This window comes from Perca fluviatilis, chromosome 6 (assembly GCF_010015445.1).
Source record: "Perca fluviatilis chromosome 6, GENO_Pfluv_1.0, whole genome shotgun sequence".
Lineage (NCBI taxonomy): Eukaryota > Metazoa > Chordata > Actinopteri > Perciformes > Percidae > Perca > Perca fluviatilis.
Genome location: NC_053117.1, coordinates 11,171,070 through 11,243,158, shown reverse-complemented (window position 1 = coordinate 11,243,158; position 72,089 = coordinate 11,171,070). Strand labels below are relative to the sequence as shown.

Below are 72,089 nucleotides of genomic sequence, written 5' to 3'. Positions count from 1 at the left end.
TAGTGTACCCAAATGCTGGGTCAAATTAATTACAATTCTGGGTTGATTCAACTACATATTTGTTATATAGTGTACCGAATGCTTGGCAAAATTAACCCATATCCCAGATTAATTCTAACACATTACAGTACAATTTAAGAAAATAAATTGCAATAAAACTTTTAAACTACAAACCTAGAACAGAATACATGCTAGAGTTATGCATATATGCAATAAACACTTAAACAATACAAAAACAAAACATAATGGAATCTTTGAAAAAAAATTATTATATCAACAATATAGTGGAACTGGTGCAGTTCATATCACTCAGGTAGGAAAACATTCAAAGCAAAACAACAATTACGAATGAACTGGCTGAACATTCAACAGGCCAACAGTCAACAGGTCTATAGTGAACAAATTCCTATTAAAAAGCTGCTATTAAGAGCCATTAGCTCTACTTGCAAGCAAGTATTCTACTTTGAATAAACTTTACCATTTTAGACTCCCCTCCTGGCATTTCATATGACCAAGTTTCAAACAACTTTGATGCAGCATCCCCATGCAGGACAAGCCTGTGCAATCTATAAAATGGAAAACACATTTTTAAAACCAATTCAATGTGGCACACTAATAAAACATTATAAACAATGCATCCTCATATGTAAGATCATATTTCCCTATACCTACCATGCCTTTGGTCATTAGGTGAGGGAACTCTTCGAGGATCTGATCGATGGTCCAATTGTTGTCCCTAATCCACTTGGCCCTGTAGACTGCCGTGTTCCGCATGTAGGTCTCTATCTGGCTGAGGGGCTGAGAATTGTTTCTCAACCATTCTTTAAGTTGTGACTCACGTTCGTCTGATATGGTACATTCTGTAAAAAAGAACAAGAAAGTTGTCATTCACTGAAATATGAATGTTTTGCTTCATCAAATAATTTTTCAGTTTAATAATTACCTGGTATGAGAGCCCTTGCAAGAGCGCCATCATCTGGCGTTTGTGGTGGTGTCTGTGCAGTGCTCTGCGACCTGCTGGTTGATCTCAGCCGCTTCCTGGATCGTTTCCGCAGCCTTTCCTCCAGGAATCCAGTGGCTGGCTCTATTCATCTATTGGAGTCACTTTGACACATTACATGGAAGCTACTGAAAAAAAGAGGAAATTATATTTCATAAGAATTCATGTCTGAAAAGGGCTTTAGTAGCAATGCAGACTTGATATGCTGTGGATGGGAAAACAAATATTTCTTACCTTTAAATCTTTCGACAAGGTCTGGCACTCTGTCAAAGTGTTAATGACAAAGCTATCCATTGATCTGAAACAAACACGAAAAGAGCTTAAGCAAAGATACAATTGCTATTGTATTAACTATTCGGATATCACCATGTAAAGGCAATGCAGACTAACAGAAGAATGTAATCCAATGTGAAGATAACAGCCATTTTATTTAGCATCACAATCCTCCCTCTCTACCTATACAATTCATATGAGAAATTGCATGCATGTAAATTGTTTTTATATGAATGCAATTCATATTTGAATATTTGTGGCTGCTCACAGCATAGCCTTTAGGGCACGACTGTCAGTACAACAGTCTACAGCAGTGGGTCCCCAAACTTTTAATTATATATTTCTTAACCGTTAACTCAAGTGGCCCTTGGCCCCGCCATTTTAAATAAGCATTTGTTCGTATCTATTGTGGGTCACCACATTACTTAAATAAATGCACATACATGCATTTAGTCAGACATATCAGGTTATCTCACTGTTTTTACATACTTTAATCAGTCAAACACTGTGTTATGCTTTCACATTTCACATTAAAAGCTTCAGGAAAAACAAGCGCGTTCATTTATAGCCAGTTAAAATAATATAGCTAGCAAAGCAACTAACAGACAGCCTGTTGGCTAGTAAACTAACTAGCTAGCTAGCTAGATAGTTAACTGGCGAATCACCTGGCTGGCTTGAAACTAGCTGGCAAATTAGCCTGGTGAACTCAATAAACACATGACCATATGCCCATGGGCATTATGAACTTGTTTCATTAATTCATTAATATAATTCAGACCAAACGGATAAGCTGTAGGCTATCCATGCTTCCATGATAACGGCTTAATGGCTAGCTACGTTGTTAGCCAAACTAACCAACTAGCCTCACAATATAAAAGATAGTACTTTAATAGGTAACGCAACACAGACAATGTGAATTAGACATGTAGCTAGTGTACACAAACCTTTTATTTATTTGCCTCGTTGGATGACCCGACTGGTTCTCTGCTGTGACAAGCGCTCGGTGTGCTTACTCTGGTGATGATCTGATGACGTTCGAAGCACAAACAACCCAAGTGCTGGGTCAACTGATGTATGTTGGGTTGATGGATTTTGACTCAACGCATGAGTTGCACAAAATAACCCAACTTCCATATAAATAACCCATAATGGGTAAAACATTTCATAACCCAGCGGTTGGGTAGATGAAATAACCCAGCATTTTTTAGGGTGCATATTTGTTTTAATAAGGTCCATGTTAATCAATCAATGAATATGAAAGGAGCCCTTGATCACCAGTCACGAAACGGAAAAATGGGGAAAAAACATGATTCAGTGATTGTGAGATCGATGTGCTCCTAACCGAGGTAGAACATCGAAACAAAATCCTGTTTGGAAGCCTTAACCCTTGTGTGGTGTTCATATTTTTGTGCACAGCCTTAATACTTAACAGATTTAGCACAATTACCAATGATATATACATAATTTATGGTTCATATTTGCCATTTACCCCTGTGAGATCACATTTATCATATGATCATTTTCGTTTTTTGTGAGAAAACAAGGAAATTCAATTATTAAAAAGGTAAAAAATAGAAACAAGATTTTTGATCATTATTAGTGCTTATTTCTTAGAAACAACAAAACCGGTGAAAGTGCTTGAAATGTTAAAATTTTGTAACTTTGTGTGGGAATAGCAGGTGCAGAAAGACAGCATTCCCACGCACAGATACCTACAATCAGACACACACACACACACACACACACACACACACACACACACACATCAAACAAACACCGCGCATTTCACAGGGAGAGGCAGGGGAGAGCAGCGGAGGAAAAGCGCATTTCCTCCGCTGCATGGTGTGGGAGAATCCCCTCTCCCCGTTGCTGGCAGGCCCTCGCTGGGCGCCGCGACCGGCTCTGGGTTGGTTTAGAAAGAACGGCATTGTTGGGTTCAGGAAAACAAGAACTGGGTTAGGTTCGGAAAACGGGCATGCCATCGGAGTTTACTAAAACGCAGTCTACAAAACCTTGGGAGCATTACTGGGAATATTTTTACGCATGGAAATTCTTTATAAATCTCGACTATTGCGAGGAATATTGCAACGACAAATTTCACCCTGCTTCACGCAACTTTTTCTTGCATAAAAGGTTTTATAAATTAGGCCCCTGGTGGTTGTTTGTGGAAGCTTCACAGACAAAATTGATAGGGCCTAGTCATATTCATCATTTCACAGCCTTAATATGAATCAAAAGTGTAATATGACATTGAGAAAATATTAAATAGGTTATTCAGTGCTAATTCTTTAACACAAAGCAACACATGTTATATACATTTATATTTGAATAGTTATAGTATATAGTAACTAACACTCAGTGTAGTTTTGGTATAGGCCTACAATATATCTAATCCCCATGTTCAGGTACATACATATTGTTAATATCAAATCATTACACGCGCTTTGCACAAGCCTATCCCACAATATTGAAATCTGCCAAAACTGTTGCTGATAAGATATTTAATGATTATGCGCTGAAGTTTGAGTTCAGACCAGGGAGGGAAATTTAAAGGTCCCATGACATGGTGCTCTTTGGATGCTTTAATATAGACCTTAGTGGTCCCCTAATACTATATCTGAAGTCTCTTTCCCGAAATTCAGCCTTGGTGCAGAATTACAGCCACTAGAGCCAGTCCCACAATGAGTTTTCCTTAGTATGTGCCATTTTTGTGTCTCTAGCTATTGAAGAGGAGAGAGGGCGGGGCAAGTTGGAGGGTGGGGGTGTGGCCTTGACCAACTGCCACTTTTCTCGTTGAATGCCATGATGTCTCTCTCTCATGGGTTGGCCAAATTCTCTGGGCGGGCAAAGCAGAGAAAGGCGAGGTAACCTTGCTTGTTATGACCTCATAACGAGCAAGATTCCAGAACTGCTCATCTGAGCTTTCATTTTCTCAAAGGCAGAGCAGGATACCCAGGGCTCGGTTTACACCTATCGCCATTTCTAGCCAATTGGGGACCATAGGCAGACTGGGGGAATGCATATTAATGTTAAAAATCCTCATAAAGTGAAATTTTCATGCCATGGGACCTTTTAAGAAGCAATAATGAAAATGATTGATAATTATGAAAGGCATCAATTTCATAGTTTTTGGTATTTATTTCCATTCTGGTATCTTTGAAAAGTAACAGTTTTTTCAATTTTAATATTGTTGTTTATTAAAGCCTTTTTTTATGAATGCAGTTTTAATATGGTGTTAAGTATTGATGAATCCTAAATGTAGGTGTAAAATGTTAATTTGCATGGTTTAAGCATAGATCTGTGTGGAAACACTGTTTGGAATTGAGGCCGATTGTGTTTATAATTCTCTCCTGGACTGCATGTATTCACTTCTGCAGCTTATTGTGTGTGTGGCCTTGTGTTTCTCTCATCCAAGTTTGTGAAACTGTCACCGAGGACATATTTTAACTGCGTAAGTGTGTGTGTTTCAGTCTGATGTAAAGCATGTACGTAAATAAAGCAGGGGACAAGTGAAAGCATTGTAATTTACATTTCAATGTACACACTTACGTCTACGTGTACTTTAGTTCATGATTTGACCTATTCTGTATAGTGTGTCATCATGGAAGATAATAAAGATTTTTACCTTCTCTCACTGACTTTGACAACTTTTACATCATCTTCAGTGACATTGACCAATAGCCCGCACAGAGCTCCCTTCAACTAAGAAAGAGAATGTGTTTTATTTAATTGAAGTGGGCCTGTAACTATCTGACTCACCCTTAGGTCAGGAGCATAATATAAAATTATTCAGAATCTTGTACATGCTGTTGCTCGTGCACTCACTCACACTTTTTCTAAGGAGAAAAAAGAGACTTCATTCACCACCCAGTGACCATGAATGGTTCCAGCTTCACTCATTTACAAAACCCCAGTTACATACAGAAACATTTAGGTGCTGACATTCAAGTCCTAAAGGGAAGAAATTATTAGATGGGGTCCAACATATCATGTTATGTTTCTCCAAATATTGTGTTGTAGCTTAGTTTGTAGGCATTAGGCTACGAGACCGGCAATGACTTGCATGTCAATCAAACATTTTCAACAAGTTCTGCTAATTTACTTTCAAGTAATGTTCAAATATTATATTTAAAGCAACTGTTGACTGAAAGCAGACTGTGTTGACCATAAAAACTGTGAATTGAGTGCTCAATGGGTTTGTCATACAAGTGAGCCCTTTCACGTTACACTGTCATCTGGTTCAGTGTGAAATAAAAAATACTGATTAGTGCAGCTTTTAAGTAAGTACTAATCATGCAAAATGGCTTGTTTTATTCTATCATATATGAAGATATTACATTATTGGATTACTTGTATTAATTTAGTAGCATGTAAGTAACAATTTACTGTTGCAGCTGGTTGGGGTTGAGCTTGTTTAAACTGCTGTATTTTTTTTTTATATATATATATATATATATATATATACTGTTGGTGGTTTAATCTATAACATTGCATCATGTTTTGAAAGTTGATAAACATTTGTGTGTGTTAAATCTTATTCTGCAAGGTAACCAATAACTATAGTGGTGGAGTAAAAAGTACAATAGTTCCCTCTGAAATGTAGTGGAGTAGAGGTTTCAAGTACCATAATTGTACAATGTAAACAATCCCTCAGAACTGTATAGTACTTAAGCCAATGTACTAAATTACTTGCCACCACTGGAGATCGGAAAGTACTAATTAATTACCAGGCAGGTGCAGTTTACTGTAAATGTAATGCTAAACTATTATGGGAAATGTAGGAATCAGCCAGAATCAACCAATTTTGGAGCTTGACCTATACAAGCAACTACAAAATATCTCAGCCTCTGCTCAACAGATTTTGACCATTCTTCCTTTAATCTGTCTCTTGCGAGTCCCCTAACTTTATGGCTGTGCAGTGCTAAATAACTGCATTATTTTTTATAATCTGTACAACGCTGTCATGGTTTGTTTGGGAGGACTATAAATGTAAGGAGCAGGAGGTTTTGATATGTTCGCAGCTCTTTCAGGTGACATTCAACCCCCCATCTGTGCTTCTTTGAGGGGTCAGGCATGGCCTTCAACAAGCACCAACACAGACAGAATAGCTAATGATAGAGGCAGCAGAGAAAATGTCATTTTAACATGGTTTTTCATTTTATGTTCCCCTAGTAGAGACTGAGATAGTGTTATTATTATGACGTTCTGTGTAAAGAGTACATATGTCCTTGAATGTGTGCATACGAGCTACTAATGGATTTGGTCCGGTTCACATGTAGCACTGGAATATGCTGTCATTTCATCACAAAAGTATAGTTCAAAATATGAGTTAAAAGGAATTAAAATGTTTCTCTTAACAGTGCAGAAATTACCCTGTAAGGACAAATAAACCAAATCAAAATCTTCTGCTGCCTTTCTTCCAGTGCATAAACATATTCTAAATGATCATTACAGCTATTAGATAAAGCAGATGAATACATCATAAGTATCTTTGTCATTGATATAGGCTACAATGTCGTCTCATACAATTCACAAAACAAAAAATTTAACATCCACAGATAACTCCTGTTTCATACTAGCATACTATAAATGTAGTATAGGATGCAGAGATATACTGTAACAAATATTTTTATATATATATATATCATCCCCACTTTAGTGTGCTGCTTTCTTTAAATATTAATATTTCTACTTTGATTGTTAAATAGAAACTCTTACCTTAGGGAAAAATATGGCACATATAATGCAGCAACAAACTGTTACTAATTATTTCAAACCGATCAACTGAAGTGTAGAAATTCTACACTAGAAGTTATTGTTGGTTTTTGCACAAACTTACCTGAATGTGTCTCATTCTTTGTCGTGAAAACTGTCCAAACTGCTGGTCCCTTCCAGTTGATAGAACTGTACAAGCAGAGGAGAAACCAGTAGGGAGAACAGACATCCGTGCAGGGGAGTGACTGATGAAAGGAGGTAGTGAAGACTAATATATGTCAGATGAGAGTGAAAGGCCAGCCTATGGCAGCTTAGAAGCAGGAAGCACAAAGCGAATGACAGCATCCCCTTTTGTGAGCAGCAAGAGCGCAGACATTGGTCTTTGGTAAAGTATTTGCGCAGGTAAGACTCATTGCTTTTCACCTTCAGGTATTCAAACTGTTGATGTGTGGAATGACAATAGTGTTGATGACGTCACTGAAAAGTTCAAGGCTGCAGACAGATTTATTTTGGTGAAGATTACACAACAGAGAGCTTCACTCACTTCATAGAGAACGTATCATATTCAGAAGTCAATGATGGCGAGAGGCTCAGTAAATAAGTGACTTGGATGTACGGTTGATTAATAAGGATAATTTCCTTCCCGGTAGTAGCCTATCATTTTTAAAAGGCAAATTCATCCTGATGTGTGAAAGTGTAAAACCGATTATGTCTACCTGTGTTATAAAAGGCAGTATGAAGTGCTCAAATTTACTGTTCTGGTGTACTATTCTTTTCCTCTTACTGATTCATCAATTCCTGTTTCTAATTTTCCATTTACTGTGCTTTTATAGAGTAGAGGTTTTGAAGATGTATTTGTAGATCTTCATGTATTTGTCTAGAAATAATAATAATTTTAATTTGTATAGCGCTTTTCAAGGACTCAAAGTTGCTTTACAGGGCAAGGTAGTAAACAAAACAAAACAAAACAACACAACATTCAGGCACAGATAAAAAGGAAGGGGGCGTGGGGTTACGGATAGGCAGAGGTGAAGAGATGGGTCTTGAGGAGGGACTGTAAGATGGTGAGGGACTCAGAGGTGGGGATCTCTTGAGGGAGGGAGTTCCAGAGTCTGGGAGCTGCCCTGGAGAATGCTCTGTCCCCAAAACTGCGGAGGTTGGACATGTGGATAGAGAGGAGACCGGCTGAGGTGGATCTGAGGGACCGTGAGGGTTGGTAGAGGGAGAGGAGGTCAGTGAGGTATGAGGGGGCCAGATGGTGGCGGCCTTTGTAGGTGAGGACCAGGATTTTGTAGGTGATCTGGTGGGAGATGGGAAGCCAGTGGAGTTTTTTTAGGACCGGAGTGATGTGGTGCCAGGATTTGGTGCAGGTGATGAGTCGGGGGGCTGCGTTCTGTAGCAGTTGGAGTCTGTTGATGTAGGTAGAGCTGATGCCAAGGAGAAGTGAGTTGCAGTAGTCCATTCTGGAGGAGATGAAGGCGTGAATGAGTCTTTCAGCATCGGGGGGTGTGAGAGAGGGTCTGATTTTGCCGATGTTGCGGAGGTGAAAGGAGGAGGTTTTAATGACATGGCGGATGTGTGGCTAAGGGAGAGGGTGGAATCAAAGATCACGAGATCATCAAGGTTGCGGGCCTGGGGAGACAATGGTGTCGTTGATGGTGAGAATGGGGTTATTGATTTTGTTGAGTGTGGATTTGGAGCCTATGAGAAGGAATTCTGTTTTATCGCTGTTGAGTTTGAGGAAGTTGTGTTGCATCCAGGTTTTAATAGCTGACAGACAGGAGTTGATGTGGGAGAGGGGAGGATTGTGGGGGGATTTGGTGCTGAGGTAGACCTGGGTGTCATCGGCTTAACAGTGGAAGTCCAGGTTGATGAAGACTTCCACGGACAGCTCAGGTGGGACACAGATACTCCCTGTATTAAACCAGCCTCTTGCAGAGTTACTTTTTGGGACGAACATTCAGGAAATGATAGCCAGGCTTGAAGCCAGCCATAAAGCCTCAGAGCAGCAGTCAGGGTGCCGCCAGTGGGTTCGGCAGCGTTGCTAGCCCACGGAGCACTAAGGGGATTGGACCGCCAGTTGTGATCCCAGACCTCCTCACCCATTCCCACTTTGGGCCGGCTGGTCTCACTACCTTGGGGAGAAGCCAGCAGCACCACGAATAACCCCCTTATTTCATCAATAAAGGGCTTTCATTTTGTATGGCCTCAAAAGTTTTTCTTCCCTGCACTTTCTAATGCTCAGGTTGGTTTAGATGGGCACTTTCCTCCCTGAGTGAAGCGAATAAGGGGAAAGCGGTGCATGCTGGCCGCTCTTCCACAGCTGTTCACCTCATTAGCGAAGGTTATATCACGTGCTGCCCATTACTGTTGATTTAGTGCTGGTTATTCTCAAACAAATTTGCACAGTTAAATAACATGATGGAAGTTCATTGCTATTAATCAGACTAATTTTATCTGTTCAAAATGTACCTTAAAGGTTTATTTGTTAAGTATTTGATACTCTTGTCAACATTGAAGTAGATAATATGCTTGCTTTATGCAAATGTATCTATATTTATTATTGGACACCAATAACACAACAAAACAGTGTGGTCTAGACCTACTTTATCTAAAAAGTGTCCTGAGATCAGAGGTGTCAAGTAACGAAGTACAAATACTTCATTACCTTACGTAGAAATTTTGGGTATCTATACTTTACTGGAGTAATTATTTTACAGCATACTTTTTACTTCTACTTCTTACATTTTCACGCAATTATCTGTACTTTCTACTCCTTACATTTTAAAAATAGCTTACTTACCTGTACTCATATTTCAGTTCAGCTTGTTTTCATTCCGGCTCGTCATCATTCAAAAACACACACAAAAAATAAAAACTTTCAAAATCGCTCCATCCGGATATAGTGAATTTGATTGTGGTTGGATGAGAAGTATAAACATAGCTATTCCGACACCCTATTGGTTTGTACGCGATCCATTACACCTGCACAAACCCAGTGCTAATACGCCACCGGTGCTTTAACGACGTTAACCCTTGTGTTGTCCTTCGGGTCCCAGTGACCCGAAGGACAACACAAGGATTATGTACTTCCGTTTACTTTATTGAGAATTGCTCTCTAAAACCGGTTTCTTTTAAAGTAAGTAAGTAAAGTTTATTTCTAGAACACATTTAAACACAGTTTAAGCTGACCAAAATGCTGTACAAACAAGAACTAAGGTGCTGTATTAACCCTTGTTTAGAGAGCAATTCTCAACAAAGTAAACGGAAGTACATAATCCTTGTGTTGTCCTTCGGGTCACTGGGACCCGAAGGACAACACAAGGGTTAAACGTTATCTACCAGACCGAATAGCAACGCTGATTTCGGTGCTTTATTTAGGTGCCACTTAAATGACTGCGCTTCTTTCTGATGCTTCGAAAACGGACGTAGAAGGAACTGAAACATCGCCGCACAGGACGCTAGTAAACATTACACTCGACAGCAGGTAACGTTAGCCTACCGTTAGCTAGAAGCTGGAGTAAACACGGTTAAAATGCCGACAGCTAAACAGTGTAAAAGTGTGTCTGTATTTCAGTGGAGAGGATTGTAACACCAGACTGTAGCTGCCATTGTCTTTCCCCCTTACATCAGGGGTCTTCAACGTTTTTTAAGCCAAGGATCCCTTAACTTAAAGTGAGATGTAGCAGGGACCCCCTACTACATATTGTATGAAATTAAGTTGCATATTAAACTGGGCCTACAATAACTGTTAGGGCAACCTAAAGCCTTCTTACATAGCCTACCTTTTTTTCATAAGCTATTAAAATATTAAATGTATTAATTATTTTAATGTTATGTGGCACAGTAAATCTAGGATTAACTGTATCTGTGGGCTGATATTTTAGTGACTACCTTACCTATAGGCCAGTAAGCCTATCATCAGTGGGAATTTACATTTGCTAACATGTTGGAATTATGTTAAGGCATTTTAATTTTTTTCTTTTAAAGACTCTTATGACTCTGAGGACCCCCGTTGAAGATCTCTGACTTACATTACTTTTACTTTTATACTTGAAGTAGTTTTGAAACCAATACTTTTACTTAAGTAAAACGCTTGAGTTGATACTTCAACTTCTACAAAAGTCTTTTCAAACCCTAGTGTCTATACTTCTACTTGAGTAATGAATGTGAATACTTTTGACACCTCTGCCTGAGATAAATGATGTTATGATTTGACACTATAAATAAAATTAAAACAATGACAAATATTGTCCAGAAACCCTCAAAGCAGTGCTCAGAAATTCTGTTGAAGTAACTGTATATCCAACATTAACAATGTTAGGCTTAATGTGACAACATACAAGTACTGATTTATTTTACTGTGACCAGCCCTAGGGGCAGCTGCCTCTTACCCTAAATTTAGCATAGGAAATCCAAGAGTACGGATTTGAAAGTAGAAAATCTGGGTTATTGGAAAAAGGCCTGCTTTGAAACAAATGTCTCACTGGTTAAAAAATTGTAACTGTCCTGTCACAAACAGAACCATAGACTTTGTATAAAGTAACTAGAACTGTAGTACAAAAATGTGTATAAACAATGCACACAAACCATTTCTGGCTCATATAAAGCAGTGTGTGATTTAAAAGCAGTAGTGCAGTGGCTCAGATGCAGTTCTCAGAGCAGACAGAAACTTTAGCCCAACTCAGCACGGTCTTTAGCAAGAAGCTGCTTTCACCTGTAAATGATATGTATCAACTGAAACGGTCCAATATTTTGTGGCAATCTTCAACAACTTTGAAATGTGACAATCTGGATGGTCCATAGCCTGTGTGCATCATATCTATTCTATCAGAGGTGCACGACACTGATAGGACGGATATGATGAGTCAATAAGATCACATGACCACTGAGTTTATTTCAGTCTCTGTCTCGGTTAGCTTCTCAGCTTCAGGGGGCGCTCTGACTGTGAATACAGCAAGGGCAGCAGTGTAGCAAGTCATGGATGAAGAGATCACACTCCACACAGAACACACTGCGACATGATGGACAGGTGAATATCTAGAGACAGACAGAGAGGGAGAGAGAGAGCAGATAAATCAAGATGGATAATGGGACTAAAGTTGCAATGAATAAATGAATGCAAGTACACATTATTACATTTAATATTAAAATGTATATATTAGGGCTGTTAAAATTAACGCGTTCATAACAAGCTAACGCAAATTTCTTTAATCACCACTGTTTCAACGCACAACTAATGAACAAATGTTCTGTGATAAAAAAAAAAAGTGTGATTAATTAAAAATAATAAAACAGCCCTAATATATATTAATCAATCCAGCAATTTATTATTGCAGTTCCACATAGTTGGGGGACTCATAGACAGACTTAAAAAAGAATATTCAAAATTGAAGCAGCAGAGGCCAAGACAGCTCTAAGACACTGGATTTTTTTGTTCCTATAATGCAACACAATGGTGTCTCTATTAAACCTTCCCTTCCTAGTAAATATCTAATAGTTTATTAGACTGCCATAGTGGTAGTAGTACCATACATCTAGTTTGTAATGCAGGCATTTTGTTTACTGCAAGATTACTGGTAATTGTGACAGTAAATATGATAAAGATCAGGGTGGCCAAGGCATTAAAACAGACTATGGAACGGCAACGTCCATGGTTCACATCTGCCCAGGAACCTGCATGTCATTACCCATCGCTCTCTTCCCTTGTTTCCTGTCATCCCTCTACTGTCATTAGCTGGTACTAGCAGTACTGTTGGTTATTAGAATTAAGGCATAAAATGCCAAAAAAACATTATAATACTAATTTGTAAACCTAGATCAATTTAAATTATCTGAGCAACCCCCCAGTACCCCTTGGTAACTGAAGACGTACACCCTGGATTACATGTATCTCTGGTTGGAAATAACTGATACACCATCATCAGCATTATTTTCTCAGACTTGGAAAAGATCCTTCAGAGTTACAGAAGGTATTTTACAACAGTTTTTTACAAGCCGAATAGCACTTTCTGTGACGCGTAAACGGGACTTTTAAAAATATGGGGAGTGAACCTTTAAAAGGGAAAAAGTATGTTCAACCATCTAATGGCGTTTTTCCATTACATGGTACCTGCTCGACTCTACTCTGCTCGACCCAGCTGCAGTGCCCCGTTCTCCATTTTCCATTGCAAATTTAGTACCACATCATGCCTGAGGCGAGCGTGGCTGGTCATCATAGCGACGCCGCAGGAAACTGCTGTGACCTAACGCGACACACACACAGACCGTCAAAGGTGTGTTGTTTTTGACTCTCGGCATGCCAGAAGACTAATTTTGTTTCAAAAGAAGCTGGAGGCAGCAAAAAAAAAAAAAACACACCGCTGGCTAAACTATTTAAAAATGGCAGTTTTGTTCAGGACACCCCCGTCTGTCGCTAGCAATGATGATGCAGTGATTAGTGATGATTCTCTTTGACCAATCAGTAGTCTGCAGGTTTTCACGTCACCTTTTGGTATCTGCTTAGCTCGCGTGGAACCTGGACAGAGGTGGTACTAAAAAAAGTACCCCTAGCAGGTATCAAGGACTTTTTTTCGTAATGGAAAACCAAAAAAGGCGAGTCAAGCAGGTACCATGTAATGGAAAAACACCATAAAAGGCCTCTACAGTTTCAGACATACACTCAGCTACTGTACTTACACTTTTATCTTTCAGCTCCCCTTGACAAGCTTGACAGAACCTGAAACCAAATCACAAGAAGTTTAGATACACAGCAGCACAGTATCTGCGTGTGATTGCGTGAGTTTATAAGAGCTACCTGTCTTCTTGAAACTCCTCCACAGGACTCTCTATAAAGGCTTGGAGGGGGAAGAGGTGGTGGAAAGATCTGGCGAGATGGGGAGCCGACACCAGAGTCAAACCTTTGAGAAAACACACCACACACACCAGTCAAAGCTACTTCTATTGGTTTAAACACAGTATTTTAAAAACAGCAAAAAAAGAACTAGTGTACTTTTTTGACATCTCAAGAAAATTAATCATAGTTTCCTCTAATCTTACAATGACATGCTGTACACACACAAATAGACTGTATCCTTCCATCACACATACCACAGACTTTACACTCTACGGGAAGCTCTGTGTACTTGGCGTGGCACTGCGGACAGAAGTATCCTCCCAGAGACAGACCTGGTGCACTGCTGCTGTCCAGATGACTGGAAGACACACACACCAGAAGCAGCTCAATGCAAAGAAAATTCACTTTACCTTTACTTTAATACACAGTGGCTGCTCACTTCTGGCCAAAAGGGTTTAAAAATCACAGTATTCGACTCACGACATGCTGAATGAAGGCTTGGCATCCTGGTCAGTCAGAGAGGCGGTGGTGTGCTGAGGAAAACCTGAGAAAACAAGTGTGTGTGAGAAAAATATTCAACAGGTCCTCATTCATTTTCTTAATGGTTTGATGAGGAACAAGAATTAATATATTTTATGGAAGAAAAAAACATTTTATTGGTGCCTTTAATGTCTAATAAGTATTGTTGGGTACCGAAACGCGGTGCCAATAGGGCACCGGTTCCAACGTAAACGGTAGTAACAAGACCGAATAAGAACGAAAATTTTGGGGACTCATTTCGGTGCCTGACTTTTTTTTAACCGTCCCCTGGTGTTCCGGCGTCAATTTGCGTGACGTCAGTGCCACTACTCACACATTTGTTGATCAGAACTGATAGTGAGAGGATCAATGAAGATGCCAAAGGCAAAACACTCCCAAGGTTTGGCTGCATTTCACATCTAAGGATGCAGACTCTGCGACATGCTACAGATGCCTTAAACCAATGTCATGCAAGGGAGGTAACAAGTCGAATTTGATGAAGCATCTGGCGACACATGGAGTTTATTTAAAATCCGAACAAGGCACCGTGTTTGATAACCTACGTGACGCAAGGCCAAGCACTTCAACAGCAGCAGCCAGTGTCGGACTTGCCGGACAAATTGAAGAGAGTCTCAGCCCTGCCAGTGTGGTGGTGGACATCACAGATGATGATGATGACAGCAGCTGTTCCTCTTCGGGTAAGTCTAGTAATTTAATGTCAACCGTAAATCTTGCATGTCAAGTAGGCTAGCAAACACCGTTGCCATTCAACAGCGTGTGTGACAACATGTGCTATGTCCTATAATATGTCCCGAAATAAAAGGGTATTGTTTTTTGACAAAGTTTCGTTTTTTTTAAGCACCGGAACCATTTAAAAAATACCCGAGTAGGCACCGGTATCGGATAAAATAGGGAGGGACTGTTCTTAGCACATATTGTGCTTCAGTATTTAGGGCAGTAGGACGGTGCATTTGGGATTGAGCAAAAATAAACTATAGTGTGTGTTTTCGTGATAATGATGGAACACATGGGATTTGTTGATTATAAGAAAAATATATTATATTGCCAGCCTTATTGTTTAAGAACAAAAACCAGGGCTTTCACCATGTTACCAGTGGGATTTTACATTTGGATCCCTGCAATTAAAATAATTGCCAAATGTATCACTTTTCGCTAACCTTGATATCCTAACTTGGAGATCAAACAGAATACAAATTTCTCTTTGACATGTTTACCCACTTTGTAAGATGCAGTCCTAGGTCTGTGATGGAGCTGATTCTTTACCAAAGATGGAGAAAGATAGAACCACATCTGAATACTGACCCATGCGTATTAAAGAACATTCAGATGAGGAGCTGGCTGGAGGAGGTTTGACATGCAGCATCAGCAGCTCTTTGAAGTGGCTCTCATCCAGGATAACGTGGTACGACCCGCCCGTCTCCCTGGTCAATACTGTACACACCCTGACCTCTGCTGACAGGCCGATTACAGACACGCGCACTTTCAGAGACTTTAGGGTCTGACAGAAAAGGAACACGGTTATTCATAACAGTATTTTTTCTTTTCTTTTTTCTTTTGGAGCATAAGAGAACGACAATAAATGTGGGGAAAGACATGGTTACATTAACATTAAAGCATTTATTCCATCTATCTATAAATCTGGATATCTCAGTTAAAGGGGTGATAGAATGCAAAACCGATTTTACCCTGTCATAGTTGAATAACGACAGTTCGGTGGGTAAATAGGACATACATAGAAGCTCAAAGTCCCACTGACACCCCTTTACTATGAAAATCTCATATTTTGAAACTGCCGCTGAAAACGGGCGAATCCCAACAAAGCTAGTTGCTTACGCAAGCATCTCAAAATCCGGAACCTTAAGAGAACAGTCACGCCCCAATATTTACATAGGCTACACAACTGACCTGAGATCAGGTAGTCTTCTGAATCTAGCTAGGTCACGCAGATCTCTGCTATTCCATTACAAAATTCACTTCTAAAACTTTTTTATGCGAGAAATCAACCATATAAAGCTCAAATATGGGCCGCTTTACGAAAAAGGATGGCTAATTGCAAATTTTCTCCGACTGTGTGTCGGAGTTTAGTGCCAGTGTTGGTGCTGCCTGGGTTGCTACATTGCCACCCTGACCGCAGTGTCAGCGAGCTTGTTACGTCCGCAATCTTTTACCGCAGCCCGCAGGTTCCAGTAAATCTTATAATGGGTATGTGTGTTGAGTTATTTAAACAAACAATCGTGGAAATAAAGCCTCTTGTCCGCGAGTCTCATTGATAGAGCCGTGGTGAGATGGAGTCCATCAATGAGAGCTAGCTAGCCTCCTCCTAACTCTGACATTCACAAAAATACATTCAATTGAAATTGAAGTGTTAGCTAAGCTTTGTAAGACCTTGAGGAACCTGTAATATTCATGCCGTGACGAAATTCAAACTGTAAATATACTTTAGTCATGCGAAAGTGAGCAAGCTGCGATATTTCCCCATTGTAATGAATGGGACATATAGCAAGCAGCTGCTCGTCCTACAAAGACGCCTTGTGTTCATAAAAATGCCTTAAAATCAAATCGGACACAACGGTTAGCTTTATAAGACATTGGGGAATTATGTAATATAAGTGGCGTGACGAAATTCAAACTGTAAATATAATTTAGTTATGGCGACAGTGTAGCTAGCTAGCTGCGGTATTTCCCCATTGTAATGAATGGGACATATAGCAAGCAGCTGCTCGTCCTACAAAGACGCCTCGCGTTCATAAAAATGCCTTAAAATCAAATCGGACACAACGGTAGCTTTATAAGACATTGGAGAATGATGTTGTATAAGTGGCGTGACGAAATTCAAACTGTAAATATAATTTAGTTATGGCGACAGTGTAGCTAGCTAGCTGCGGTATTTCCCCATTGTAATGAATGGGACATATAGCAAGCAGCTGCTGGTCCTACAAAGACTCCTCGCGTTCATAAAAATGCCTTAAAATCAAATCGGACACAACGGTTAGCTTTATAAGACATTGGGGAATGATGTTATATAAGGTGGGCGTGCGAAATTCAAACTGTAAATATAATTTAGTTATGGCGACAGTGTAGCTAGCTAGCTCGCGGTATTTCCCCATTGTAATGAATGGGACATATTGCGCAAGCAGCTGCTCGTCCTTACAAAGACGCCTCGCGCGTTCATAAAATATACCTTAAAATCAAAGTGGTGTGACGAAATTCAAACCGTAAATATATTATAGTTATGCCGGCAGCTGGCCGCGGAGCCCGTAGTGCAGTATCCACAAAGGGTGACTTTGCCCTGGGTATGGAGCCCAGCAGCGCTGCCGCTTCGTCAGACTGTGTGGAGCTCCTAAAGTCCGACACGTCTTACCAAATTTGCAATTAGCCATCAAATTTTGTAAACGGCCCATATTTCAGCTTTATATAGTTGATTTCGGCGCGCCTTCAAAAGTCTCAGAAGTGAATTTGGTAATGAAACATTGCAGTGTCTGGAATATGAGATTCTGTCGCTTCTCTAATGTATGTGTATTGGGGATTCGCTTAAACCAATCAGCGCGCGTCTCTAATGTCTGCGTATGGCAAGTCGCTCAACCAATCAGCGCGCAGCTCATCTAAATATTCATGACCATACCATATTTGGAAGAAAAGCTCTTGTTACAAATAGAGCCAAAACACAGGGATGCATAAGGGCCAATAAAATATCAACCAGGCCATTTTCAGCCCAACCAATGTTACATACCCCATTAGGAGACCATAAGGAACAATGTGAAATACCCTATATAATCATTCTATCACCCCTTTAAGTATCTGCAGTAAAGCAGCAGCACATGCGCAGTAAAGCAGCAGGGGCGGGGAGTTGCTGAATCCCAACAAGGCTCATTGATTGCAGTTCACCAGGTACTGGTGTCTTGCCAAAAACTCATTGCTGTCTACCCTACATGCAAATGATGAATTACTGAAATTGTTGGGTCTTTGTAAATTATAGAGTGTGATCTAGACCTACTCTATCTGTAAAGTGTCTTGAGATAACTCTTGTTATGGTTTTATACTATAAATAAAACTGAATTGAAATAGAGAACACGCTGAATCTCTAGATGAGCCGCAGCTGAGCCGCAACATTTGTTACAGGTTGGGGCTCTCTAGCACATTGTTTTGTTGCGCACATTTCTCCGGCCATTCTGCACGCTGCTCAGCCGGGTTCACTGCTTCTACCACCAGGGCCACATCACCTAAAACTACCACGATGTGAGACTGCTACTCGAAAAAACCAGACACGTTGAACCGCAGCCTAACCATAACTGATTAAACCTGCATAAAACACAAATTACAAAATAACACACATTGACAAGGCGCTTTACTTATGCTATATATAAAACCGTCTGTGACCGAACAGTGCAAGATCTGCTTTTCAAATGTTTAGTAAGTAAAAAGAGATGGATTATCACTCAGCACAATGTACTTCAAGGTGGAGATTTTCATCTCATATAGCATTAATTCTGGATAGTTTAATGCATCATAATTTAATTGTAGTATTTTGTAAGTAGAATCTGAATCTGCAACGTTCTCGGTCAGGTAAATGTACAGTATCTCACAAAAGTGAGTACACCCGTCACATTTTAGTAAATATTTTATTATATCTTTTAATGGGACAACACTGAAGAAATGACACTTTGCTACAATGTAAAGTATTAAGTTTACAGCTTGTATAACAGTGTAAATGTGCAGTCCCCGCAAAATAACTCAACATACAGCCATTAATGTCTAAACCGCTGGCAACAAAAGTCAGTACACCCCTATGTTAAATTCCCATAGAGGCAGGCAGATTTTTATTTTTAAAGGCCAGTTATTTCATGGATCCAGGATACTATGCATCCTGATAAAGTTCCCTTGGCCTTTGGAATTAAAATAGCCCCACATCATCACATACCCTTCACCATAACTAGAGATTGGCATGGTTTTATGTCAGTTAGCCTAATAGCTAGTTTGATTTGCATTGAGAGATGATTTTATGGAAAGTACCCCATGCCAATCTCTAGGTATGGTGAAGGGCATGTAGACATTAATGGCTGTGTGTTGAGTTATTTTGAGGTGACTGCACATTTATACTGTTATACAAGCTGTAAACTTAATACTTTACATTGTAGCAAAGTGTCATTTCTTCAGTGTTGTCCCATTAAAAGATATAATGAAATATTTACTAAAATGTGAGGGGTGTACTCACTTTTGTGAGATACTGTATGTTTTCCTCTGAAGTACAAGTACACAGTAAGTCAGTAGTATAGGCCTACAGTTGCATAATAAGTGCTTTGGGGTCCTTCTATAAGTTATTTCAGAGTACAATGGTTTTGAAGAAAGCTGCAAGCAGCAATACAGGTGGCCAAGCAATCGGCCCATTCCAAACAGGTATGTTTTGAACGGACACTGCACTAGTAATTTAAATGCCAGATACTCCGTAAGCTTAGCAACTGAACTGCATACCAACTAAGACAATGACTGTGCACCCATAATCAAGGGTTCAAGGTGTGACTTCACCTTAATCAGCTCACAGATGTTGGCTGGGTCACATGTAGTAAGGCTGCTGAGGATTATCAGGATCTCCCGGCTTGTATGTCCAGGCATGTGCCTTCATACAAAGACAGATACCAGGTGAGGGACATTCAGTAATATTAAAAAGGAACCAATCTAGAACATAAACACCTGCAAAACCTACTTGAGGGTCTGTATGGCCAGGTTGAGAGAGTTGTATATGGATGGCTCTCCTAAACACACAGTGTCCACTGCTTTCTTCAGAGCAGCAGTGTGCTTCTTTGGATTTCCTGGTGGTGAAACAAGAAAACACATCAACCGCTGGGTGAAGGGGGTCAGCTCCGAAGTGAGCATCTGAAGCAGGAACGGTTAATGCCATAAGAATTTCAATAAAAGGGTGGAGCCTTGCATTCTCACCTGCCAGATCAGTAAGCTTCTCAGCCCTTTTATTCTTCGTGGTGATAATGCCTAGCTGAAAACACATAACATGTTGTTAGGCCACTGGCAATCTGGTGAAAGTCCAGTGCACATCTATATTTTAACTTCCCCATTGCAACAAAATCAACAGTACCAGTTGAGTTCTATGTCATTGTTATCGGACCAAATCACCTTAGACAAACCTAATTTTATGTTTAGATAATGTATCTCTGCTTGTTGGAAAGCTAACTAGTGGACGACCAGCTGCTACAATCTCTGTCTTGTTGTAAATTACAGTTTTGAGACCTTCTTTATACATCCATATTATATGCATTACTTTACATTATTTACATGATTTATTACTTGATTTTATGAGACACAAGTGATTATTGGTTTATCTACATAATCTAATTTAAAATACTGGCAAATGACACCTGATACCTTGAGATATGCAATTGGTTATACAGAAATGACATTACTGGTTCTGATTTAGTGCATTGCTGATATAATATAGTTACAGTCTTGGAAAATCAATCAGTTTAGAATCTCCATCTGCTGTTATCTACCTTCTTTAAGGTTTTGGCACTTGGTAGCCATCATCTACATCATCGATTCAGGGACATTAGAACCTGTTAAATGTAATTAATCATACTACGGTAACAACTAATGAATATTTTTATTACATATTCATCTCTGGATCATTTAACAATTGGTCTTAATTGACAAATGAATTGGCACCATGGTCAAAAGTAGTAGCAGTGCAGTGACAGGTCCGGGAACCCTTCACTTCCTCTGTACTTACAACATGATGGTACAGACCTACACTCAATACTTGTATCTTTATACAAGAAAAAAAACACTCTCCAGTAAATACACCTGAACCTGCTGTGTTTAAACAAGAGCTGAAGGGATTTAAATGCAAGCGTAAAACATGCACAGAACTCATGATTGTATAAACATACCTGACTGATGGGGTTTTGGTCAAAATACTCATCAACAAAAGTTTCCAACAGCTGAAGAGGAAAGAAGAAAGGAGATGGTGCTTTACAACTAATCATACCAAATGGTTGCTGGTAAACAGTGTGATGGGTCTGCTCAGACTGATCTCATGAAGTGGTGTATGTATGACACGCCAATTCGTATGCCATTTTGGCGTGTTATCAAGGCGCATAATCACTTTTTAGCACGTTTATCAACGCAATTCGTCCGCCACTGACCTACATTACGAGTGAATTTTCGCCGCAGCGAGTAGTATAAAAGGGACGTAGGTCCGTGTAAGGAGGTTGGTTGGGGTGGTGGATGGGTAAAACACAGGACTTTCACCCAGGAGAGCCAGGATTGCGTTCCGCGTGTGGCGATTTTCAGCCTTTTTTTTTTTAAAGCCTTCCCCAATGTTTCTTTCCTAAACCCAACCGTTTATCGCCAATGTTTCTTTCCTAAACCCAACCGTTTGTTTTCCTAAGCGTGTTTTTGTCTTTTTTTCTGTGTTTTTGTCGCTTTTTTTGTTACTAAAGCCTTTCCCTGTGTTCTTTTCCTAAACCCAACCTTTTTTTTCTTTTCTTTTCTTTTTTACACGCGTGACGTTGTTCTCGCGATAGTACGTCACGTTCTCAACATTCAACGTGGCGACGCCACGTGGTGGGTATGTTTACATCTGCTATAGCCTATACAGCGTAGACATACACGTGGATAGCTGAAACTGCGTACAGATAACACGCCATTTGGCTTTAGGAAAGTGGCGTGTATGTTTACGCAAAGTCATGATGCCATGTTGGTCTGCTACAGAATTTACCTTTAGAGTAGAGGTGAGGCGGTTTGGTTTCAAGTCCTGGTCTTCCATACTTCTTGAACAGTCAATCACCACATGGAGGTGCCGCATCTAGAGCACATGATATCTTGAAGTATTTTATATGGATACATTTGCAAACATGACATTTTATTTAACTAAAAGCAATTTTCCACACACTGGGCTTTTTACTTGCAATAACCTTGAATACGTTTCGCTCCTTAGACCTTCATCAGGACAATGAGTGAGATTTCTTTTCTTTTTTTTCCTCACAAAAAAAAAAATCCCTTCAACTTGCCAATCAATAATTTTTGCTTACAAAAACTTCTGGATAGAAAACTCCTGTGTCCCATACATTCAATTTAATGGTGCTGAGCAAACAGGGAGGAGGAACAACAGGATATAACTCTAGAGTAATTGTATCCTAAAAGAAGTTTAGAATGACAACTAGCTTCTTCTGAACAACATGCCCAGACAGTGAAAATAACCTCTCACATGGTACGGAAGTAATTGCGTGCAAGGCAGGCCATCTCACTGTGTTCTTTATGACGAATAGATTTATGTGACAAATTAATTGATTGAATAAAAAGGTTCTGCATGAAGGAGAACTTACTCACCATTCCAAGCCTTACTTGTCCATGGCTCTCTATCACCCTATGAAACATATATATATAAAAAAGCATAAAGGAAAACACTCCACAGACAATGTAAGTAGTACATACATTGATTATAGAGGGAAGAGCACAAAAAGAAAAATGCATTTAAAAAGTGCAATAGAGATTACGTTATGTTATTAAGTTGTACCTCCAACAGAGAAAAAAAGGGCTCAATTACAATATAACAAAGAAGTGTCTAGGAAAATAGAAAAGTCTTAAGAATAATAACTAATCATTCTCACATATTTTTGTATTGTCAGACAACCTGCAACCACACATACACACCTTTTCCTTTTGGACTGGAACAGGATCTCTTCCACTGTGGCTTTTAGTGAGCCAGATTCGTCCTCCTTCAGCACCTCCCTGTTGTAGAATACCTACTTTTTACCATATTGCATCAAATGACATTATCTCAAGTTGAAAATCTCTATAGTTTACCGGTCTTACCATGTCCTCTCATAGCCCCCTTCCCAGCGCTTGGCTCTCTCTGGTTCTTCATCCATTATGTCTGCAAGCCAGAATACACCCAACTCTTATTTTAATAAAACATTACATTTAAAACTGGTTTGTGAATTATTTTTATGCCAAAACTCATTTATCAAAAGATACGAATGATTCCTAAAAGACCGCGTTCAATAGTGTAGGCAGTAACGACTAAAGGGTCGTATAAATACTTAGCTAACGGAATCAAAACAACTTCATGGCAAACATTTTAGGAGATTCTAGCGTTACCATAAACAATAACGTTAGCCAACAGACTTAACGTTAGCCGAATTATTTGATGACCTTACAGTTAACCAATAACATAATGTACATATGTTGTCATGTGTGCCAAATATTGTATACATCAGAACACGCTAATAATTCCTTAAAGACTGTTTTGCCAAGAGTATGGACTAATAGACACAGTTTTGAGTTCCAAGTATACTGAATGGAGTTTGGCATGACCCTGTGCCAAAACAGAAAACATTATCGGATAAAATAGCTAACGCTATCCTTGCAGTAACATAGTCATTTCTTGGCCAGTGATTTACGTTAACGTTACTCAAAGTTGTTAAAAAAAAGCTACCTAAACTTTAACTAACGTTAAAATAAAAGCTAACGTTATAGCAAAGCCGGTCTACTTTCTTATTAGAAATTATTTGGTTATAGTTAGCTTTTATTTACAGCAAGCTAGCTAGCTAACAGTTCAGTTTAAGAGCATCATTAGCTAGAGGTTGTTTAACTAGCTAGTTAGCTAATGTTAATTACTGCTACTAACGTGAACGAAGTTATGATATGTATCATCTAGTTAATACCTTAATATTGTGCGTGATACAACTTACTTTCTCACTATGCAAGCGTTCCGTTAGTTAAAAATCAGTTGTAGCTACAATAAGGATCCCACGTAACTTCTACGCAAGTCCCGCCCTACGAAGCAGCTCGATTGGTTGGTGTTAGAATGCGATAGGTCAGGGGATAGGATCTGTACAAATCGGGTGACGTTACCCCTGCGTAAGCATGGACAGGTGGCCAATAGTAGTGTGTGATGCTATTGAAGGGCGGGTCTTGTTTTGAAGTTGCGCGGTAGACCCATAGCTATATTAATTAATTATTATTTATTATTACTGTCTTCCTCTATCACTCTGTCATCGATGTATTAAGAGAACGGTATTAATAGAAGGTAGACCCATTGGTAGACCGCCCCAACGCAGAATAATTTCCTGTTTCTTCTTCTTCTTCTTCTTCTTCTTCTTCTTCTTCTAGGATTACGACCATGTATACGCTGCTAAACGTATTACTGCCCTCCACAGGTCAAAGTTTAAACTACATTATTACATACAGTCCTGCATCATGCAGGAATTCAAGAACTGCCTTAGATATCAGTTGATGTTTCTCACAAAGATAAAACCCACAGTGCCCCAACCTCAATCTACACACTTTAACTGAGTCCTTACGGGAACAGAGATGTACAGAAGCAGGTTGTATAGAGAAGTAGTGCTGTCTACCCCTGCCTTCTTTTTCCCACCCTTTGTTTTTTTTTTTTTTTTTTTTTTTTTTTTTTTTTTTTTTTTTTCTTTTTCCCCTACTATTTTTTTTTTTTTTTTTTTTTTTTTTTTCCTTTTTCTTACCCCCCCCCCCCCCCCCCCCCCCCCAACCCAAAAAAACAAAAAAAAAAAAAAAAAAAAAAAAAAAAAAAAAAAAAAAAAAAAAAATAAAATTTTCCTACTCTTAAAGGTTCTAGAGCAGCTGCAGAATCAGAACAGATGATGACTTCTATAAATCTGGCTAGACCACATAGGTAGAGCCATTAAGAGAATTGCCATTAACTCAGTAGTGAGAACAGAGCTTGCATTAGAAATGTGTCGGCCAATCTTCAACCCAATCTGCTCCACGTACACCCCAAACCCAGCTCTCCCACTAACTGGATCTCTAGATCCATCTGTAAAATCAATTGAAGTGCTCTCAGTGATTGCATTAAGATTATCCATTATTATATATTTTTCCTGAAGAAAACCAAGCTCAATATTCAATTCAGGCAGACCCATAGGGCATTGGTAACCATCTTGTATGTTCTACACTACCTCACTGTTCCATTCCCAGCTACCTAGCCAACTGATTTATATTGACAAAAAATTATTATTACCTTCAGCCTTTTAACAGACACCTTGCTGGGAAGGCATGATTACCCACTAAGTTTTACCCAGTACTGTAACCCTAACTTAATGCACCTTAACCATAAGGGCATGTCTCCCATTTCAACAATTAGGCCAGGGACTGGGGAACTTCTGAAGGCACCACTGTAAAGCCTTAAAACCTTTGCCTGCACCCCATCTAACTTAGCCAGAACAGTTCTCGAAGCAGACCCATACACAAAGCACCCACAATCAAGAGTAGACCTGGTTCTTCAAACCAAACACCCAAACATTTTAAAACCTTTACCTTCTCAAATAGAGACCCATACATATACAGTCCTAACTTGGGTAACTTTCTTTTAAAACCAAATACCATATATTTAGTCTTAGAGGCAGAGATTTTGAAGCCCCATGTGTTCCCCCATTCCTCTAGACACACTAAGACTTTTTGAGTCTGTTTTAAAACAAACTCTACATTACGCCCTCTTTTCCAGATGGCCCGTCATCTGCAAACAAAGACAGACCAAATCCTCTCTCTAATTTACCAAAGATATAATTTAGGGTGAGGCTATTTGCACCCCTGGTACAATTAGCAGTGTATGCTATTTGTACCCTGGTGCAATTAGAAGTGCTATTCGTACCCTGGTGCAATTAGAAATTAATGCTATTCGTACCCCACCGGTGCACACAGCAATGTGTTCTATTAATACCCCGTCTGGTACAAATATCAATGTATGCTATTTGCACCCCTGTGCATTTACAGTACCTTGGCATATAGTTACACACAGTTATCCATACTACTCATGTATTACACCTTTTTGGAATATTATCGCCCTGACATTCTTACCCTAACCATAACCAATCCCACTCCTGTTGCCTAAACCTAACCAACCCGGTCAGGGCCCTAAAGTATAATCCGTTTTTCGTTTTAAACCAAAAACGAAAAAACAAAAAAACGGGTCGATATTTCGTTTTTCGTTTAAATCCAAAAACCGGAAATATGAGCTCCGTTTTCCCGTTTTTTCAATGTCCATGCAATTTGAAAATTAAGTGGAAAATTGCTCGTTTTTCAACTGTTGCTTTTTTGTTATTTATCTTTCCGTTTCAACCCAAGAGCGAGAATACGGGCTCATTTTTATAATGTGCATAATCATTGAAAATCTGATGGAACGCGGGTCTCGTTTATAATGTTATTTTGGTCTTACGTCTTAAGATCAAAGTTGACTAAAATAAATCCGCTCTGGACAGGAAGTAACATTAACGTGTCAAAATAAAAGTATAAGAGCTTTAATAACTGCCAGAAGAACAATGTACTTTAGCTTTTGCCTGTAGCTTGTCAGATTAAGCTACAGTTAATTATTTAGGGTTATATAAAGTATTTAATTGAGCAACATTCATTAATATAAGCCACAAAGGGAGTAAGAATGGATATTGTTTTAAAATAGAAATAGGATTATAATATTTTTTGCCAGAAGAATGAGGCACTTTATGAATACATTGTTTGCCTGTAGCTTGTCAGATTAGGCTAAAGTTAGCTATTTAGGGTGATATAAAGTATTTAATTATTAAATAATAATTTTTAAATCACATGAAATATGCATTCATATATTATTAGCCTATGTGTGGCAGTTATTGACTAGTTACTCTAATCTTACACCAGCCAGTAAAAAGGCATCTAACACTTGTGTTGTCTTCGGGTTAAATTTGTCGTGTTTTCAAAGTTTCTTATAAAAAATTTGGGTTTCTTTCAACCAAATTAACCAAAAATAACATGCATTGTTCCCTTCCAATGCTCTTTGCAAGTAAATTAATATTCACAACTTTCATAACATTTTGGGTGTTTTATTCAAATTTATAGTAGTTATGGTCTTCCCGGGTGAATTTTGACCTGGTAGTGCAATAAGGCACTATTGAGCTTTACAGAAGATATATTTACAAGATACAAGACACAGACAGACACACACACACACACACACACACACACATACACACAATTGTTGGGTCTTTGTAAATTATAGAGTGTGGTCTAGACCTACTCTATCTGTAAAGTGTCCTGAGATAACTCTTGTTATGATTTGATACTATAAATAAAAGTGAATTGAATATACCAGTCTGTTATAATCCAAAACAACTAATAGTATATCCTCATCTTACTTAGAAATTAGGTATAATTCATGTAAATGAGGTCTGTTGACCATGAATGCAAAAAATAAGTAAAAAAAATAAAATAAAAAAAACTAATGCGTGGAATGAAGTTGGATAAAAGGGGTAACCCAGAATTGAGTGATAAATTACTTCATGCTTTATGAAATGGTCAATTTAGTTATGCCAATAACATTTATAATGACCCAATTTATAAGACAACACAAGGGCTAAACCACTTGACCACTTAAATGAAAAGGCTTCTTTTTGCAACTCTGCAGAATATTCATGTGACATGGTTGACCAACTTAACTGCCAATACAGTTTTTTACAATCACTTTGGCACTAATTTCAGAACCTTGACGTCACTCTAGACACAAAACTCAAAACCAATGATAATTTTTCAAAACTCTAACACTTGTTTCAATTGCTTGCATACAATACACATAAACCAAAGATCATTTGTTCATTTAACAAAGATCATCTGTTCAATATGACACAACTTAACATCAAAGTACTACTATTTCAAAAAGCAATTCAAAGTACTCAAAATGATAAGTAACTGTTTAATTATCATTACAGTTTTTTACAATCACTTTGCTACTAATTTCAGAACCTGGATGTCATTTTTCAAAACTCTAGACACAAAACTTAAAACGGTCATCACTTGTAACACAGGCTGTCCAATGTTCAAAACATTGCATTGTGCATTCATATCTTTAAAAAAATATTGCACTTGCACAATCACTGGTTCAAAAAAATTATATATTGTGAAATACCATTGAAACATTACTTTAGATCACCCACACACAAGCTACCCATAGTTTCACTGGGTCATCGTTCGTACAATCATTAAATATGTGGTGTACAAAATAGGTGATACATGTTTCATTATGGTAAACTACAAAAAAGTACTGCAGTAGTAGAGAGAATACTACAGACCAATGTGGTATAAGTATGTATATATATATATATATATATATATATATATATATATATATATATATATATATACACACACACACACACACATACAGTACTTTATATATAAAGTATATATAAATTATATATCTCAATCATCAGTAACAAGTTGGCGGAATTGGACCAGCAATTCCAAGGGCCTGCATCCATACAGTGCAATACTGTCAATACAGTCAATAGTCTTAAAGGTGGTACATGGGAGCATAGCAACAGTGTCTGATAAACAGTAGTATATTACAGTAAAGAAGGATGATGAAAATTTACATCCATAAATAATGTAGTCTAATTGGTTCATGCTCCACGCTAAGTGGTGACAATAAATCTTGTTATCTAGAAACTTTCATGATCTAAACATGGAATATTGTTTGTCTGTTTCCATACAACTATGCATTAAGAGTAATGCAACAGTTACTTATCATTTTGTGTAGTTGTATGTATTGATAGTTAGATAATTGTAAGGAAATTAATAGATAATCATCTGAACTGTAATGTGTGAATTGCTTTTTGAAATACTTTGATGTTAAGTTGTGTCATAATGAACAGGTGATCTTTGTTAAATGAACAAATGATCTCAGCTTTATGTGTGTTGTATCCAAGCAATTGAAAAAGTGTTAAGAGTTTTGAAAAATGTGCATTTTGATCATTGGTTGTGAGTTTTGTGTCTAGAGTTTTGAAAAATTACGTCAAGGTTCTGAAATTAGTGCCAAAGTGATTGTAAAAGCTGTGATGATTGTACAAACGATGACCCAGTGAAACTATGAGTAGCTTGTGTGTGGGTGATCTAAAATTACGTGCTTTCAACAGTATTTCACAATCAATTAGTTTTTTGAACAGATGATTGTGCAAGTGCAATATTTCTTTAAATATATGAATGCACAATGCAATGTTTTGAACATTGGACAGTCTGTGTTACAAGTGATGACCATTTTGAGTTTTGTGTCTAGAGTTTTGAAAAATGACATCATGGTTCTGAAATTAGTGATTGTAAAAAACTGTAATTTGAGTGTGATGAAGAACTCTGTGATGCAGATACAACTGGGCCACATTGCAAACTTCTCAACATATTAGTGAGGAAGCTGCCATGTTGCTTCTCTCATCCTGGTCTCCTCAGGCCCTGCAGACTGGACCACACTTGTGGTTTACTTCTAGAATATTACAGTAGGCCACTTTGCTGATTCAGATTTGCCACTTGAGTCCACAGCACCATACAATATATGATAAACATGCACCAGCCTTTGTGAAAGTGTATGTTCTGAGAGAGAGAGAGAGAGAGAGAGAGAGAGAGAGAGAGATCTCGGTTGTAACATTAAACATTTGCATGATTCTGTGCCATCTGCTTCTCCTCCAACAATACAATGGCAGTAAATATTTATATTGCTTACGAGGAGATGTCAGTTTCTTGATCAGAAAAATAATGCATTGCAAAGTCAGGACTGGTACCAATTATTTAATTTACAACACACAAAAGCACATAAGCAAACAGCAGCACATCATTTTTGTTATTTAGTTCTTTGAGTTTTATGTTATTACGGTGTTATGTTCTAAGTCTTATTATATGTGCTTTAGTTCACTTGTTTATTTCTATTACATTACATTAAATGACATGTCATTTAGCTGGTGCTTTTATCCAAAGTGACTTACAATTAAGTAAAAGGGAGAGGGAAATCGGAGCACCTGGAGAAAACCTCATGCAGACATGGGAAGAACATGCAAAGATCACCAAAGATCATTTGTTCATTTAACAAAGATCATCTGTTCAATATGACACAACTTAACATCAAAGTACTACTATTTCAAAAAGCAATTCACACATTACAGTTCAGATGATTGTCTATTCATTCCATTACAATCATCTAACTATCAATTGATCCAACTACTCAAAATGATAAGTAACTGTTTAATTATCATTACAGTTTTTTACAATCACTTTGCTACTAATTTCAGAACCTGGATGTCATTTTTCACAAAACTCAAAACGGTCATCACTTGTAACACAGGCTGTCCAATGTTCAAAACATTGCATTGTGCATTCATATCTTTAAAGAAATATTGCACTTGCACAATCACTGGTTCAAAAAAATTATATATTGTGAAATACCATTGAAACATTACTTTAGATCACCCACACACAAGCTACCCATAGTTTCACTGGGTCATCGTTCGTACAATCATTAAATATTGTAGTACAAAATAGGTGATACATGTTTCATTATGGTACTACAAGTAAAAGTACTGCAGTAGTAGAGAGAATACTACAGACCAATGTGGTACAAGTATGTATATATATATATATATATATATATATATATATATATATATATATACACACACACACACATATACAGTACTTTAAATATAAAGTATATATAAATTATATATCTCAATCATCAGTAACAAGTTGGCGGAATTGGACCAGCAATTCCAAGGGCCTGCATCCATACAGTGCAATACTGTCAATACAGTCAATAGTCTTAAAGGTGGTACATGGGAGCATAGCAACAGTGTCTGATAAACAGTAGTATATTACAGTAAAGAAGGATGATGAAAATTTACATCCATAAATAATGTAGTCTAATTGGTTCATGCTCCACGCTAAGTGGTGACAATAAATCTTGTTATCTAGAAACTTTCATGATCTAAACATGGAATATTGTTTGTCTGTTTCCATACAACTATGCATTAAGAGTAATGCAACAGTTACTTATCATTTTGTGTAGTTGTATGAATTGATAGTTAGATGATTGTAATGAAATGAATAGATAATCATCTGAACTGTAATGTGTGAATTGCTTTTTGAAATACTTTGATGTTAAGTTGTGTCATAATGAACAGGTGATCTTTGTTAAATGAACAAATGATCTCAGCTTTATGTGTGTTGTATCCAAGCAATTGAAAAAGTGTTAAGAGTTTTGAAAAATGTGCATTTTGATCATTGGTTGTGAGTTTTGTGTCTAGAGTTTTGAAAAATTACGTCAAGGTTCTGAAATTAGTGCCAAAGTGATTGTAAAAAGCTGTGATGATTGTACAAACGATGACCCAGTGAAACTATGAGTAGCTTGTGTGTGGGTGATCTAAAGTAACGTTTCAACAGTATTTCACAATCAATTAGTTTTTTGAACAGATGATTGTGCAAGTGCAATATTTCTTTAAATATATGAATGCACAATGCAATGTTTTGAACATTGGACAGTCTGTGTTACAAGTGATGACCATTTTGAGTTTTGTGTCTAGAGTTTTGAAAAATGACATCATGGTTCTGAAATTAGTGATTGTGAAAAACTGTAATTTGAGTGTGATGAAGAACTCTGTGATGCAGATACAACTGGGCCACATTGCAAACTTCTCAACATATTAGTGAGGAAGCTGCCATGTTGCTTCTCTCATCCTGGTCTCCTCAGGCCCTGCAGACTGGACCACACTTGTGGTTTACTTCTAGAATATTACAGTAGGCCACTTTGCTGATTCAGATTTGCCACTTGAGTCCACAGCACCATACAATATATGATAAACATGCACCAGCCTTTGTGAAAGTGTATGTTCTGAGAGAGAAAAAAAAAAAAAAAGAGAGAGAGAGAGAGAGAGAGATCTCGGTTGTAACATTAAACATTTGCATGATTCTGTGCCATCTGCTTCTCCTCCAACAATACAATGGCAGTAAATATTTATATTGCTTACGAGGAGATGTCAGTTATCTTGATCAGAAAAATAATGCATTGCAAAGTCAGGACTGGTACCAATTATTTAATTTACAACACACAAAAGCACATAAGCAAACAGCAGCACATCGTTTTTGTTATTTAGTTCTTTGAGTTTTATGTTATTACGGTGTTATGTTCTAAGTCTTATTATATGTGCTTTAGTTCACTTGTTTATTTCTATTACATTACATTAAATGACATGTCATTTAGCTGGTGCTTTTATCCAAAAGCGACTTACAATTAAGTAAAAGAGGAAAAGGGGAAATCGCAGCACCTGGAGAAAACCCCATGCAGACATGGGAAGAACATGCAAACTCAAGCAGAAAGGCCCCGGCCACCAGGGTTCCAACCCAGTAGCTTCTTGCTGTGAGGCCACAGTGCTTACCATTGACCATTCCTTATTGTAATTCAACCACACAATACCTATCATGAATTATATTTTATTATCCAATATTGGCCAACTACTGTTTCAAGGGCTTAGTATGAGCAGTGAACATCTAACGAGCAGGATGATCCAGGCACAGGTCCAGCAGTGAGGAGGTCTACCATGCTCACCGTGAACTCTGGTCCAGTCTGCAGGGCTTGAGGGGACCAGACGAGGATGAGAGAGTCTCCAGTACACTTTAAATTGTTTATTTAAAAAATGTTCTTCATCACATTGACATGTTCACTTGTAACTAATGTGGTCAACCATGTCACATACAATATTCTGCAGAGCAATTTATAAAAGCCCTTATATTTTTTGCCTTTTTTTTTACTGGCTGATGTAAGATTAGAGTAAAACTAGTCAATAACGCCACACATAATGCTAGGGGAATGCAGATTTTATTTAAAATGTGATTTAAAAATTATTATTATCCTATTTCTATTTTAAAACAATATGCATTCTTACTTAATTTGGTTGAAAGAAACCCAAATTTCTTATAAGAACCTTTGAAAACACGACAAATTTAACCCGAAGACAACACAAGTGTTAAGATTGGTGTAAGATTAGAGTAACTAGTCAATAACTGCCACACATAGGCTAATAATATATGAATGCATATTTCATGTGATTTAAAAATTATTATTTAATAATTAAATACTTTATATCACCCTAAATAGCTAACTTTAGCCTAATCTGACAAGCTACAGGCAAACAATGTATTCATAAAGTGCCTCATTCTTCTGGCAAAAAATATTATAATCCTATTTCTATTTTAAAACAATATCCATTCTTACTCCCTTTGTGGCTTATATTAATGAATGTTGCTCAATTAAATACTTTATATAACCCTAAATAATTAACTGTAGCTTAATCTGACAAGCTACAGGCAAAAGCCAAAGTACATTGTTCTTCTGGCAGTTATTAAAGCTCTTATACTTTTATTTTGACACGTTAATGTTACTTCCTGTCCAGAGCGGATTTCTTTTAGTCAACTTTGATCTTAAGACGTAAGACCAAAATAACATTATAAACGAGACCTGTGTTCCATCAGATTTTCAATGATTATGCACATTATAAAAATGAGCCCGTATTCTCGCTCTTGGGTTGAAACGGAAAGATAAATAACAAAAAAGCAACAGTTGAAAAACGAGCAATTTTCCACTTAATTTTCAAATTGCATGGACATTGAAAAAACGGGAAAACGGAGCTCATATTTCCGTTTTTTGGTTTTTGGATTTAAACGAAAAACGAAATATCGACCCGTTTTTTTGTTTTTTCGTTTTTGGTTTAAAACGAAAAACGGATTATACTTTAGGGCCCTGACCCAATTGCATGCAAATTATCCAATCCAAAATTAAAAAAATAAGATCACCTCACAGTGGAATCAAACTCCAAACTCCCATACCAAAGGTAAGCATACTAACCACTCACCTAGAAGCTCTTACAGAGCATTGTATAACTGTTTACCACTTGGTTTCTTCAAGCCTCGGTTGCTTGGTAACGGTACTGTATACAAAAAATAGGTACTAGCTAACAAACTAATGGTTGTATGCTTTCACTGAAGACAGAAAGCGCAACTGTAGTATCCATTTTCCGCTAGAAATTCAATTGTTATAAACTTTAGAGACAAAACTTTGCCAGTTTTTGCGGTCATGGAAGATGAACGTCCGCCATGATTTCGGTGCACGCGAGCAACGTGTTTTTGTTGTTGCGTCACAGGGTGTGAATAGCTCAGCTGTGTGGCCGAGGCTATTCGTACCGGGGGTGCAAATAGACACTCCGTTAAATAAAACTGGACTGATAACACTTCCCTGTGGGGTTCCATTCTTTATTTCTAGTTGTTGAGCTGACACTACCAACCATTACTTGTATTCTTTTCATAAAAAAATAATTTATACAATTAAACATTTGTCCCCTAACTCCAAAGTCAACATTTTTAATCATTAATCCCTCTTTCCACAACGAATCATATGCCTTCTGAATATCCAAGAATACACTCACTACTATTTCCTTATTTCTAAATGCCCTTTTAACATCCTGATATAAAACTGCCATGGACATTGTAGACCTTCCATTCCTAAAGCCATTCTGGACATCAACAAAGAGTCCTCTGGTTTCTAAAAAAATAAACTTGTCAGTTGGTTACCATCCTCTCTATAATTTACAGAGCACAGCTGTGAGCGCTATAGGGTGGAATGAACTAGGGTCAGATGCCTCTTTGCCCGGCTTTAAGATATGGACACTTGTCTCTAAAGTTTATAACAATTGAATTTCTAGCAGAAAATGGATACTACAGTTGCGCTTTCTGTCTTCAGTGAAAGCATACAACCGTTAGTTTGTTAGCTAGTACCTATTTTTTGTATACAGTACCGTTACCTAGCAACCGAGGCTTGAAGAAACCAAGTGGTAAACAGTTATAGACCCTTTGCAAACACGTGACCAAGACCACGTGACGATGCCATGACGGACGGCAGAATCACCGGAAGCACAAGCTAAATAGTGTATTAGACGAGCTGAACGTTTTATTAATTTCAAATAAATAACACTAAATAAAATGTAATAATAATAATAATACTATCTTCTTCTTCATGGCTTCTTCAGACATTGTTTAAATTCACCTACCCTGGTCCCTGTCTCGATCCTGCCGGTAGCTAGCTTGCCCCGCTAGCCGTTAGCCGTTAGCTGCCGTCCGGTGAGTGTAGTCAGCCAGGCTTCTGTGATAATCATCCCAATAACAATCCATGGAGCGGTGGTGGTGTGGCTATATCTTCCAGTTACTGAAGGCTAGCGTTAGCTTGCGCTTGGAGCAGCGAGTTCATCTGCCTGTTGCCCCTCTGTCTGTCTCGTTCTTTCCAACTCTTGTGAGGCTAGTTCTTCGACTGTATACTCGGATTCGAATACATAAGGACGACCATATAACTCAAAAGGCTCTCCCCTGTGTTGTATATCTGCTATATTCTCCATAGTTACGTTACTCCAAGCTTCTTCCCTTGTAAACATATCTGCTCTTCACACACTACGCTCCGATCGGCACACTACTGTTTACGTTTTCTTGCTACAACTAGCAGCTACTACCGCACTACTGTTTTTTTTTTTTTAGGGGGGAATACACTTCAATACGTGACATGACCTGTCCTCTGGAGGACATAGCCACACCACCGTTGATTGTTATTGGGACGATTATCACAGAAGCCTGTCTGAATACATGGATATTTCGACAGCTAGCTGGTCGGCTAATCGGGGTAGGAGCTCCGCAGACCCGCATTTAATTCAGTTGTTTGGCCTTTTTGAAGCTAGTTTCCGTGCCATGTCATCTTTAATTTAACCAATATTTTTTGTATGCGTGTTAAGTTAAATGATCAAGGGAACGGCTTACTTTTTGGGATATGTAGGTCAGTGAATAACCGACGATAGTTATGTGGGACCTGTTAGCAGGAACAGCTGGTTAGCACGGCAGCTAGCTGGGTGAGGAAGTTTTATTATTATTATTATTTATCAGTCATTTAAAACAGAAAGGCAATACATACACATGCTTGTGTTGGTGAGGATTACTCTGCAGATTGTGTATGTGACTCGTGAGAACGAGAACAGCGAACCATACACAGTATATAATTATATAATATAATAATTCGCGGGAGTAGAGTGTGACGTCACGTGCAAAGGGTCTACAGACCCTTTGCACTGTGTATGTGCACTGTCATGGCATCGTCACTGTGTATCTGCTTTAACTTCAAAACAAAGTTAAAGCAAACCACCCTAACCATATCTGACATGTATGTAAGGTGGAAAAAAAACTAAGAATTAGAAAAAGAAATGAAACAACTCAAAGAGAAGAACACAGAGCTGAAAACCATAATTTCCTTTTAATGTGCAAATGAGTAATGGAATTCCTTAAAGGACAAATGTTAATGGCACACCTTAAAGGGACAGAGCCATCATTAGTCATTTAATTACACTTGGCTTCTCCATTTAATATCCACCATGACAAAGGTCTATGATAAGAACTTACAATCACAAATATATTTCACCATTTACTGAACTAAAGCACTAAAAAGTACAGAAAAAAAGCTTCCTAAAGAACAATAAAAGTTGTATCTAAAGTCTAAAAGTGAACATTATTTACAAGGGATGGTCAGTGATTTAATGATGCCAAGCAAATTAATGTCTCATTTAACTGTTCCTTCATTGTAGACCTACATGAAACTGTCAACATGTTTTTAAAAAGGCTTTAAAAGAAGCACAATTACTGCTTCATAAAAGTAACAAATACTGAAACAAAAACATCTCAATTTACATCTCTCACTTTATAGCCTAAACATAAAATACACCTGGATTGTTCTTCATGAAACTCACAGAGGTTGAATAATTAATCAAAGACCCTTCGACCCTTATCCTCTGGAGAAAAAAATCACAGTTGATTGGCTTGATACATATGTATATAAAGGCGTTGCTAATTTGTCTCTGCATTTGTTCCCTGCATAAGGCGGTCAGAGGCGAAGGTTTAAGGCCGGCGGTCATATTCACTGATCTTTCTCTTGATGTGTGACAGTTTGGACCTCAGATATTTACACCTCTTCTTCTTAATCTGGTAGTCTGGGGACTGCAAAGGATAGAACAAAATTCAAACAATTAGATTTTATTCACCAAACCTCTACTCTTTTCAGAGGACTGTATTTCACTGTAAAGAGCAACACTGCTAGAAATCACTGCATATGCCTTACCTTCTTAAGATTCTTCAGTCTGGTGTATTCATGCATGGCATCCTGAGATTAGAAAGATAGTGGTCAATGATCTGAAGTGACTACATAGAGCAAACCACCATCCCAGATTCACACACAAATTTGATTCATGATAAACCAAGGTTTCTTGGCCCTTGACCCTTTTGGTTCAAACATTCTAGTTGCCCCCCAAATCAGCGGTGTGTGAATTTGGCATACTTTTACTTTATTGTTTTTCTATTATTAGTAACAGTAGGGAAAATAACTTGCCTAGACTACATTTAATTGCTCATTTTAGCTTAATCCCAATGACAAAAATCTGAGCAATGTTTTAGGTAGATGGCCAAAAACAGTTAGCCAAGAAGGCTATTTTTTGTTTGTAGTCTTGGCCAAAGGTTAATAAAATACTCAAAACTCACTACCAGGGATATGTGGATCATTTTCTTATCAATGTTGTCATTACCTGACCACTTTCTTGTTTTTATCTTATTATCTAATTCTATTTGTAATCATAACCACACATCCTTAAAACACAGTTCTTTAATGAAGGGTGGACTGTTAATTCTCATTTCAAGAGCCAAAACTCAAACTGGCACTGCCAAACTCACCAGGAACTGTGGACTGCCCTCAGGGTGTTGGTGCAGCTCTCTGTCCAGGCCAGCCAGGTCCTGGTTTATGCTGTCCAGCTCAGCCTGCAGGCTCTTGTATTCCTGGTGATCCCGGTCAAATTCCTGTTTGTAGATCAGACGCTCTTGCTCATCCACAATGGAAGGAAACAAACTGCAAATGAGAACAGAATGAAATTTGGGTAATTTATTATGTGAAAACTAGCCATGTTTATTAATACCCTCTATTAGATACATTTGGATAGTGCACACACAAGATGGAGTTATGGTGAAGAAATGCACATCAATCCCTGTCAAAAACAGTGTCATTCATTATAACTAAAAAGCAGCTTAATGCAGCTTTTCCTTATCATAATTGGCTATTAGATCGCTTCAAATAAACTCACACAGAGAAGTCCTCCTCCTCCAGGTCGTTTCCAGACTCCACACCAGTGTCATAGTCCTTCAGCCTGGGCTTTAGGACTCCCACCGAACTGCTGATGTCTGAGTCTCTGCAAATAGTATGATTGATTTATACATTGTTGTACTGTAGCAGGCAGCTTTGTCAAGTAGCTTTTATTTTAAAGCCATTTGCTTTGTAAAGTCTTTTTATTTGCATATCTGTGAAGCCTCTACATCAAAATTGACACTTAACATGCATGCAAATTTCTCCATAGTTTTTATACAATGTTTATGGCTGTTCTAAGTCAATATCATATACACTCCATTTCTTCCCAGCTTACTTTGCATTAATTCTGTTTCGGATTTTTGATTCTGGTATTTATCAAATACATTTGCTGACAGCAATGTATTTTTTCTTCTATTAAAGCTCTGTTCACACTCACAACACACAAACAGTTACTCTACATAAACTCCAACTCACTTACAATCACTGGATACACATGCACACATTTACTTTAATTATGTTATATAATAAAGTTATGGTCCTGAGTGTTCATGATGGAACAACATACCATTGTTGATCTTTGTGTTTTTTTGGCAAAAAGTCAATTTTTTTAAAATCTGAATTGGAATTTTCTGCATAATTTTAGATTGCCTCTTAAAAAAAAAAAAAAAAGAGATCGGCATGGTTTTATTTCAGTTAGCCTAATAGCTGCTTTGATTTGCATTGAGAGATGATTTTATGGAAAGTACCCCATGCCGATCTCTAGGTATGGTGAACAGTATGTGATGATGTGGGGCTATTTTAATTCCAAAGGCCAAGGGAACTTTATCAGGATGCATAGTAACCTGGCTCCATGAAATAACTGGCCTTTAAAAATAAAAATCCGCCTGCCTCTATGGGAATTTAACATAGGGGTGTACTTACTTATGCCCCCTGTATTTTAAGGAAGAACATTTATTTATTTACGATACATTATTCATTCACAAAGAAAATTGGTGTCCTTAAAGATTGGATTTTTTTTAATTAAGGCATTAAGATCAATTTGCAAAAGATGATTTTTTTATTCCTCTTTTTAAATCAACTTTAGCATGGGTGTACTAATTCTTTGCCCATATCTGGAATCCTGCATCCAGCTTGCCTGGTTTAAATGAAACATTGCCCCACACTGGGCTGAATTGTGATAGAGTCCAATTCACCTTTCTATAGATTTATGTACCGAGTAAATAATTACTTCATAGTTTGTTGGTGCAATAGTTTCTAAATGAGGTTATTTGTTATTTTGATGCCCAAATATGTAAAATTAGATGATTCAATTCAATTAAAATGAGATGAGAGCTTGAAAGTAAATAAGTATTGGTTTTGCTTTATATATTGTCTTTCATTTCTGTTAAGCAGCATTTGCGATGATTTTTAAGCATTTAATTTATATCCAAAAATCCTGCTAAACAGGCCGATTAGATCTAACAGTGCTGGTATGGATGTGTTTAATTGTTTTAAGAATAAAATGATGTCGTCAGCAAAAAGAGCTTTTCTATGATCTCTGTTGCCAATTGTAATCCCCTGTATTCACCTACTAGATCTAATTTGTTTTGCTAGTGGTTCCTGGACTTCACTGTATAATGCATATTTACCCTGGGAGGTAAAGAGGCTTGTTGTGATCCAGCTCGTCCAGATACTCTCTTGACCCCCTGACTTTGGGATTGTGGTCATTCACCAGCACCTCTGGATCACCAGACACGTTTTTTACCTACAGCAAGACACAAGGTCAGACATAATTCTTGTGTTCAAGTTCATTCAAGTTTGACAGAAAACATGTTACACTGTAAATATGAGTTTGAAGTTCAGTTTTGGGCAAATTCTTTCTGGGATGAAATACAACTGTAATTCTAAAAAGGGACACTACCAATTTCACAAATTAAGTTTAATAATTAATGGGGGTAGTCATTAGCCCATGAAAAAAGGTATATGTCTGTGGTTCTGGAAGAGTTTTTTCAAGTCTAAGAAAATAACCCTGATAATGTCAAAAGGGCTTGGGGAAAAAAATATAAATGACAGAAAGCCTGTGTTATAAACTGTGGGCATTTACCAGGCATTATGGTAAGAGTAACCATTGTTTTTGGAGCCAGTGTTTTTTGGAGCTTGAGCCATACTAAAGATAAACGTCAAAATGTCTTGACTTCACCTGCTTCAATTTTGACCACTCTTATTTTAAACTGCCTCTCACAAGTCCCTCAACTGTATTAAAGTGCAAAACTAAATCACTAGACCCCTTACAAGGCAGATACAATACCAGGGACTGCCTCATGTATGTCCCTTGGAATAATTTTACTATTTTTTACACTTCTGAAGTCTTAGAACAAAAAGTGAAAGAACAATGTATTAGAAATATAAATTATTAGACATGTAATGAAAATATTTGCACCCCCTCAACACAGAGTACATATAAAACAATGCAGTTGACAACAATTCAATTAGCTGCAATTAACACTGAACCTAAACAAAATATTAAAAGCAAATCAAGAGAAAAGGGCTTAATGGTGAAGTGCACACTTATCAGAAAATACACAGCAAATTGAGAAGTTAAGTGTTTCACTCTTTGTGCATACATATGCTGTTCATCACACCCCCAACCGGCACCGTCAAACACCGCCGAACAAGAGCCTGGGTCTGTCCGAGGTTTCTTCCTAAAACTAAAGGCTTGCTCTTGGGGGAATTACTGGAATTCTTGGGTCTTTGTATATTAGAGTGTGGTCTAGACCTACGCTATCTGTAAAGTGTCTTGAGATAACTCTTGTTATGATTTGATACTCTAAATAAAATTGAATTGAAATTGAATATACGCGTTTTCACGTTTTCTGATTATTTTGTCAGTCAACGAAGGCCCAACTGCTTATTCCTCTGCCAAATGAATTGCATTTTTGGAGGGGCTTAAGATGCTCGTAAACTCACCAGAATGTGCACACACATCAGGACAAGTGAACATTTTTATATTTTAAGCGTTTTGTGACTAGGCGCACAAAAATGGCTCGCTAGCACCCCCTACAAAACTTCAAAGAATTATCCCCTGCAGTACGTTTCACTCAGATGTAATGTAATTTGGTAGGCATATGTATGATTTCCAGCCTTACAGAACAGTCACTTGGAGCCAAACCCTAAATGTAACAGGAAGTCAGCCATTTTGAATGTACTGTGCCATTTTAGTGCATTTTTCACCATTTCCAGGCGAATTTTGAGCATTGGACTAATTCATTTCCTGTATTCTGGTGAATTTTTATGCACCTATTTAAAACTTTTTCTGCATCAATTTATGCTGGAAATGTGTTTATGTAAAGGAAAACACAGGTGATAATTGAAAATAAAAAAGGGCTCTCAGGCATTCTGTGTTGCTTTCAAATATTTATTCTCCAGTAGATTAACTTGTCTAATTTAATGTTATCGCTGCTGAGTCAACACACATGTAGGCATACTCTTCACTCATCTTTTGAGTCTTTGGTTGGGAAAATAACTTCTTTACATGTGCATGTGGCACTTATTCATGTGAATGATACATGAATTCATTTTAATTCATTTAAAAAACCCTGGACTTTAATAGCTCAGATGTGTTTCAGCAAGATTTCTGCTAATGTCTGCTCACTTTATGCACATTAATAATATAACTCATTCCATCTGTGTTCGAGATTTGGAGAGTTGTAATATTATAAGAATAAAGTCACAATATTTTGAGAAAAAGTCCACCTGCCCTATAGTGTTGCGCATTATGTTATTGCTCTGCTAAGACGCAGATTCAGAACGTCTGACAGACAATGAGAGCCCCGTTTGGGTCTCTGGTTTCTGAATGAGAAAATGTTTAGGTAAGCGGCTGAACGCTGCTCTTCATCGGAGGTGGGAAACCGAAACTATGAGGCAGAAATACATAGAGCCCAGAAGCAACACGACACTTCTGCCGCAGCATGCCCACAGCAGAACGTGTAAATTAACTGAAGCTGCTACGCTGAGCAGCCGCGCTGCTCATCTTTATTTATTTTTTTTACAGAGAAAGTGGACAGAAAGTGACGGAAGGGTTTGCTCAGAACTCCGTGTGTTTGAGTCTGAATCATTGACTGTATACAGTATGTCACAGAAACTTTTTTTTTTAAATTAGCAATATTATTGTGCACCTTACATTTAAAATTGAGAATCACTGCAGAGTAAGTCCCTATCTGTCATGTAATGAACTATGTTAGGCTGGCCACACACTGCCTGCGTGGTGTGAGCGTGGCGTTTCGGTTGTGTGTCAGTTGCTGCTGCTGCTAGCCTTGTCTGTACACATGTATGTTTCCCATTGATAAAATGCACTCAAGCAGTAGTATACTGCATGTTAAACATAAATATATACAGATTTGATTACAGAAAAGACAACGTCGGCAGTATTGATGGCAAAAGAGGCTACAGTATTGACAGGTGCAATATTTGAAAATTGATAATTATTTATTATTTTTTAAATTACATTTATATCTGCATTTATGTCAAAATCTAGATACTTTCAAACATCTAAATGTCATTTATTAAATGTATTCGTGTCAAAATGACATAAACATCTTTTCGTATTCTATTTTGCCTGGAAACTCTTCCAACACACTTGTGTGTCGTGTGAAAAATAGGCGTCGGTCCTATTTCTAGCATGCACACGGCTCGAGCTGCGCCTGAGACGTGCGTGTCACGCATGGCAGTGTGCAAGCTCTAACTTGTTAACATGGGAGCCGAAATAAAAACGGACACGCCACGCAGCTACACGCTCACGCCACGCAACCAGTGTGTGGCCGGCCTTAGACTTTTTCACTGTTACCACCCGTCCCTTTAAACTACTTTAATGATTTCACACTGTGTCTTGGAAAGATAATTATGTCAAGTAAACATTTTTACTGTACATCTGACCTCACTAAAGTAAAAAAGAAAACAATCTGCAGTTGCACATGACCTTTACTACATTATAACCATTAATAACAATACACATTATTATAATATATCAAATAAGATCAATATTTTCAACTATGGCATCTATTTTCATTCATTTTTTGTAATGTGTTATATTTTAAAGTATATAGTTATAACAATACATCAGTCTTAGATTAAGAAACTCTTTAATTTGATTTTTTCTGCTTGACTACAAAGATACCCATTGTTAAAATTCTATTTTCTCACCTGAGGTTTCAGTCAGGTTTTCCTGAGGCTCCTCTCATACTTGTCCTTGTTAAGGCAATAGCAACGTGTTCTCTCTATATGATAAACAATCTGGTTGTATGCAGAATTCACCAGTTACAACAACCAGTTCCTCTACTTCTTCTTGCATGCCTGATTACCACTGATACCATCACTACCATCAACAGGAAGCCTGAGACAATGTTGCTCAGCCAGTACAACTGCTGAAATGTCAGGCCTAAATGCATTCCTAATGTTCACACTCCTGGAATAAAATCTTTGCTGGTATAGAAGTATTTTTTAGGTTAACACTTTTATTTGTGCCACTGTCCTCAAAACGCAAACCATGATGATGTCATAATACTGGAAAAGTAGGAATATTTGAATTAATGTTGTTTTGTACAACATTAATAAGTGTGGTTATGATTACAAATAGGGTGTTGTACTTAACAGACCACACCCAGAAACTGCAAATGAAACCATCGTTCCCTGCCCCACGTCTTGCCTGACACACACACACACACACACACACACACACACACACACACACACACACACACAGACTTTTCAGCAGTTACGTAGACTGTGACTAATGACTTTGCTAGCCTGGCCAGTCAAGGTTTTTCAAATGTAAACATCAGAGTGAACACAAAGACCTATGGCCACAATCCCGACAACGTGGACAAGCAAGACCATCTCTGCGTGTGAAGGGATAACACTTTACTGGAATTTTTCCTCATTCCATTTAATTTGACAAAAAAACATTTGATTAATTAAACTGAGATGCCATGTTTTTTATGTTGCATCATGCTATCAAATAAAAATATTCTACCTAAATGTCTTGTGCATCGATTTACTCACATTTCCCGAAAATTCGTATATATTTGGTATCTTTGGAAATGTTTTCAACTCTAGACGTTTGTAATTTCTGACTAGAGGTGGGTGAGTGGGGTTTCATATGTTAATATAAATGTAATATCAGTGAATTAAATGTTGATTGCCCAATTGAATATTTAAAATATCCACTTAAAAAAAGTACATAAAAATGTTTTATTTAGTTCAGTTTAGTCTTAGTATGTTTAATAAAGGTACATTTAATTGATCCAGGCTTTTGCTCTTACGCAAACATGTCAATCAGATGCCATACACACACATCAGAGATGGGGTTGCGAGTCTGAGACTCGAACTCGAGTCGCACAAACAGCTGACTTCAGACTTGACTTGCGACTCGACCCAAAATATTTCAGACTTGACTCGGACTCGAGCTTCGAGACTCGTCAACAACCTGTTTTCATGCAATTATTTCTTTTTAAATCTAAATTCATTCATGTATTTCTATTTTCTTTTATTGGTGCATATACGTTGGGGAAACGTATGACGAGCTGCATGTCCCCTGCCCTTTGCCATAATGTGCAACGTAACGCATGCGCTATGCCTATGTGCGCGCACTCACATATCAAAAAATGTATTGACGATGGTGACACAAAGTCCTCCTGGAGCTGTATCTTTATAGTTGTATCCATATGATGTGACAGACTTAGGTTAATATTTCACCAGGTTGTTGTTAAATACCAGTACGGAAAGTATCAGTTCTCACATGTTTGCACCATGGTTGGTGTATTAACTTTCAATACAGATGTTTCCCTCAAACTTTGAACACTGAAACATGTAATGCATGAGGAGGTTGGGCTTAATAACACAAACAAACATGTATTCTTTGGTGAAGATACCAAAATGTTGAAAAATACGGTTATAAAATTGAAACAGAGTTCTTAATTTGTGTTTCTTCAGATTGCATTGCAGTAGACCCCATAAAGTTATCCTACAACTGATTTTGATACTGTACTGTATGAATGGTAGCTACAGGACATGCTTTGAATTCATAAGATTTAACAATACAGTGGTAGGGACAGATCAGATGGCCAGAGACTTGAGACTTGACTTGAACTTGCCCCTCAACTTGAGACTTTACTTGGACTCGAGCTCAAAGACTTGAGACTCGACTTGAACTTCCAAAAAATGACTTGTGAACATCTCTGACACACATACTTACAAAAACACACATACATACACTCACCCACTCCCCGACACTGTTGTGTAGACCATTATTGACTGCCGGCACTTGCTCCCAGAGAATGCGATCCCGGCCCCAGCGCCTGATCGCAGAGCGAGTCTTGACTGCAAACACCAGCAGGATAATGAGGGCAATAAACACCAGGAAGCTGAGGACGATAGCTATGGCCTGCAGGAACAACAGGAGTCAACATTAGTGGGCTGGAATTACATCCACAAACTGTCTGAAGGTGGGAGCCCTAGACTTGGCTTATAAATACTGGATCTGAGTCAACAAGCTGCTGCCTCCACACTGGACTATATTTAAGGGTCGGTTTGCCAAATTTAGACAGAAACTTTTGCCACTACCCTCTAAACAAAATAAATAAATAATTTGGTTTAAGGAGCTCAAAGCATTCAAAATTACATTTGAAAAACTCAACAGCAACCTGTCTTTCTAGAAACAATGTCCTGGCTACTAAGAATAATACACAGAGTTTCCTTTTATGGCCTGCTATGTATCTCCATGCTAAAGGATGTGACTAGTGAGCCTCCAAATATTGTTAGGTGTCTATCACAGTGAAAATTATTATTGTTGTTGAGTGTGATAGATTACCTAAAGTTTTTGCATGAAGTTACAGACTCTGCCAGACCTACATTATATCTGACAAGAGTTTAGTTGGTAACTCTGGTATTCACAATGGAAAGGTGCTCAACTTATTTGTCGAAACTGTAAAATACTTGTTTCGGATAAACACTTGTACTACAAAAAACCCCCATCAATTTTAACAGAATGTAATCCCATATTCAGTTTTCATAAATTATTCTGTGTCTGAGTCATCGGTGTCCAGTGCAATTTACCTTGCTTCAGAAATTTTCAAGAGGTTTGAAAACTGAAAAATCTTAAAAACTGACTAATCAAGGCTTGATTGCAGCACCAGAATCTACAGTACCTCTACATTCTTAAACAAGTTGAGCATTAGAAACTAGAGGCATATATAGAATTTCACCAAAAAAAATCATAAACTACAGTGAACAAGATGAACATTTTTGCAGTGTTTGCTTATCTTGGCACAACTCAGTTCCTTCCTTTTGGATCAATACTTTTATTTTCATAGTTGTTCTTAGCTGTCGGTGTAAAATTGCTGTTGACTATATGGCAAATACTAAATAATCTATCTGTGATATCTGTGTACACAAACCTCCGGATTCATTATAGGATTCCTGTTGGTAAAGCAGCTATACAGTATATACCCGCCAGAGAATCCACAAACTACCCCAGCCTCCCAAAAAAGCAAACGTATCACACCTCTTCAGGATCCACCACACAGTAATGGTAGAGGTACTGGTTGAGGAAGATGCCCTGGGCCTGGTTCTGGTTCTGGTACTGGGCACACAGTTGGATGATCTGGCTGTAGTAGACAGACCCCGTGGACTGGGCTGTTGGGTTCACTGCCACCAGGTAGACAATAGTGGCGATGATCATCAGAAATGCCAAAATGGCACAGATGATGATGGTTGCTAGGTAGAACTTTGATGAGCGGGCAGTAGTTTGCCTCGAAACAACCAACACAAATATGATGAGCACAGCTATGAAGGTAATGCCAGAGATGGCGATGATGAAGGCTTTGCCAGCTTTGGGATCCATTTGTGTTTCTCCATAGCCATAAGATCCGCCAATGCCAGAGCCGCCTCCATATGAGCTGCCACCATAAGAGCCGCCATAAGAGCCACCATAAGAGCCGCCATAACCTGGCATTAAGCCAGCTCCACCTCCCAGACCCATGAGGCTCATATCGTAGTCCCAGGACAATGTGGCAGCCACACAGGCAAACACAGCCACACACATGATGATGATGATAATACACATTATCTTCATCACACCAGGTGGTGAAGTCCAACTATAGAAGTGAAGCATCTTCTCTCGTGGGTAGTAGGAAAAGGCTGGGTTGGACATCAGCTCACTGTGCCTGTGTCTGCTGCTATGGCTGCAATAGAAGAGGACAGAGGAGCTGTGCTTAATGTATGTCGTAACAAAACAGACTGTGGAGTGATCTGTATCCTCTTGGAAGATGCTGCATTAACATATGGCATGGTTAACACACACTAAATACAAGTCATACTGGACAAAGCTGACATTAAGCTGAGATAACATAAAGTACATATTTTACTGATGATAAAAAAACTTTATTTTGGGGTAATCTATTTTTGGTTGATTAATCAATAAAAGGAACAGGTTAACATTTTTATGAAATAATGTTGTTGTCTTAAGCCCCATTCGGATGGGAACATTACAAGCGGAGGTTGGGAATTAAATATTCACTGTGCTCCTTGGTAACAACCCAATGTTCCTGACGGCATTTTAACCATGCCAAAATTAAAGGATGTGGTCTGTAATATGACTGTGTAATTTGACTTCCTCCATTTTCACACAAAAGTAAAATTTAACACTGAGTTGGTTAAAAAAAGGAGAATGACAGCAGCTCTTTTTATCCTACATGAGGATGAAGGTATAGTAGTGAGGGATAAATGTAGGTCAACTTACTGTTTGCTACCACCTGACTGGTGCGTAGAAGGCCTGTGTTTTTTGCTCGGCATACTGAAATCCAACTGGAACTCAACAAGGTAAAAAACACACACACACACACACACACACACACACACACACACACACACACACACACACACACACACACACACACACACACACAACTATTGATTTTTACAAAAACAATAAAATACTTTATTTATTAACTATTAATATCACTGCCTGATCAACTATCTTCCCTGTGGTGTGGTGCCACAAAGCAACACCCATCCATTTGGGTATCCATCACATTTCTCAAATGTATGTAGCTACCACTTAAGACCAATGAGGGGAAAATAGAAAGATGATACAGTTGGTTTAGTTTAGATAGCATGTTTTATCCCATTTAGCATATAAGTATAATTTACATTAGTGTAACTATTTTCCTTCCTTACATTACATTCAAGTTAAAAAAAAAAAAAACATTTACAGAGACAAATTGATTGAATTAGGGGATACATCAAAGTTTTGGGGTTGGGCAGACTTTTCAAGTTAATCAGCACTTACACCTATTGACATGTTGGACTGGGTTTCATTTGTTTTTACAATAAGCCTACTAGTGCTAATAAGATGAGTTTGGGTATTGATACCAAAACAACAGTTTTGCTACACCTTATATTCCTACAAAACCTTATTTTATTTTTATTTTTTAACAAAAGTATCTTATTAACAGACAAGTAAGAAAGACTATGAATCTAACAAGATTTTCAATGCCAGTTTGAAGTACTTTACTTGTTTCTTAATACTGCGCTTGTTTAAGTGTTATAGTCGTGTGAGAAGTAAACTATGTAGGTCTACATTTCATATACAGCGTGATGGATAGCTCACTTCATTAAAAACAAATCTTAAAGTATTAAGAAAATAAGTGGGTGGAGATATAGCCTACTGGCACACAAACTGAAATTTTCTATTTTATTCTATAAATGAGCAGCTGATAAGACAAACTGAGGTGGGTTAGCTAGTTTCACACAGAGTGAAACTATAAAGCCTACTATTCAGTCGTTGAAATGATAGTGGCTATTACATTCCAGATCATTTAAGGTTACAAAGGGGATTTCCCACAACAGAAAATAGACGAATGTCAACCAAATAGACTAGCACTGATCTACATTTGAAAATAAGCCAAATAATCATGTTAAGCTGTCATCACTGTAAAGATGAGAGTAAAGAAAAACAGCTAATTAGCTAACAAACTGTAGCTAACTGCTCAACACAACAAACGCAGATATAATAATAATTTCAGGCAAAATGTATCTCTAAAATGTTGGGAAAATGGTGTAACTAAACTGGATATTTTCTCAGATTTAACGTGTAAATACTCAGAATAGTAGAGTTAATATGTCTCTTATTAGATTCCGCACTTAACATTCAGTTATGTTTTAATTTGACTCACCTTGTGTGATGAACAGCCTGATCCCGATGAAGACAGCAGTAACGAACGCAAACACAGTGAGCGCGCGGCCGCATGAGTACGCGCGCCTACAGGTGTGTATTCATCACGTGGTGGGCTACTCCCCAGTCAACAGGTTTAACCTGTCCTCTTTTTCCACAGCTTTAACAATAACAAGGAAATGGCACAAGCAGTACCGTTTACTCTCCTGGAATCTACACCCTGAGTTCCTCTCACGAGTTTTGGTATTTGCAAACTCTTTTAGTTGTGGAGTAGGTTTTCACTAAATTGGAATTGAAAAAACGTGTAACTCACAGCATTTATATTAAATTAAGGCATTTGGCATTAACCAAAATTAATGAAATAGAGTTCATGCTAATATTTTAGTTTCATTAATGTTAATGTTTCCATACATTCAATATTTTGTAGTATAATCAAATTTGTTTTAACTTTTGTACAGAACTGTACAGTCAATTCTTTGTTAGAAATCCTTATAACTAGAAAGAAATTATTTTACAAAAGAATTTTACCTTAGTAAAGGCTGCTTTTTTTTGACAAATGCTACAGAGGTGTTACTTACTCATATATTTATATATTTACTCATATATATATATATATATATATATATATATATATATATATATATATATATATATATATATATATATATATATATATATATACACACACACACACTACCGGTCTTAGAAGTTTTAGAACACCCCAATTTTTTTTGTTTTTTATTGAAAATTTAGCAGTTCAAGTCCAATGAATAGCTTGAAATGGTACAAAGGTAAGTGGTGAACTGCCTGAGGTTAAAAAAAAAAAAAGTAAGGTTACCCAAAACTGAAAAATAATGTACATTTCAGAATTTTACAAAAAGGCCTTTTTCAGGGAACAAGAAATGGGTTAACAACGTAAAGCTGTTCTGTAGCAATGGAGGTTGATCAAGCTTTGAAAGTTGGTGCTACCAATTCCCACAGGTGTTCCAACTTGTCTGGATTACTTACAACCCCCTCTGTTTGTATAAAAGTATTGTCTGAACACACTGTGGTACCATACCCTCGTGAGCATTATTTGAACAGTATTGTACTGCAGAAAGTAGTGTGTTGCCATAAAAATGGCGGGAAAAAGGCAATTAACAATGGAAGAGAGACAGACCATCATAACCCTTAAGAATGTTGGTCTTTCCTACAGAGAAATTGCAAAGAAAGTCAAGGTGTCAGTGATTACAGTATTCTTCACCATCAAAAGGAAACTGGGGGAAACTCTGACAGGAAGAGGTCTGGCAGACCCAAAGCCACAACAGAATCAGAAGACAAGTTTCTGAGAGTCAACAGCTTGCGTGATAGGCGGCTCACAGGACAACAGCTTCACACAGCTTAATAGCAGTCGTAATAAGCAAGTCTCAGTTTCAACTGTAAAGAGAAGACTTTGAGCTGCAGGTTTCATAGGTCAAGTTGCAGCAAGAAAGCCATTGCTAAGACATCAGAATAAGAAAAAGAGGCTTGCCTGGGCCAAGAAACACTGCCAATGGACTACTGAAGACTGGAAGAAGGTTTTATGGACTGATGAATAAAAATTTAAAATCTTTGGTTCATCACGCAGGATTTTTGTACGCCGTCGAGTAGGTGAAAGGATGGTTCCTCAGTGTTTGACATCAACTGTCAAACATGGAGGAGGAAGCGTGATGGTCTGGGGCTGTTTTGCTGGATCCAGGGTCGGTGATTTGTACAGAGTGAAAGGCACCCTGAACCAAAACGGCTACCACAGCATTTTGCAGCGCCATGCAGTACCCTCTGGTATGCGCCTAGTTGGTCAGGGGTTCATCCTACAGCAAGATAATAACCCAAAACATAAGTCCAAGCTATGCCAGAACTACCTTAGGAAAAAAGAACAAGATGGTAAGCTTCAAAACATGGAGTGGCCAGCACAGTCACCTGACTTAAACCCCATTGAGCTGGTTTGGGATGAACTGGACAGAAAAGTGAAAGCAAAGCAACCTACGAGTGCCACACATTTGTGGGAACTTCTGCCACAGAGTTGGGAAGAACTTTCTGAAGAATATTTTATTTCCATTGTAGAAAGAATGCCACAAGTGTGTTCAGCTGTTATATCTGCCAAAGGGGGCTACTTTGATGAGTCAAAAATGTAGAATACATTTTGGTTTATAAATTGATTCCATGATTTATTTTTTAACTTAAATTGTTCATTTGTTCTATTCTTTCATTTCAGAGTACAATAAGACATTGAACTGCATGAATTTCAATAAAAACCTGGAAAAATTGGGGTGTTCTAAAACTTTTGACCAGTAGTGTATGTATATGTATGTATGTGTGTATACAGTACAGGCCAAAAGTTTGGACACACCTTCTCATTCAATGTGTTTATTTTCATGACTATTTACATTGTAGATTCTCACTGAAGGCATCAAAACTATGAATGAATGTACTTAACAAAAAAGTGTGAAATAACTGAAAACATGTCTATTTTAGATTCTTCAAAGTAGCCACCCTTTGCTTTTTTTGATAACTCTGCAAACCCTTGGTGTTATATATATATATATATATATATATATATATATATATATATATATATATATGTGTGTGTATATATATATAAATAAATCTGTCTGAGGCAGAAAAGCTGTCATGCTAATCCATTCTTGGAGAATCAACGAATGGAAGGAATAAGTCCTCTAGTGTTGCAAAACCTGACACTGGAAAAAATACACCTCAGCTTTAGAAAACCAGTCTTACTAGGTTAGCCAAGTATGTAACCATTTTAGGAAGGCAGAGGTTAATTGACATGGAGCTAGAAATGGAGTTGTGCATGCAGTCCAGTTCATCCCAGTCATTCTAGACAGAAAGGATATTCAGTGTCCCTGAATGTTACATTTTCTTTAGATCATTAGAGAGGTGAGCCACACCTCTCCAGTCGTATGAAAGCCTCTTGGACACTTACTGATGGATGCATTTGCACTACCACTTAACCACATAACAATTTAAATTATTTATTATTAGCAGTGATGCTAATAATAAATAATTTAAATTGTTATTGTGATTAACTTAATATTTCGCCTCACCATTTTAATAGAAATTTATTTTTTGGACCATTATTTTTTAATAAAGCAAGACTTCAAACATTGGTTTTTCAGATAAACAATTGTTGCCTTTATAATTTCCACAACTGTTGGACTGAAACAGTGAATGGCAGGTGTAACAGAAGTCACTCAAACAGGGCATTAGCTTCATGGTTAAATAAAAAAGGAAAAATACAAGTATATAGAAAGGTGCTTCATTGGCATAAAACAATTACAAAATGATACAAAACAATAATATAAACATATCAAACAATGAGTTTTTATTCACATGAAATTGTACAAGGTAAAATTCCAGTGAAATGTAATCCCATCAGCTCCTTCAACTTGTGGACTAGACCTTAGACTGGACTTGTCTGGGAGGGATCTTTAATGATTCTCATAGCCTTAGCACAATATATGTATGCATCACAATGTATCAATGTAAAAAGAAGAATTTACAATGTAAAAATTATAATTTACAAAAGGATTGACAAAACTCATTTAAAAAAAACACCTGTTATTGCTTTGCTATTGTGATATCAATAACAAAGTCAGACAGTTATACATTCAAGCTTTTAGTAAACTGTACCTCACAGTTTGAGAGAAGACTACTGGACAAAAGAAATGCAATGTAAAAGCAAATTGCTCACAGCATACAGTGAGTATTATGGCAAGCCGCTAAACTTCCACATTCTGACACATGCAGTACATAAAAATATATCCTAAAATAAACTCTGTGAAACTAACCACAATGGACACCTTGGTTTACAGCAGTGCTATTAGCTAGCTGACAAAACCAGTCAGCTAGCTAAATTTCAAGCGTGCATTAAGGATATAAAATCCTGGATGACCTATAATTTTCTGATGTTAAACCCTAACAAAACTGAAGTTATTGTGCTGGGCCCTAAACACCTCCGAACTTCATTATCTAGAGATATAGCTACTCTGGATGGTGTTGCCCTGGCCTCCAGCACCACTGTTAGAAATTTAGGAGTTATCTTTGATCAGGATATATCCTTTAATGCCAATCTAAAACAAACCTCAAGAACAGCCTTTTTTCATCTTCGTAACATTGCCAAAATTAGGAATATCCTGTCTCAAAACGACGCTGAAAAACTAGTCCATGCATTTGTTACTTCCAGGCTGGACTATTGTAATTCCCTACTGTCAGGTTGCTCAAATAAGTCTCTTAAGACTCTCCAGCTGATCCAGAATGCTGCAGCGCGTGTTCTCACAAGAACTAAGAAAAGAGATCATATTTCTCCTGTATTAGCTTCTCTGCATTGGCTTCCTGTTGAATCCAGGATTGAGTTTAAAGTCCTTCTCTTGACCTACAAAGCTCTAAATGGTCTAGCACCATCATATCTAGAAGAGCTCCTAATACCCTATTGTCCCACTAGAGCACTGCGGCTCCCAGAATGCAGAGTTACTGGTGGTACCGGAGAGTCTAAAAGTAGAATGGGGGGCTAGAGCCTTCAGTTATCAGGCTCCTCTCCTATGGAACCAGCTCCCTCTGGGTTCGGGGGCAGAAACTGTCACCTCATTCAAGAATGAACTTAAAACTCTCCTATTTGATAAAGCTTATAGTTAGGGAGTGAGGAGTTGCAGTGTTCACCTAACTGGCCCAACTGCTTCTCTTCATAATTGTTAGATTAATAATACATAACAAATGTAGGGAGGCAGGCCAGCCAAGCCAGATCCGGCGGGGGAGAGTTCTAAGCCCGAAAAAGCTACCTCTCTTGAACTGTCTCTCTTAGTTACCTGTTATAGTTACGCTGTTATAGTTCTAGACTGCCGGGGGACTTCCTTCCTTTGACACACTGAGCTGCTCTCTCCTCTCCCTTTCTGTTACTGATTACTATTATATTACTATTTGTGTGCAGCCCGTCCCAGAAATGCTTGTTACTAATCCTAGCTTCTGGGGAGTTTACTCCCGGAGTCCTTTTCTTTTTCCCCAGATTCCTTCTTGGAGAACGTTGGCACCAAGATCCTGGTTGCAGCTGTCGCCGTGGTCCTGCTGCACTCCCTGCTGAGCTCAGCGATGCCCTGCAATGTCATGCTGCGTCCTGCTGAACCCTGCAGCTTCCCGCTACATCCAGTACTGTTCACATTATTAATGTAACTTACTTACGCCACTGTTCATCACACCCCCAACCGGCTCGTCAGACACCGCCTACCAAGAGCCTGGGTCTGTCCGAGGTTTCTTCCCAAGAGGGAGTTTTTCCTCGCCACTGTCGCACTGCTTGCTCTTGAGGGAATTACTGGAATTGTTGGAATTGTTGGGGCTTTGTAAATTATAGAGTGTGGTCTAGACCTACTCTATCTGTAAAGTGTCTCGAGATAACTTATGTTATGATTTGATACTATAAATAAAATTGAATTGAATTGAATTATTACTCTAATCATATAGCCTTCATTAACATTGAGTCAGCCTTATTTACATCAGTTTCCTTAATCAGGCAGAATGTCTAGCTAGCCAGTTTTGAGACCCCATTTACACCTGGTGTTAAAGAAACAGTCACCCATTTTACAAAATGTGCTTGATTGTAATCTTACTCAAACTCAGATGAAAAGATAATTTAATTTCTTGTATGAGTCATTATGGTTTCTTTCCTAGCAGCTGACAGCAAACACAAGCATCAAATGAGGTGTATTAAAAATGTCTCTTCTGATGGACCTAGTGCAGCAGTTTCCCTCTGCTTCCAGTCTTCATTGCTAAGCTAGGCTAAACACATACCAGACTGGACGCACAGTGATGAAACTGATATTCATTTTGCTATATCCAGGTAAAACAGCAAAACAAAGCATATTTCCCAAAATGTTCCTTTAAATTGATTTGCATCAGGGTTTGTAGGGTTTGTTTGTATATATAATGAACACATTTAGATTACACCTGATCCATTCCAGCTCTCGACAATGTCTTACTCTTTATAAAAACATTTCTACTGATTTCCACTGATGATTTGTTGACCTGTGAAAATTATATTCTGTGTCATGATGACATTACTAACAGCAGTGATGGCAGGTCCACCTGTTTTAATCCTTCATCTTACTTACACCTCACTTTGCACCGGCTCTGTAATGCCTACTTAACCTGCACTTTATGTAGCCTTTTGTATTCTGTATTCCTGTATTGTATTGAATGTGAAACCGTATGTTGTCCTGTACGCTTATGCTTTTCTTAGCCAGGTCGGCATTGCGATACCTGGTTAAATAAAGGTTAAATAAAAAATAAATAAAAATAAATGTGATAATGGTATATATACAATCAGCAATTGTGGGTATACCATCTATGAGGGCAGTTTTCGCCTGGTAGGGAGAAACATACAGTTCAGTTCCCAGCTTAGTCCCACTACTATTTTTTTCTTAAACTGTTGCAGACTTCATATGAATTCCAGGTGAGTTATGAAAGTGTTTCACTGCAGTGGTTTAAATACTATCGTTCCAGTTCAAATTACACTTTGTTGTACTCCTGAATCTTCTGTTTGATATGAGAGAGCTTGTTCTTTAGGTACTCACACCTCTCCCTTTTTTCCAAATACGTTGGGTCCTGGCAAGAAAAACAGAAATAAATTAAAATGTTTTGCTTTCTTTCCTAATGATTACATTACGTTTTTATTTAACTGACACTTTTATCCAAAGCAACTTTCAATAAGTGCATTAAACCATGAAGGTACAAACTCTGAACAGCAAGAATCAAGAACAAGTACATTAGCTTCAAATAAGCCAAACTACAACATGTAAGTGCAAATCGTTATTGTTTTTTTGTAGCCATCATCTTCTTAGCTAAGGCGCAGTCAGAAGAGATGTGTTTTTAGCCTGTGGCGGAAGATGTGTAGACTTTCAGCTGTCCTGATGTCAATGGGGAGCTCGTTCCAGCATTTAGGAGCCAGGACAGCAAACAGTCAGGATGGAATTCTTATATATCAGAGACAGTCTCCATGATAGTCAAGAGAAAATCAATGAATTTTACTGGTGGGTTACTGCATGTGGAATAGACTAACACATACAACCCCTCATAATTCAATAAGTGTTTACTTTTTTAGTAAACCAGACAAGCAACAACAAACCAGAACATTTGTGGTAATGCTGGTGACATATTTAAGTCACATGTCAAACATAAAATGTACTGTTTGTACTAATTAAAAAAGGGACATTCCAATGATTTAGTATTAACCCATAAAATTGGGGGAATTGAGAGACGGATAAGAAAAAGTACATTTCAAAATGGAATCAGCTGCCTGATTTTTTGAGGCCCCAAAACCCTGGATCCTCCAAATTACATAATTCAACTTGATAGCATCTCTAACTCCCATGCTTTCTTTTAGGCTCTACAGCCCATAATATCACCAGGGTTATTATTTCAGACTTTACAAAGCCATTGACAACTGTAACTGCTTTCACAGCCTAAGTACTACTCTTCATTACAAGTAAACAGATCCTGATATGTAGAAAACCTGCAGATTATCACATTATCTCAAATATAATGTATATAATATATATATAAAAATGTATTTATTATTATCTCATGTCAGTATTAATACCAGTTCTACCTTTTCGAAAAAGCCAACTTTCCCATGAATCCCTTTGCTTCTTGTGCCTTGCCAGCTCCCTGCCGTCCAGCAAGATTTCCCGACAAATCCTGACTGTTGTGTGTGCCCACACTTTACATAGTATTTTGTTTTTATTGTTTTGGATATTTTTCTACTGCCATTTATACCATGTATGAGTTTAGCAGCTCACACAGTATACAAAATAAAAATACTTTACAATCAAATAATAAAGAATTATGTGTATTTAAACCCCGCCTCCAAAAAAAGAAAAACTAAAACTAAGCCTAAATAAAAGTTGGTTAAAGTGTCTCTGCTAAAGAAAAAAGAGAGAAAGCTTTTGACGAAAAAAGCCACAATAATTGATTTTGCCTAATTGTTTTTTTAAATTGAGGTTAGTTCATGCAAAGGGAGGTTTTCCAAATGAATATAAAGTTTGTTTGGGGTGTGAAAAACCATTAGAAAGCAATTCAAAAAATCTGAAAAGTGTTTTTTTTAGACGGCTCCTAACTTCAGCAAGCCATTCAACTGTCAAGTTGATAGAGATAGCTTGGACTCTCTGGCACAGAAACAGCCACTCAGTGGATCGTGAATTAAATTTAAAAATGTATACTTACAGCTTTCTTCCTCTGATATTCCATTAATATGCTACTGATCCGCTCCTTCTCCTGAAACAAAATGAAAATGTTACTGGCCATAGTTACACAGTGTGTATTCAAGTGTGTTCCTCTCTCTGTGTGTGTGTGTGTGTGTGTGTGTGTGTGTGTGTGTGTGTGTGTGTGTGTGTGTGTGTGTGTGTGTGTGTGTGTGTGTGTGTGTGTGTGTGTGTGTGTGTGTGTTGTACCATTTGACTGGAAGGCCGGGACGGAAGGTTCTGCATTATCTCGTCCATCTCTTCAAACTTCTTGGCCATTGCCTGAACCTCAGCGTGCAGCTCCTTGTATTCAGCGTACTGGTCATTAAACACAGCCTTGTACTGGTCCCTCTCCTCCTCTGAGCTGATGCTGGGGTACTTTCTGTGGAAACAGGACAGGACAACACATTTTCTTTAAACTACAGCTGAATGTGAAAATGTGTCTCAGTTTCCTAGCAGCAGTTCTTAAAGATGACAATATCAATTGAAAAAAAAAACATCTTACACAACTAAAGGCCAGCTTACCACCATAGACCACTTGTTTCCTTAATAAGGGATTTAAGATAGATTCACAATTTTTGTCTACCTTAAAACAAAAGTCTAGCCTGGCTGACACCAGACCCTTCTCAGCTGTAGCCTAACTGAGAGTGGGTCTGGGAAAGGTTCATTGACAGTTCATTTCCAAAGGGGTGTCACCAACGGACACCACTCAAATACCTCTGGGCGCATTGGATAGTCCAACCAATCAGACCAACGATCCGGGCGACGCTGCGCTTCAGTAGCCGTCATGTTGAATGTAAACAAAAAGCTGCTCGCCGTCGCTGCGCTATCGTCGTTGCGTAAAGCCCGCTTCAACGGTTGTGATTGGTGTAAAGCCCGCCTCAGCGGTTGTGATTGGTGCCTCGATTTTGAGGTCATTGGAAATGGGTTTGAAAGGGCTCTTTGCCAGACTGACTTGCAGAGCAAATCTCAAATTTGCCGGAAGTTCGTCAGGGTTTACCCAGGCTAACAAAAGTCAGGTGTCCATTTATATATATTGAAACAATCTTTGCTTGCTGTAATCATTCCTCCTGTTCATACTGGACATTAAGATATTCCTTAATAATGTGCTTCCAATGTAAGTGACGGGGGACTAACATTGTTAGTAACACTGCTAACATTGTCGCATGCAGCTGCATGCTAACGGCAGTAAAAGATGTATTCTTGGCTGCCAATGTTGTTAAATTCTCCCCAATTCCGGGGTCACATTACTCCTGAATCATTTTCGGTTATGTACGTTTGGTTTAAAAGCCTTCGTCTGGGATTTTTGACTGTAGAAAGTGCTTCTATATTCTATTAGTGTCCACTGCTAACTATAGTAGCTGCGTGCTAACGCCAGGGAAACCTGTAATGTTGGCTGCAAATGTTGCTCATTTCTCCCTAATTTCTGGCCAAATTACTGCTGAAACATGTCCAATTGGGTAGGATTTTGTTCAAAAGCCTTTATCTGCGATTTTTAACGTTACCCTTCTGCTAACTATTAAGGGTTATGGGCATGCTAACGCCAGATAGCTGTAATCTTGGCGGTCAATGTTAGTCATTTCTTTCCAATTTTGGGTCACATTACTTCTGGGACATGTCCGGTTGTGTAGTATCTGGTTTAGAAGCCTTTATTGGTGGTTTTTCAGGGGACAAAGACCTGCTATATACTATACTATATTAGACTATATATACATTGCAGTCATTCTCCAGCTCCAACAAGTGAAACAACAGGAGAGGCTGTGGAGCAGAGATTCCAGGAGTCTCTGAGATGTGGAAACACTATGGCCAATCAGAGCAGACTGGGCATTTTTGGGAAGGGGGCTTAAAGAGACAGGCGCGCCAACAGAGCGTCTCAGAAAAAGGGAGAATACAGGAGCAGCAGCCATGGGCAGTATGAGAAAGAAAGTGTTTTATTTAACATTAAACTTATTTAACATTAAGCATGTAAACATGTTCTAGTACAAACACAAGATGCAAATTTGAACCTGAAAATGCTATAAAATAGTTCACCTTTAACTTAATCTTGGCCACAAATTCCGACCAAGCAGCGCTCAGACACCGTTACAAATTAGTCGGCTCAAGTATGAAAGAGAGACTGAATGAGTTACGCATATAACAGAAGCAACCACCGTAACTGTCACTAGCCTCCATGCTATATCTACTGTTTACTAACCCTGTTTTCCCGGCACAACGTTGAACGTGGGATTAATGTTACCGGCTAGGTTAACCTTCAGCAGCTGTGTGCTATTGTGTAACAAGCCCAAGTTAACTTTAGCCCGTTTGTAAAAATTGGATGGCTTGTCTGGCATATTAGCTCTCTTTGTAAGTAGGGCTGCATGATATGAGGAAAATATCTAAATGCGATTATTTTGACCGGTATTGTGATATGATTGACAATATTGGAAGGAATGATAATTTTTGGATCATTATTCTCATTTTCATTGAAAAATATAAAAATTTAAAAAACATTTATATTTATAGTGTGATTTTTGAGAGGATCTGTACCAAACAAAGATTTTTTCTTTAGTCTGTAGGATAAGAATTGTAGGCTGGAATATCTCTGCAGCACCACAATTCAGAATGGTTTGACACATCTTTTGCCATTAACCATATTAAAAAATAAAAAAAAAAAAAAAAAAAAAAAATCGATACAAATTGCGATTAATTGCGCAGCCCTATTTGTAAAAATTGTGGGCTATCGTCCGACGTATTAGCTCTCCATTGTAAGCAATTGGGAGCTTAACCATACGTCTGGGAGATGAATGTTGGCGTGTATTATTGAGGTTTTTGTTAAGTCAGGCGTTGTAGTGTTTTGTAGCCATAGCATCGTGGTTCGGCACAAGTGTAGCCTACTGTTAATTTTTTTTTTTTTTAAATGATGAGTCGGCCTGTGTTCATCTAGCTTTGATGTTAGTCTTTGGCTGGTATGTGATGGGTTTTGCTGATTAGCTCGTGGGCATTAAAAGTAATGTGTAGCATCCAAGGTTTGGAAGGTCCTGTTTTGGATGGTTGCTTTTGTTTACGTTAGCCTCTTGGTCTGGAAGGATAATTGTGTGGAGCATCCTGGTTTTGGATGGCTGCTTTTTGTAATATCTTCAATTTCAATTGAATTTGATTTTATTTATGGTATCAAATCATAACAAGAGTTATCTCAAGACACTTTACAGATAGAGTAGGTGTAGATCCAACAATTCCCAACAATTCCAGTAATTAGTGCAACAGTGGCGAGGAAAAACTCCCTTTTAGACAGACCCAGGCTCTTGGTAGGCGGTGTCTGACGGTGCTGGTTGGGGGTATGATGAACAGTGGCAAATATAGTCAATATCATTTTTGGGAGGGTTACTTGTGCTTTTCAGCAAAACAATTGTTTTTGCCAGTTGGGTAACATTTGGTGCACTTAGTCAGTCTATACATTGTGGTATTCCTGTTTTTCTTGTATTTTCAAGTGCTAACAGTAAAACATGGCAGACTTTGAGCCAGAGAAGTTTCTGGAACCTGAAGTGACCTGTGTACATTTGGTTAGGCTGAATAGAGAGGCAATATGGAAATTGATTGTGTATTTGGAGTTCTAGGTCTCAGAGGAGGCTAGGACGCCAGAACTCATTTTGATTATTTTGAGTAACTGCAATTCAGAATATGCAGCTGCAGAACATAAGCATTAGCAAAAAGAACGTGAACAGAAATGTCAGAAAATACAGGAAGAGAGGGATCATGAAAGGAAGGAGCTTGTTAAGCACCAGCTAGGTTAACCTTTAGCAGCTGTGTGCCTTTGTGTAACGAGCCCAGGCTAGCTTTAGCCTGTTTAGCAGTTAATTACTAAGCTATTTCCCCAAATTTCAGAAAATAACCTCCGTACTGTATTCACTGTCGTCAAACTGGTCTTATAACATAACTTAATGACAAATCCAAATTGTTTTTACTTTACTTGAAGTCAAGGAAAATGTTCATGACATAATTATAATTGACTCATTACAGGCAATGTGAAAACCAACCACTTTGACAGTTTACTGTAAAGTTAACACAAAGCTAAATGGTTTCTTTAAGTTCTTCAAAATTAGGCCTGCTATGACATATTTATGACGGTTTATGTTGTTTAGGTTAATGTCAGGTTGTCATGACAAAAATATCTCAAACAATGCCAATGAACAATGGTGAACATTTCTAAAGACTTGACAGTGTCACGTCAGTCTTATGCACACCCCTTTAAATTAAGTGTTACCAAACCATCATTACACTTTATAGTAAAGTTTGTTGACTTAGTCAACTGGGAGAATACTATGGGGTACTACAACAAAATCAGGGACTGTATCTTCCATCAAGAATGCTTTTGAGAACCTTTCTACCAGAAAGGTTCATTTGTTCATTCATTCGTTACATTTTTGGAAAATGTGAAAATAAGGTAATACTCACGCCACATAGTCGGCTATAACGACAGGCTTAGGGATGTGTCCAGCCGGTATGTGACCTCTGAGGATCTCTGGCTCAAGTGCCATCAGAGGAGCAGCTGCATAGTTGTTAGGAGCGTCCATGATGTCTGGCTGGATAGTGGGGAGAGGAGTCTGCTCAGAGGCCCTGGAGTCTGGACCCAGCTACAGTTAATAAACAGAGTCATATGTTCAGGTTATCTACACTGTGTGCAATTCCATGTCTGCTAGAACATTGCCTGTTTTAGAAGGCATTACATACATATGTATATGAAATGTCTCTATCGTCACTGCGCTGCATTTTATGAACTATGAAAATCTGGTCATGGGTCACATCTATTGCCAGCATCCAGGCGCTATCTCGATGTTGCTTACTCATAGAACTGAGGTTAAAGTTACTTTCAGTATCTACGGTTCTTTGTTCTATGTTCTATGTTTTTCACCATGTTTTTCACAAATATAGGCTACAGCTGTGCAAATAATAGGGGTGTGACAAGACACTCAGCTCACGAGACGTTACACAATATTGGGTTTATGAGAACGAGACAAGATTTTAACACTATTTTAAAGAAAACTTCAATGACAAAATATGACTGGACATGACTTTAATCGAAAGTTACAAAATGAAAAACAAGCACTGTGAAAGGTTTTGCCACAAACTTAAATGACTTCTCTCCTGTATAACTAAGCTCTTCAGACCTAATAACTCTGGTGTGAGCTTGTAACTTCTAATTGAAGCTGTGTGTGACCTAACTGAACTACTTTAGTTTCCTAAAATAAAAAATGAAAACAACAAAATAACAAAAATGTAGTCTAATCTTTTGAAAGGTCCAATATTTAATGCTGACAGTTGGGTTTAAAATGGTTACTGCAGTCCAAATTCAATATACTGGAGACAGTCGTCTCCCCTAACCCCTCCTCCCCAACGTCGAATGTAGTATTTCAACTTAGCAAGTTTCCTTAATATCTGATGAAATATTGTTGTCATTTTTTGATTAAATACAGTAAATATATATATTGTACCTTTAAGTGCAAACCATAATCAATGTGGTAATCTGTTAATAATCTAACAGAGACTGACCATTTATTTCTTCAAGCATGATACACTTCTCAGCCTAAGATATGGATATGTCCACGTTTTCTGGCAGAATTTGAGACTTTTGGGCACTAACTGTCTCCTGCCTTTGAAAAGACAGTTAGTTAAATAGCAGTTAAATAACCATAAAAAACTCTTTGCTGAGACAGATGCTCTTTTCTCCTCTTCTGCATGTCATTCATTGCAACAGTAAACAAAGAAGAAGCAACTTTAGTATCGACATATGACCATTTTAAGATCTTAAGATTTTAAGAGGGGAGAACATTTCTCTTTGTTTATTATCATTAAAATTAAAGCTTAGGCTTTGCTGTCGCGTTCCGACTAAATTTAAAAAAGACAGAAAGACAAGCTAGAGGGAGAGAGCGGCGGTACAATCTAACGTTCTAGCACTGGGTTTTATAGGCAGCTTTTTTCTAACTGCAACTCCACTATCGCTCTGCAAAAGTTAATTCGGAGTCAACTTTGGAGAATGGGAGTGTGGAGGAAACTGAAGGTTTCCAGTGACAGAAAGACTCAGACTTCATTCCAAATGTAACCAAAATGGTGTATGTTCATGTAACATGTGAAAACCCCTTTATTACGTAAACACCTCGTAATGCATAGTGTAAGCTACATTTAAAAACATCACATCCCCACAATACATACTACAAATAATGTCGCCAAGGCATAGTATACGGACATCAATATGCGATTTTGGATCAGTGACAATAAGTACTTAATTTAAATATCTTTATAAAACAGATGTGAACTACATAATAACATAAAATGTAGCAGTGTTTCAACGCATGAGTGATACAAATAATCATATAGTCAGGTTTTCTACTACGTATTTATGTGCATGCGCATATCGGATCATGCAGATTGCGTACCGACAGCGCTCCATGTTGCAGGAGAACCTGTGAGAGAGTGGGGGCTGGGTTGCCCGGAGAGTATAAGAAGAAAGATGCAAACACACGCACAGCTTTAAAGAAGAAAATAATAACGCAACATAATTTTATATCGATATTGTCTAATGCCAATTCTCATTTGAAAATATATACCTTGAAAAGTCAATACACGGCCCATCCCTAACTTCACTAAAATTCTATTGTATATGATTTCACAAATAAATTCATTGATTGATTGATTAACTGGCATTTAAAAAGGAATCCTCGTACTTACTATAGACAGAGGGACTGATGATCCAATTGTTTTCATCTAGAGTCATGGGAAGAAGAGATGTAGAGGGATTCATTAGATGTTCAGTGTTCAAAGTGTTATTAGGTGTTCCCCCTAATGAGGCTGCTTAAAGACATTAATTTCTTCAAATAAATACATTTCAGCTAATGTCACTGATACTGCTCTGCATGTTTAGTGGAGTAATGTCTGTTGTAATTCAGACCTACATAAAAATTGACTTGAGTAGCGAGATTGCATTCCCAGAGAATGGCACCTTACTTCTTGCAGATGAGACAGGAAACAGTTAGACCTAGATTGAACTGTCTGTGCTCCAAGTCAAGCTTTCTTTTAGGTTTAGAAAAAGACATTTTGGTGTTATGGTGTTGGTCAAAGTAAATGTTGGCACCAGTCCAAGTGTATACTGCTATTTTACATTTTGTCTAGAAATGTAAATGATCACAACTAATTAAATGTATCATAAAATTGGACTGTGGGGGGAAACTAAAACATATATGCATATAAAAAAATATGCGGTCTTCTCTGCTGCAACTGAATATTGGATAAAAACATTGTTTTGCCCGCGTAAAAATTTAATAATTCTGGGCAAACAGTAAACATCTGTGAAAAACTGATAATCCAATTAAAAAGCAAGACCCTCTGTGTGTGCGTGTCAGACCTCATGTTCCAGCATCTCCTTCCTCATCCTGGCTGCTTCATGCCTCCACAGCTTCAGACACACTCCAGCACTAATGAAGTAGAGCACCGTGGTGATGAAGAGGAAGACAATGGCTGCTGTCTGGCCGGCCTCGGTCCGACAAAACGCCCCATTTATTCCGTTATTGAAGACCGGAATGTAGCATAGCCCCCCTCGAGTGGTGTCCCTCACATATACTATCCCTGCTGCTAAATAAAGCATCGCTAAGACCATGTTGATGGAACACTCTGTAAGTGGCCACCAAGAAGAGTCTAAAAGGATGGCTCTGTAGTATATGGTCATCCCAACAACGACTAGAATAACAGTCACTATCCACGCAAGGCCAGCCACCACCAGGACAAAAGGTGTCTTGGGGCCTGTGTAGTAACTGCCCCCAGATCCATATGCACCAGCACCTCCACCAAGCCCCCCAAACAGCTGCGGCTGGGAGTATCCATACATATTGAACCACTCATTGTCCTTATGAACATAAGCACAGACGCATGCGAACACAGCAGCTCCCAACAGCAGCTGCACACAGCCCAGGATCCTCAGAAGGCCAGCCCAAGACTTCAAGTAGGCATAACGCTGGTGGTATTCTTCCACCCGCTCATGGTAGGTCAGGGCTGAGAGATTGGTGGGCACTGCAGATACTGATTCGAAGGCTTCAGCATCCAGCAGCAGCCGGTTTCGCTCCTTCTGAGAGGTGTAGCTGCCCCCAGAGCCGCCATAAGGGTCCCTATAGGACCCTAGAAGAGACGGAGATGGAGGTGCGGAGTGGGGGGGTGAGCAGGGGACTCCTGCTGTGGTGTGGTGGTTGCCTCTCTTACTGGGTGAGGGGGCAGAGGAGTAAGGGGCAGGTAGAGGTGGTGCAGGAGGGTGTATGGCCCAACCTTTGCTGCCACGGTTACCGCTGTGGCCACGGAAGAAGTTCTTGACAGAGTCGGGAATGAAGCGGTGGACCGGCTCAATGTCCATGACGTCACTCTTGGCCTCCATTGGCTCACTATCGTTGGGGGGATAAAAGGATTCAGGGCCAACAGCTGGCTGTTTAGGTAGAGGGGGAGGGGGAAGGGGGTCTAGGCTTATGGCAGGCACTGTTCCATGCAAGGACTCCGGGGGCGAAGGAAAGTCCTGCCATAAGGAGCCCACAGGGACCTGGTCATAGTGTGGGATCTCCCGCACCCGGTCGAACCTGGTGACAAAACCAACTCCTCCTGAAGACATTCGGCCTGGACTCTGTGCTCGCTACAAAGAGAAACACAGCAGAAAACCCATCCACTGTCAACAGATGTACCTACAGTGGCTTTAAAGGATAATTCCAGATTATTAAAACTTGGGTTTTATTTTCATAGTTTTGGACATCAGTTCTATTGGTTATAAAAACATTGTACTTCCCACTATCATTGCTGAGATCTCAGCAGCAATTTTTCTGTCTTTCGACAGTTTGGCTTTCTTTTTGTTTCCATTGCCAATTATCTTTTATTTCATCCAGATGTTATAAAACAAAATATTACATTTTGGTTCATGTCACATCGTCACTTCTACTTCAAATTTTAAACAACACAACATTAAAACTAGGTCTGTGCTCGATTGAAGAAATTCTTAGTCGACTAACAATTGTATCGACTAATCGATTAGTTGATTTAATCGACAGATCTGTAAATCTGAGTTTCTCCGCAAAGAGTCATGCAAAAGCACCACTTTAATTCTTGTGTTTACCAGAGATGTGCTCGTACGTTTCTTTGAAATAAGTCATTCAGCATGAAAAAAATCATAAAACATGACTAAATCGACTAAAGAAATCTAAGCTGACTAAGACCAAAACGACTGATTAATCGACTAATTGACTAAGAGGGAGCAGCCCTAATTAATACCTGGATAAAACTATCATAAACATATCCATGGTCATATAATGTTTATTTGTTTGTTTATGTATATACCAAGCACCAAGGCAAATTCCTCGTAAGTCTAACTTACTTAAGCAAAAAAACCTTTTATGATTCTGATGAACAGATATCACAAGAGGTGGGCGAATAAATATGTTTTTAAGTTGGTTTAACTAGATGCAGCATTAACACACTGATTAAATTTCTAGATTTCACAAATAAATTGCATCTTCAAAGATGAATAGAACACCACAATAGCCAAGACATCCTGCAATCAAGGCAGTAAACTAGATTCCACTAAACTCTAAAAAAGTGAAATTGGCAAACTAGATTCCACTAAAAGACTAAAACCAGTAAACAGTTAGCATTGTAGCTTTAGTCAGTTGGAATGTACTAGGTCCTCCACAATGACACACATTCCCAAACTGCCTATTCATAGTTTTCAGTCATGTGACTGTCGCGGGGAGTGGAGGGCAAAGAAAAAACAAAGTTATACTGTATATACAAACTGCAAGTCTTAGGCACATTTGACCCATATAGCACTCACTGCAGGTTTCAATCATTATGTATGTTCATAGTCTATTTCAACTAGCCTGCACGCTAGCTACCTAGCTATGCTGCTCATCAACTCCTCGATCATTACATGATAGACTATCGTAACTTTCACTCACTTTCATTGCTCATTTTATGAAGGCCGCTGAAGAAAACGTGTCTTTGTTTATGTTATATAATGTGGTGTTGTATTGCATTTCATTATTCAATTCTGTCTGCCATCAGACATGATTCAGAGGAAAAAGCAATATATATTGTGTAGAATCCAGGACCGGCAGAGCACAGGGATGTGCCAGGGAGCAGAGTAAAAGTATTTAAATGAAAGCTAGTTTGGCCATGGAGATTGGAGAAATGGTTAGCTTGACCTCAGTTGTTGGTTGCATTGGTGGTCAGTTCAGTGTAACGTTAACATTAGTCCACTAGTATTGCACAAATCCACAATATCCACCTCTCTAGATTTTCGTTCTGAGATGTGATTTTGTAGAAACACAACCCAGGCTTGTCTCTCTTCAGTTTGTGCGTCCAATTGAACAACAACTATCTGATATTTTGGCTACACTGTGGTAAAAGTTGAGCTGACTCGTCACAGACAATGGAGGGCAGCTTCTTTTTGCCCTCCAGGTGGGCGTTCTCATGCTGTGATATCACGTGAAAACTATGAATTGCTGTTGCTGCAAAGTAATCCTTAAATATTCTACAGTGTACCATGGGTGTGTTGACAAAGGTTTGACTCTGCAGGTGAAAAAATGAATTATCGCCTCAGAAAACTGTCATGTATTCAATTGTACATTTCTAAGTTATGATGCAACATTGAGGATGATTATGAATTGTTAATTAACTGTCAAAAATGCTGTATGGCCACATAAATGAAATTCTATTTTTCTCCATTGTATAAAAAATATAATTACATTTTGGGTGAAATGAACCATGTCTCTGGCTAGCCTAGTTGCAGACTTCTGAATACATTTTTATGTTTAGGTTACCTGATCGCATGACTGAAAAACCGATAATTAAATTGGAGTTACATATTATGGAAGCCGAAATCTTCTGAGAAATCACTGTAAGGCTTAGAGGTAGACATTCGTTTACATTGAGGGGTCACAAGCCAGAAACAAATCTAGGAAGTCGCCTATAATCAGACAAAATCCTATTAAATCCCTGGAACTAAATATTCTGCGTTGTTTTAGGCCTATGTGTTAAATTGAGCCCCTATAGCACCGTCTAGTATGGCCATTTAATGTTGACCAGTAGGTTTCGTTTACTTTTCAATCAACTTTACAAACATCTAGCCTAGTAAAATGTAAAAAGCCTGGTAAAATGTTAGCATTCATTAAAGTAAGCTACTTTTAACACTGGTAAACAGGCGTCCCTGCATGTAACGTTTAAGCCACTTCCATTGTAAACCGGTAACAAATTGATAAAATAAGTAGCCTAAAAACATTGAGAAACACAACAAAGGCAACCTATGTTGTTAGTCTCTTTTACACGTTAAAAATACATATCCCTGTCATTAAAAGCGAAAATGACACAACACAATTCGATATACACTGGCTTACCTGCTGACAATTCTCCGTCTATTTTTTTCTCAGTGAAACAGGTAGCAACAACCTGTTTGACACCATCCCTTTGCTCTCCACTCTCACACTGATCTCAGGTCAGACATCACTATGAACTCCGGGTGAACTGAGGTTAGTTAGCAGAAGAAAACTGATCCGAGATCCTCGCCGCGGTGAAACTCACCTGGCAAGTCTGACCAGCCTCACGATGCGTTCATAGTCTCCTCTAACACCCGATTTCCCAGTTTCCGATTGTTGAAACAAGATTGGTGTGTTGCTTTATAGCTATCTGGAACGGGTAGGATTATTAACGACTATCGACTCAACCTGTAAGGAATCGAAAGGACATAAGTACTTGTTCATTCAACTTTTGACCTATAATCCATGTTGAAATTGCTACAATCAAATCTGGGATTTCTCAACGACAATCAGGCGAAAGAGACAAATTTAGCCGTCTAGCTCCATAGACTCCAATTCATTTTGCACTCGCCCGTGATCACCCCCAGTGGAATTCTGGTGGAACTGCAACCAAATTCGGTACAAGGGGCTTAATAGGCAGTGAACAGGCTCTCTGTAGACGGGCTCTGATACAGCTAAAAACATGGTTCCAATTATCAAATGTTAAGCATATTTAGGAGATTATTGCGTGTATCAGCTTGTTGGGTATCTTTTAAGAATCATTATTATTATTATCACAGTTAATTATATAAAGAAAACTGCCCATCCCCAGCCGCGGTGATAGTCACCTCGCCATGTCTTATCGGGTTTTATAGCCTACATCCATGGTCTGACCAGCCTCATGATGTATTCACTGCCTCCTTTCTCATTTGACATGTCAATTTCCAATTCTTAAAAGGTCCAATATGTAATACTCACAGCTGGCGTTTAAAATGGTTACTGCAGTCCGAATTCAAAATACTGAAAAGAGTCCTCTCCCCCAGCCCCTCCTCCCCAGCTTTGAAGGTCATGGGAGTTGCCAGGTTGAGAACGCTAAACCCAACGTCACACAATGTCAATGTTAGCTTGATGCTAGTCTCGCATCGCCAGACAGTAATGTAGCGTAACCATAGGCGGAGTTTGACATTCGAGCCAGGGGGGGCAAAAAAAAAAAAAAAAACTCATTGTAGCAACTGAGACCTGGGTAACACAGCACGATCACATATGGACAAAACAAACATGCTAAATAAACATGTTAATTTTTTTAAGCAGATTTGAATTTACATTGTAACAATTTAAAACCTCGAGCTCAATTTAGTTAAAAAAAGAAGTCCATAACACATATAATTCTTGAGCAACAGATGCAAAAAATCCACAACAATCTCTGTCCCCACAGGGCAGGTACAGACACAGCCGCTCTGCTGCTGCGCAGGCTGCCCGCTTCTCTGTTCACAACGCTGTCTGTTCTGCTTAATGTGAAAAAGCTTAACGTGGTTTAATGTACCTCAACAACGATCACCAAATTTATCATGGCCATATCTTGAAATGAACACTTATGCCTGTCAACAGAACTTAACAGGCTATGGCGAGGAAAAAGCTTGTAGCCTACCTAAACAATGATTACCAAATTTCGCTCATATTGCTCCTCATAACTAGTGAAAACTGTCAAAAAATCTAACCAGAAATGTGGTGATGATTGATCGTTGTTTAGGTACATTAAACCACGTTAAGCTTTTTCATGTTAGGACTTATAAAGCATATGAGAACCGTTGGGAATCAACCAACAGCTGCTCCGCTGCCCTGCTGAAAATGTGAAGCAGAAACGCTAAATGTCAGATAACGTCCATAATAATTGGACTTTGGGTTCTATTTTTTGACAGTTTTCCGTGGTTATGAGGAGCAATATTAGAGAGAAATTTGGTAATCATTGGTCATTGTTTACGTAGGCTACATTAAACCTGACCTGCGCGAAAGAGAAAAAAACGTATGCGTCATTGTACCCAGCACTTCTGGAAATGTACCTCCGAATGCTTCTCTGTCCCCAGCACATTTCAAACCAAACTGACGCCCGTGGGCACGGCTGTGTTGGAGCACAATAGACAGACGGTGGCAGAATGCCCCGACACTTAAATTCAACTAACATGTAGGCTAACAGTGAACAATCAATGTTGGCCCTCCAGTCTGTTGAGATGCCTCTCCAAACGCAGAAACCAAGCGCAATCGCACCATAAAACGTTAAGACACGTTAAGAAAAAAGATCAGTATTTTGCCGTAATCCAATGACATGAAAACAAGTCATCCACAGCGATCAGTAGATTCACAAACAGAGTCACGGTGTATCCAGCAAGGCCTATACGCGCGTCACATTCACCAGTCAGCTCCAAACAGGTGAACTTCGCCGTTTAAACAAAGTGGAATAAAACGTATCAAAGTCCAAATCTACACAAAACGCGCATTCAATTAGTAAGCTGACAGCAAATTTATTTACATGGCATTTAGGCAACCTTTATTGTAACGTTGGCACGGTAAGATGTCCCGACTAGTGCAACAAATTATTGTTTTTTGCGTCCTGCATATGCGTCGACAATGGTCTCAGGTGAGAGGCAGAGCCCTGAAAAAATATTATTTTTACTAAAGCAGTATATGAAATCAGATGTATTATCTATCCCCATTTAGTTGTTTTGTGTTTTTAAAGTATTTATAAAATATCTGGTTATGTCCGAAGTAATTATTCCACTCATTTTTGAAACAATGCAATTACCCGTTTCAGCTACCAGGGGGGGCAGTGCTCCCCCTGCCCCCCCGCAAACTCCGCGCATGAGCGTAACGTCAGTTGACATCTGCCTGCACCAGGGGCCCTTGATTCTCTGTATCATTCCAAGTTAGGTAGCTGCGTGTTGTAACACTATACCTCCTCTCTGCTGTGTGGAGCACAGACATCTGCATTCAGAATCCTGT

The 72,089-nt window shown here is 38.4% G+C and overlaps 3 protein-coding genes across 7 annotated transcripts; all 3 read right to left on the bottom strand.

Moving 5' to 3' along the window:
* Nucleotides 1–11,271: 11,271 nt before the first annotated feature.
* Nucleotides 11,272–24,208, bottom strand: gtf2h2 (general transcription factor IIH, polypeptide 2). Of its 2 annotated transcripts, none has more exons than XM_039804304.1 (15): nucleotides 24,065–24,208; nucleotides 23,187–23,247; nucleotides 23,025–23,102; nucleotides 22,701–22,737; nucleotides 22,090–22,176; nucleotides 21,260–21,310; nucleotides 20,298–20,352; nucleotides 20,065–20,170; nucleotides 19,887–19,977; nucleotides 15,666–15,861; nucleotides 14,304–14,367; nucleotides 14,078–14,181; nucleotides 13,785–13,887; nucleotides 13,667–13,706; nucleotides 11,272–12,028 (listed from the first exon to the last, which is right to left on the bottom strand). In XM_039804304.1, the coding sequence occupies exons 2-15, from the start codon at nucleotides 23,240–23,242 to the stop codon at nucleotides 11,918–11,920; spliced, it is 1,179 nt and encodes a 392-aa protein (XP_039660238.1). In that variant the 5' UTR covers nucleotides 23,243–23,247; nucleotides 24,065–24,208; the 3' UTR covers nucleotides 11,272–11,917. The 2 variants fall into 2 exon arrangements, with proteins under 2 accessions (XP_039660238.1, XP_039660239.1); XM_039804305.1 differs by having other exon boundaries at nucleotides 24,038–24,166.
* A 12,838-nt stretch (nucleotides 24,209–37,046) lies between these two features.
* On the bottom strand, nucleotides 37,047–49,672 carry oclnb (occludin b). Of its 2 annotated transcripts, none has more exons than XM_039804537.1 (9): nucleotides 49,542–49,672; nucleotides 48,107–48,171; nucleotides 46,871–47,549; nucleotides 45,587–45,751; nucleotides 39,963–40,078; nucleotides 38,333–38,437; nucleotides 37,929–38,100; nucleotides 37,324–37,365; nucleotides 37,047–37,202 (listed from the first exon to the last, which is right to left on the bottom strand). In XM_039804537.1, exons 2-9 carry the CDS (start codon nucleotides 48,157–48,159, stop codon nucleotides 37,104–37,106), a joined length of 1,431 nt encoding a protein of 476 aa, XP_039660471.1. In that variant the 5' UTR covers nucleotides 48,160–48,171; nucleotides 49,542–49,672; the 3' UTR covers nucleotides 37,047–37,103. The 2 variants fall into 2 exon arrangements, with proteins under 2 accessions (XP_039660471.1, XP_039660472.1); XM_039804538.1 differs by having other exon boundaries at nucleotides 48,107–48,177; nucleotides 49,542–49,617.
* A 5,275-nt stretch (nucleotides 49,673–54,947) lies between these two features.
* marveld2b (MARVEL domain containing 2b) lies at nucleotides 54,948–70,140 on the bottom strand. 3 transcript variants are annotated; one of them, XM_039802044.1, is made up of 8 exons: nucleotides 70,071–70,085; nucleotides 69,379–69,521; nucleotides 65,180–66,445; nucleotides 64,507–64,542; nucleotides 62,236–62,414; nucleotides 58,015–58,186; nucleotides 57,788–57,838; nucleotides 54,948–56,170 (listed from the first exon to the last, which is right to left on the bottom strand). In XM_039802044.1, exons 3-8 carry the CDS (start codon nucleotides 66,422–66,424, stop codon nucleotides 56,075–56,077), a joined length of 1,779 nt encoding a protein of 592 aa, XP_039657978.1. In that variant the 5' UTR covers nucleotides 66,425–66,445; nucleotides 69,379–69,521; nucleotides 70,071–70,085; the 3' UTR covers nucleotides 54,948–56,074. The 3 variants fall into 3 exon arrangements, with proteins under 3 accessions (XP_039657978.1, XP_039657977.1, XP_039657976.1); XM_039802043.1 differs by lacking the exon at nucleotides 69,379–69,521 and having other exon boundaries at nucleotides 70,071–70,140; XM_039802042.1 differs by lacking the exons at nucleotides 69,379–69,521; nucleotides 70,071–70,085 and adding an exon at nucleotides 69,195–69,372.
* Between the last annotated feature and the right edge of the window lie 1,949 nt (nucleotides 70,141–72,089).

Excerpts from the sequence above, each read along its gene's own strand:
- oclnb (XM_039804537.1), bottom strand. The coding sequence starts at position 48,159 with ATGCCGAGCAAAAAACACAGGCCTTCTACGCACCAGTCAGGTGGTAGC. Across the intron at positions 38,438-39,962 it reads AAGCCTCTTTACCTCCCAGG|AGACTCAGACATCAGCAGTT; the intron begins GTAAATATGCAT and ends TACTATTTGCAG. Across the intron at positions 38,101-38,332 it reads GAGGAGGAGGACTTCTCTGT|TTTGTTTCCTTCCATTGTGG; the intron begins GTGAGTTTATTT and ends TCTCATTTGCAG.
- gtf2h2 (XM_039804304.1), bottom strand. The coding sequence starts at position 23,242 with ATGGATGAAGAACCAGAGAGAGCCAAGCGCTGGGAAGGGGGCTATGAG. Across the intron at positions 19,978-20,064 it reads CTGGCCATACAGACCCTCAA|GCACATGCCTGGACATACAA; the intron begins GTAGGTTTTGCA and ends CTTTGTATGAAG. Across the intron at positions 13,888-14,077 it reads CGTAGAGTGTAAAGTCTGTG|GTTTGACTCTGGTGTCGGCT; the intron begins GTATGTGTGATG and ends GTTTTCTCAAAG.
- marveld2b (XM_039802043.1), bottom strand. The coding sequence starts at position 66,424 with ATGTCTTCAGGAGGAGTTGGTTTTGTCACCAGGTTCGACCGGGTGCGG. Across the intron at positions 62,415-64,506 it reads CATCAGTCCCTCTGTCTATA|CTGGGTCCAGACTCCAGGGC; the intron begins GTAAGTACGAGG and ends TATTAACTGTAG. Across the intron at positions 57,839-58,014 it reads CCCGGCCTTCCAGTCAAATG|GAGAAGGAGCGGATCAGTAG; the intron begins GTACAACACACA and ends ATTTTGTTTCAG.